Source organism: Hyperolius riggenbachi, chromosome 1, assembly GCF_040937935.1.
Source record: "Hyperolius riggenbachi isolate aHypRig1 chromosome 1, aHypRig1.pri, whole genome shotgun sequence".
Lineage (NCBI taxonomy): Eukaryota > Metazoa > Chordata > Amphibia > Anura > Hyperoliidae > Hyperolius > Hyperolius riggenbachi.
Genome location: NC_090646.1, coordinates 57,040,669 through 57,112,757, shown reverse-complemented (window position 1 = coordinate 57,112,757; position 72,089 = coordinate 57,040,669). Strand labels below are relative to the sequence as shown.

At 46.8% G+C, this 72,089-nt stretch overlaps 1 protein-coding gene across 1 annotated transcript; it reads left to right on the top strand.

The window, feature by feature from the left end:
- The first annotated feature begins 37,991 nt into the window (after positions 1–37,991).
- On the top strand, positions 37,992–52,128 carry SPR (sepiapterin reductase). The gene is made up of 3 exons (XM_068274580.1): positions 37,992–38,361; positions 45,781–46,071; positions 49,654–52,128. The coding sequence occupies exons 1-3, from the start codon at positions 38,049–38,051 to the stop codon at positions 49,839–49,841; spliced, it is 792 nt and encodes a 263-aa protein (XP_068130681.1). The 5' UTR covers positions 37,992–38,048; the 3' UTR covers positions 49,842–52,128.
- Positions 52,129–72,089: the final 19,961 nt, after the last annotated feature.

Sequence of the window (72,089 nt, the reverse complement as noted above, 5' to 3'; positions counted from 1 at the left end):
CACCCAATGACCAACTGTAGCAGGTTTGAGGCATCTGCTATTACCAGTGTAAAAATGGCAGCAATTTAAATATTCCCCTTGAAAATCAACAGGTAAATTTTGATTGGCTATTATAGGCTCCACCCACTTCCCTGAATATTAATCTCAGTCACCCAATGACCATCTGGGCAAAGTTTAGGAACCCTGCCATAAACAGTGTAAGAAGGACTGCAGTCTACATTTTCCCAGTGAAATTTGTTTTGGCTCCGCCCACTTTTTGTAACCTGGACACACAGTCACTCAATGACCAAGTTTGTGAGCTTTGGGGTCCTTGGCATCAATAATTTGTATTTTCCCAAGAAATTAAACTGTTTGTGGCTCTGTTCCCTTTTCTGAATTTAAATCCCAATGACCAATTGTACCAGGTTTGAGGCTTGTGCCATTAACAGTCAAGAATGGCAGCAATTTTAATATTCCCCTTGAAAATCAACAGGTGATTCTGATTGGCTTTTTAGGCTCCACCCACTTTTCTGAATATTAATCACAGTCACCCAGTAACCAGCTGTGCAAAATTTGAGAACCCTGCCATTAAAAGTGAAGAAGGGCTGCAGTTTACAATTTCCCAGAAAAATCTGTTTATGACTTCACCCACTTTTTGTAACCTTGACACACAGTCACTACTCAATGACCAAGTATGTGAGCTTTTGGGCTCTTGGCATCAAAATTGTGTGAATGGAAGCAGTTTATCCAGAAAAGCAAATCTGATTGGCAGTTTGTGGCTCCGCCCCTTTAGTGAATTTGAACCCCAGTCACTTGATGACTGACTGTAGCAGGTTTGAGGCCTCTGTCATTAACAATGTAAGAATGACAGCAGTTTCAATATTCCCCTTGAAAATCAATAGGTGAATTTTGATTGGCTCTTGTAGGCGTCACCTACTTTTCCAAATATTAATCCTAGTCCCCCAGTGAGCAACTGTGTCAAGTTTGAGAACCCTGCCATTAACAGTGTAAGAATTGCTGCAATTTATACTTTCCCATGTAAAAAGTTAGTCGTTTCTGGCTTTGCCCACTATTTCTAACCTTGACATACAGTCACTCAATGAGCAAGTTTATGAGCTGTGGGGTCTTTGGCATCAATAAGTTGCATTTTACCATTGAAATTAAACAAATCTGATTGGCTGTTTTTGGCCCGCTCCCTTTTCAGAATTTAAACCCCAGTCTCCCAGTGACTGACTGTACCAGATTTGAGGCCTCTGCCATTAACATTGTCAGAATGGTAGCAATGTAAATATTCCCCTTGAAAATCAATAGGTGAATTTTGATTGGCTGCTTTAGGCTCCACCCACATTTCAGAATATTAATCCCAGTCACCCAGTGGCCGATTGTGTCAAGTTTGGGAACCCTGCCATGTAAAAAATTAAGTTGGTGGCGCCGCCCACTTTTTCCAACCTTGACATACAGTCACTCAATTATCAAGTTTATCAGGTTTGGGGTTCTTGGTATCAATACTTTGTATATTCCCATTGAAAAATAAACAAATCTGATTGGCTGTTTGTGGCTCCGCCCCCTTTCTAAATTTGAACACTAATCACCCAGTGACCAACTGTACCAAGTTTGAGGCATCTGCTATTAACAGTATAAAAATGGTAGCAGCTTAAATATTCCCTTTGAAAATTAAAAGGTGAATTTTTATTGGCTGTTGTAGGCTTCACCTACCTTCCAAAAACTTAATCTCGTTCACCCAGTGACCAACTGTGCAAAATTTGAGAACCCCGCCATTAACGGTGTAAGAATGGCTACAGTTTATATTTTCCCAGTAAAATTTGTTTTTGGCTCCGCCCACTTTTTGTAACCTGGACACACAGTCACTCAATGACCAAGTTTGTGAGCTTTCAGGTTCCTGGCATCAAAAATGTGTGAATGGAAGCAATTTATTCACCAAGGAAATCTGATTGGCTGTTTGTGGCCCCGCCCATTTAGTAAGATTGGACCCCAGTCCCACAAAGACCGACTGTAGCAAGTTTGAACCTCTGCCATTAACAGTGTAAGAGTAGCAGTAATTTAAATATTCCCCTTGAAAATAAATAGGTGAATTTTGATTGGCTGTTGTAGGCTCCACCCACTTTCCTGAATATTAATCCCAGTCACCCAGTGACCAAGTGTGCCAAGTTTGAGAACCCTGCTGTTAACAGTCTAAAATGGCTGCAGTTTACATTTTCCCATTCAAAATGAATGGCTGAAATTTGATTGGCTGTTGTATGCTCCGCCCACTTTTCCAGGATTTGTAACCTCGGTCACCAAGTGACCACCTGTGCCAAGTGTGGGGACTCTGGCTTGAATACTGTGAGAATGGCAGCCTTTTACATTTTTTCCATTGACATGAATGGGTGAAATCTGATTTGCTGTTTGTAACTCCGCCCAGGTGTGCAGGGGGGCCGCGAGACCCCCAGAACATATCATCCCAGGTAGTAAGGTATCTGTACACCAAGTTTTGTTCAAATCGGTCCAGCCGTTTTTGCGTGATCGCGGCACATACACACACACACACACACACACACACGCACGCACGCACGGCGCACACACACAATTTTATATATATAGATGGAAGGGGATATAACTTGGGCTGTTCCAGCGTGTTATGAATAGCGAAGCAACCTCAAAATTAGTTGCTAATAGCAGCACCCAACCTGTATGGCCAGTGGAGATACTGAACCTGTCTCCACTCAGTTAAACCTGGGGTCTTCTTCGTGTGGTCACTCTCTTGTTAAAGGTTATGGAACTAAGCTAAAATGTATGGGGGTAGAAGCACAATGGGGAAAATAGGCATCTCAAAATGTGTAAAACTAGGTTAAAATCAAATAAAATTAATAACTGTACAGGGACTTACCTCAAATTATAACATTAATAGTAATAAAACAGTATTTATTAGGACCGTGGTGACAGGTTTCTCTGGCTCTTGCCCACTTCTTCAGACCAATAACAGAGTCAAAATAATAACAAAGCTGAGCTCTGGGCGCTCAGAGCTTGGCTTGGTGGTTTGGCAGGTTGGCTTAGTGTTCTGGGTGGAAGGGGCAGGCTGGGTGCTCTAGATGGGAGCTTCAGGCTGGGTGCTCTGGGTGGGTGCAAGATTCTTTGGGTGGGACCTACGGAGTGCTCTGAGTGAATAGGTGGAAGATGAAGGCTAGGTGCTCTTAGTGGGTGTGCGGGGACCTGAAGAGTAGCCTGGTGCTCCAGGTAGCTGGGTACTCTGTGTTGCTGGGAAGGCCAGGATGTGTGTGAGCTGAAACTTGGATTCTGATGGAAGGGACCTACAGATTGGGTTCTCTGGGGAATTTGGAGTTTAAAGGTGTCTAGATAATCTGGGTAGATGGGAGCTGTAGGCTTGGTGCTCTGGATAAAAGCTGGAGGCTGGGAGCCCTATATTGGAAGGTCTTCTTGCAGGGTAAGAGCTGTAATGGGGATGCTGTGATAAGGGGAAAGATGTTTTGGGTGTGAGTGGCAGGGCTTAGTTCTCTGGGTCGGTAGCTGATTGTGGCAGGCTACATGCTCTGGGTTGGCAGAAGTGGCAGAGAGGGTGCAAGCTGCAGACTGGTTGCTCCGGTGTGAAGGTGACAGAGAGGTATCAGGATGGGTAAAAGCTTTAAGCTGGCTTGGCACTGCTGGCTGCGGGGGGGGGGGGGGGGACAATCAGAATAGTAATAGTAATCTGCTAATTAATATTATATGAAATTTCCAGTTTAGCAATTACAGCCATACATAATCACGATTTGGAAATTCAATTGATTTTGTGTAATCCATTCATACATATTTTGTGCCCATTTTGTGCGGTTAATAGCAAATCCCCTGTACATGCTATCATCACCAATTGCTACAAATGTTAGTAGAGATAGTTGGGAACAAGTTTAAAAAAAAGTTCAAAAATATCTTGTAGTTTTTGGGAAAATCAATTTTAAAAATGCAAAGGAAAAAAATGGTTTTTAGATTGTAAGTTTTCTGAGTTTAAAAAAAAAAAGTATTTTTTTTTTACTTGTTCTCACTGGTCCACTTAAAGCGGATTCGACATGAAAAACTAAAAATAACAAGTACATTGTCTATATATCTTATCTAAGGTTTAGATAGTTTACACAGCAAATCTAGCTGCAAACAGCTTCAATAGTTTATGATTGTGTATTCCTGTGATACAATGAGGGTGGCCATGTTCTGTTTGTCACAGGCTGAGGGCTGGAGATGCTATGAGCTTGCCTGTGTGTAATGTGACAAATGCAGTCCCCTCTCCTCCTCCCTCCTCCCCTCTGCCTCTGAAATCTCTGGCTAGTAACCTCAGAGGCGGACATAGGCCCGTGCAGGCCGTGCAGCCGCAAAGGGGCCCGATGTACTCTATGGCCCATGAAATTGCACCAGTTAGGGCCTGACTTTCCTCTAGGCTTCTCCAGGTGTATTTTTCTCTGAAACTCAAGAGAAACAGTGATAATAACGCGTGCCCCAGTCATATACAAGTTTAAAATGTGTGCTACATTAATACAGTGCCTACAGGATGTGACTTAGTTTCATGTACTTTTATCCTATCGGCATTGTTTGGATCCAACCATGATCTGTTCTGACCATGCCCACTCACATAGGGCCCGCTTCACCTATTCTGCACAGGGGCCCATCGTTGGCTTCGTCCGCCACTGAGTAACCTCCTCCTGCCCAGACTGAGCTCCCATAAGCCCTTGCTAAAGTGCCAAGCCACTCTAAAAAGCTGTGGGCGAGGCTTGTTTAGTTTATAGGGAATTAGAGTATTAAAACAAAACAAAAAAAGTATTTGGCTTGAGGAATGCCCTATAAACGATAGGAAAGGAACACAATTATGCAATGAGTAAAAGTTTATCCCGGATCCACTTTAACACATGCATCAATGTTTGGTGATGATATCATGTATGGGGGCTCTCTTATTAACCGCATGAAATTACAGGAAAATTACACAGAACTGCAAAATTACGTTTACTAACTACTGTTGTGAACGAAAATGATTAAGATTTCCCCAAAAATTTTGCATTACGATTTCACATCGTAAGTGCGAATTATGTTACAAAATTACAATTATGTGAAACTTGTGCTCATCGCTACTGGTGGGTGGGTATTATCTGCAGAGTGGGAGATGCAGGTTACGTTCTCTAGGTGGGTAGGAGCTGCAGAGTGGCTGGGTGCTCTGCGTGGTGGTTAGAGATGGCTCGAACCTCCGATTTTCCGTTTGCGAACCAGGTTCACGAACTTCCGCAAAAGTTCGGTTTGCATGAACTTTTGCGAACCGCAATAGACTTCAATGGGGAGGCGAACTTTGAAAACTAGAAAAAATTATGCTGGCCACAAAAGTGATAGAAAAGATGTTTTGAGGGGTCTAACACCTGGAGGGGGGCATGGCGGAGTGGGATACACGCCAAAAGTCCCGGGGAAAAATCTGGATTTGACGCAAAGCAGCGTTTCAAGGGCAGAAATCACATTGAATGCTAAATTGCAGCCCTAAAGTGCTTTAAAGCATCTTGCATCTGGATACATCAATCAGGGAGTGTAATTAGAGTACTGCTTCACACTGACACACCAAACTCACTGTATAACACACCGCAAACAGCTGCTTGTGCTGGACTGGTGAGCACCATGGTCATAGTGCAGGCTGTGGCGGTGTTCAAGCCCATATGGTTGCCGGGCTGTGTTAGCTTAGTGATAGAAAAACAGTGACTGTCCAGCTGATCAAATTTGGTCTGTCCACAATGAAGCAACGACCTTATTATCTTTGGTGTGCCACCCCCTGAGACACTCATATATCCGGCGGTCATTGCTTCATTGTGATACGCAAGCCCCTTCACCGCGGCAAGGTAATGATCAAGAAGGGGAATGGGCACATGTACATGCCTTTTGTTTTGTTGTTGCAGCTGCAGTGCAGCCAGAAAAATTAGGTAGGCATGTACACGCACCAGAAAAATTAGTATAGCGGCCGCTGCTAGCAGCGGCCTTAAAAATTCAGGAATCCGCCTGGAGTTCTGGACCCTGTTGGTGGTGGCGGAGAAGGCAGTCAAGTGGCCTGCAGGCAGAGATGCTGTGTGGGTAGCAACTTAATCTTGGGGCAGGCAGGCAGTCACACGGCGTGCAGGCCGAGATGCTGTGTGTGGGGACTGACTTTGTTTTCAGGCGGGCAGTAGGCCTCCGGGATCCATGCCTCATTCATTTTGATAAAGGTGAGGTACTGAACACTTTTGTGATTTAGGCGACTTCTCTTCTCAGTGACAATTCCTCCAGCTGCGCTGAAGGTCCTTTCTGACAGGACGCTTGAGGCAGGGCAAGACAGAAGTTGGATGGAAAATTGGGACAGCTCTGGCCACAGATCAAGCCTGCGCACCCAGTAGTCCAAAGGTTCATCGCTGCTCACAGTGTCTACATCCACACTTAAGGCCAGGTAGTCGGCTAACTGCTGATCCAGGTGTTGGTGGAGGGTGGATCCGGAAGGGCTAAGGCAATACGTTGGACTAAAGAACGCCCGCATTTCCGACATCACCATGAGATCGCTGGAGCATCCTGTCCTTGCCTGCGTGGACATGGGAGAAGAATTACTGGCAGTGGTACCTTTATTGTGTTGTGCTGTGACATCACCCTTATACATTATACATTCTAAAGCATAATTGCCAGCTTGTTCTGCATGTGCTGCATCCTTTCTGCCTTCAGGTTAGTTGATAACATGTCCGCCACTTTGTGCCTATACCGAGGGTCTAGTAGTGTGGCCACCCAGTACAGGTCACCCCCTTTGAGGTTTTTTTATATGGGGGTCCCTCAACAGGCTGGACAGCATGAAAGAAGCCATCTGCACAAAGTTGGATCCAGACATACTATCCATCTCCTCTTGCTCTTCCTCAGTGACGTCAGGTAAGTCCTCCTCCTCCCCCCAGCCACGAACAATACCACGGAAAAGTACACAAGCCCCCTGCGACGCCTGCTGCGGTTGTTCTTCTGCTGCCGCCTCCTCCACAGAAACACCTTCCTTATCATCTGAGTTTGACTCCTCTTCCCCACATGACTCTTCCACCTCCTCTCCCTGCTGTGCTGCCACAGGTGATGATGAAACATCTGGTTCTGATGAAAATTGCTCCCACAACTGTTCCTGCCATAACTGTTCCTCTTCACGCTCCTCCACAGCTTGATCCACCACTCTACACACGGCACACTCCGGGATGTAAGCGTACGGGATCAAGTCACTGATGGTGCCTTCACTGCGACTCACCAGGTTGGTCACCTCCTCAAACGGCCGCATGAGCCTGCATGCATTTTGCATCAGTGTCCAGTTGTTGGGCCACAACATCCCCATCTCCCCAGATTGAGTCCTTTTACTGTAATTGTACAGGTACTGGGTGACGGGTTTCTCCTGTTCTAGCAGGCGAGAGAACATGACTAGGGTCGAATACCAGTGAGTCGGGCTATCACATATCAAGCGTCTCACCGGCAAGTTGTTTCTCCGCTGAATGTCCGCAAAGCATGCCATGGCCGTGTAAGATCGCCTGAAATGCCCACTCAACTTCCTGCCCGGCTTCAGGACATCCTTTAAGCCTGGGTACTTTGACAGAAATCTTTGAATGACTAGATTGAGCACATGTGCCATGCAGGGTACATGTGTCAGCTTTCCCAAATTCAAAGCGGAAAGGAGATTGCTGCTGTTGTCACAAACACCGTTGCCGATCTCCAGCTGGTGTGGTGGGGTCAGCCACTGATCCACCTGTTTGTTAAGAGTAGCCAGGAGAGCTGCTCCAGTGTGACTGTGTGATGATGTGACACTGTCGTACCTGGCATGCAGCATAGGCCCTGGGGAGATGGGGCTGTGTAGCTGGAGAGGAGATTGCGGCACCAGCCAAGGAGGAGGAGGAGGATGACGACAGCGAAGAGGAGGTAGCAGGTGGAGAGGAGGTGGCAGGAGGCCTGCCTGCAAGCCGTGGAGGTGTCACAAGATGGTCCGCTGCACAGCCACGTACTCCCTGCTTGTCAGCGGTAACCAGGTAGACCCAATGGGCTGTGTAAGTAATGTAGCGGCCCTGACCGTGCTTGATAGACCAGGCATCAGTGGTCAGGTGGACCCTGGAGCCAACGCTGTGTGCCAGAGATGACATCACTTGCCTCTCCACTTCACAGTGCAGTTTGGGTATTGCCTTCTGAGAGAAATAATTGCAGACTTGGCCACAAATTTATGGAAGGCCTCAGAGTCCACCAGCTTGTATGGTAACAGCTGGCGAGCTAACAGTTCCGCCACACCAGCTGTCAGACGCCGGGCAGGGGGGTGAAGGGCAGAAATTGTCTTCTTCCGCTCAAAGATTTCCTTCACGGACACCTGGCTGCTGTGGGCAGAGGAGCAGGAACCATTCAAGGGCAGAGGCAGAGTGGAGGAGGGTGGCTGTGAAGGTGCATGGGAGAATATGGCTGAAGATGCTGCACCTGAAAGAGGAAGAGGAGAATGAGGGTGGCTTTTCTTTTGTGTGCTGCTTTTGCTCAGGTGCTCTTCCCATTGCAGTTTGTGCCTTTTCTCCATGTGCCTTCGTAAGGGACTTGTCCCTACGTGAGTGCTGGCCTTTCCATGGCTCCATTTTTGGAGGCAGAGACAACAGCTGGCTTTGTTCCGATCTGAGGCAGACACATTAAAACATTTCCAAACCGCTGAGCTCCCCTGGGGTGATGGCACTATGGTGGCATCAGCAGCTGACGTTGAAGAGCATGTTGGCTGGCTGTACATAGGTGGCGATACATGTTGCTGTACACTGCCATCAGCTGTTTCTGATGACGAGCTCCCCCTGCTTCTTTCAGGAACTCATCTCCTCCTACTCCTCTCTGACTCCCCCTCTGAACTGTCCCCTTGGTCATATTGTCTCTTAGGAACACATGTGGGATCCGTATCATCATAATCACCATAATCATCCTGCCAGTTTCGCTTGCCTCAGACACCTCCAAAACTGCACCAACAGCAGGTACTTTATCATCCTCCTCCTCACACATTACGTCCATAGTGTCGCCTAACTCACACATATGAGGTGGTGTAACTTGCTTAGCGCCTTCATCTTGTTGTTGCAGTAGTGGCTGTGAATAAGTGATTTCACCACCAAATAACTCCTGCAAAGTGTCAAATGCAATGGATGTGGTGCTTGTAGTAGCGCTGGTGGCTGCGGAACATGAGGTGTTCTATGTTAAATAGTCAACCACGTCCTGACAATCTTGGGAGTTGATGGCACATGCCTTCTTCTGAGCTCTGTACGACCTCGCACAGACCTGCCGGGTGGCCTTCCTCTGGCTATGCCTCTACCTCTACTTGTTTTGTCTGTTTTGTCCATATCGGGGGGGGGATGAAGTGAAAGGTATGCACTGACTTGACTAATACAATGTGCAGTCACAGAGGTGCAGTTAACAGGTATGCACAGAGTGGTATATCACACTGCGTGCACTCACGTAGGTAGGTGTATATCACACTGTGTGCACTCACGTAGGTAGGTGGGTGCACTCAACACAACAGGTAGGTATATGCAATGATGAGGTGGGTGCACTGAACACAACAGGTAGCTATATACAGTGATGAGGTGGGTGCACTGAACACAACAGGTAGGTATATGCAGTGATGAGGTGGGTGCACTGAACACAACAGCTTGGTATATGCAGTACTGGGTATTACAATGTGCACCTGTCACACACACAGGTAGTCATTAAATGGGCTGGGCCTGGCTGGCAGTGGCACACACACAGTATGAATTAGCAATGCTGTCTAAACAACACAAGTGTCAGTGGGACACATAGAAAAAAAATAGATCACAAGAACAAGATTAGCTCTCAAAAGAGCTGTTGTTGGGTGCTATTTTAGCAATAAGAAATCAGTAAGGAGCAAGCTAACAAGCCTAACTAATCTTTCCCTATGAGAGAGTCTACAGCAGCTGTCCCTTCTCTCACTACTGCAGGCACACGAGTGAGTGTAATGGCCGGCGGTGCCTGCCTTTTATAAGGGGGTGAGTGGCTCCATGAGGCAGTGTAGCCTGATTGGCTACAATGTGCCTGCTGACTGTGATGTAGAGGGTCAAAGTTGACCCTAATGGTGCACTATCGGGGCGAACCGAACTTCCGGAAAAGTTTGCCTCAAATGGCGAACGCGAACCACCGAAAGTTCGCCAGGAACCGTTTGCCGGCAAACCGTTCGGGCCATCTCTAGTGGTGGTATGTTTGGGCTGGGTGGGTGATCTGGTTGGTTGAGGCCGCAAGGTGACTGGTTGCTGTACGCTAGTGGGAGCTATAGGGTGGCTAGATGCTCTTAAAAGGTGGGTGTCACAGGCTGCGTAGGAGCTGCTGGGTGGGTGGAAGTTGTAGGGTGGCTGAGTGTTCTGGGTGGGTGGAAGCTGTAGGGGGGTGGCTGGGAACTCAGGGTAGAATCATGTAAAACTTTGACCTTTACATTATAAATGTGTTTAGGTCATGTACAAGAAGAGGAAGAGGTGGAGGGGAAAAAAAGTGGACACAGGGATTACAACAATCAAAATCAGAATAATTAATTTCACCAAGTACTAAAGGGGTTAGAACCTAGAATTGGTTTTGGCTTATACAGGTTCTGGAAGGGCGTACCTTTAACATAGCCGCTGGGAGATTTCAGCGCAGGGGAAAACTGATAAATGGCTCACCCTGCTCCTGCACAAGTCCCGGCAGCTTTTATTACAATTCCCCCTCCAGGCCGCCATGGTTAGTGGGGGAAAGACATAATTCGGCTTCCAGCTATTGTTGGCAGCCGAATTACAGTGTTCTTGTAGTGATTTTTGCTCCATCATCTGATGGCGCCCAAATCAGTCACCGAGTGCTGCTATAGCTGTAATTCCTATTATGGCCTTTGGTGGCAAACCTACTGCACTGTTATTACATGGCTAGTCTGGAAGAAGGTGGGAATATTGTCTGAAAGCCAAGAGCCGAGCCTGCCATACTACAGCGCCACTAATCGCACTTTAATTGCATCATCTATTATCCCTAAGGAGACATCCGGGGGGGGGGGGGGGGAGAGGACAGAGGAAGGCAAAGGTTCAGCAGTGATGACCACGTTCCTCATGAAAGAAACCTGCGGTGATGGTTGACACTCTGAGGATCCAGATTGATGACCTCTGGCAGTGCTGGCCAAGGTGTTCCAGTTCAAAAGCTGCAGTAGTGTCCATTTCTGCCATGGTTCCCGACTCCTGGGCAGCAGGGCTGGTCAAGATAATCTGGCTGTCACAGAAGTATCTGGCTGCAGCGGCCTTTACCTCTGGATTAGCAGCTGGCATCATGGAGGGGCTGATCCAAATGTGTCCCTGCTGCAGTGGAGCAGCAGCAACCGATGGATTAAGCCGCAATCCAGTAACAAAGCCAAAGGTGTCCCAATCAGCGCAGTGTCTTCTGACCTCAGTGGAACCCTCACCTCCTGGGTACCAGCAGTGGACTCCACTTGGCCTGTACCTGCATAGACAATGGAGCCAAGCAGCAGCAAGGCAAAAAAACCTCCAGGTCTCGAACTCCCCACAACCCGCGCCAATATACCAGGCTATAGCGGACCATACTGGTAGAAAACAAGATGAATTGGAAGGAGAAAGGGAAGAAAAACAAGAAAAGGCCAGAATCCTGTGGCCATGCCTGCCAATTAAAGGAGTTCTCCGGTATATTTCAAAAAGCTAAAACTGACACTTACCTGGGGCTTCTATTGCTCCCCTGCAGCTCTAATGTCCCGCACTGTCCTCCTCCGATGCTCTGTTCCCTGCCGCCGGTAACCTGCTAATTATTCATCTAACTAGACGAATAGAACTGCGGCTGCGCAGCCATGGCCGCATGCGTGCTCGCTCCCGCTCACGTCATCGGGAGAGAAAAACAGGACTGAAGTTGGGTCGAAATCGAATAGCTCAGAGAAGCTCTTTTTACAATTAATTATCTCATAAGTTTATTTTTGTTTCAGGTTTGCGTTAACAAACCTCGGTTATCCCAGGTTATTTTACAATTTAGAGACAAAATTCACTTACCAGGGTATATCTGAATAAACCCAATAACGGTGCTAGTTGTAGTGTCGTAACAGATCGGAGATCACCAATAAATCCAGCCACTGCTCCAGTTTCCAAGCAGGAGTAATTAGGAGCCGTCATCTTGTGTCCTGAAAGGATCTGCAGAACATCTTTAATAGCTTTATTCACATTGCCACAGGAATCATAGGCGTGATATCCCAGAGTAATATTGGGCAGAACATCTTGCCTCTGGTTTATCTCATTGATGGCAAATTTGAAAGCGAGAAGATGATGGTATTCTCGTTTGCTGGCACTGCAAAGCATTACACTTATTAGCTATTCTCTAACATTTTAATTTTCATTAAAACATTGATATTATTTATCTCAGTGTTAAAAATCCATAATCCAACTTTTCGAGGCATCGAAGTGCCTCTTTATCAAGGAACACAAATGCAGAGAAGGTGCACGCGGAAAAGAGTCAATGCGCACAGATGGGCAGCTGCCACCTGCCACTGGTTCTCCCAAGGGCACACTTTCTACTTTTGCGTTTCTTGTAAACCTGTAACCAAAAAAAACCTCCCCTGGGGGGTACTCACCTCGGGTGGGGGAAGCCTCCGAATCCTATTGAGGGTTCCCCCGTTCTCCTCGGTCCCGCGGCGGCGATAAAGCTCCCCGAACAGCGGGGATGTAAATATTTACCTTCCTGGCTCCAGCGCAGGCGCAGTATCGGCTCTCCGCTTAGGGATAGGCGGAAATAGCCGATCACTGTCGGGCCGCTCTACTGCTCAGGCGCAAGTCGCCTGCGCAGTAGAGCGGACCCAATGGAGATCGGCTATTTTCGCCTATCTCCGTGCGGAGAGCAGCAACAGCGCCCTGCTGGAGCCAGGAAAGGTAAATAGATCAGCGCTTGTCAGGCTTGTCGAGGGAGGATTGCCGGACACTTCGGGGGAGCCAGCGCTGGACTGCCTGCAGCTACAGGGGAGGGGGAAGCCTCACTGGGACCCTGAGGCTTCCCCCTACCAAGGTGAGTACCCCCCAGGGGAACTTTTTTTTGTTACAGGTTCTATTTAAAGAGGCATTCCGCAGGCTCAAAATTAATTTGGCGTGCTAATCTCTACTTATCCTATATGTTTACATCTAACCAGTGACCATGATCTGAGCACTCACACTATCTCAGGGCATACCAGATAGTGTGCACACTCTACCTATTACTATTACATATCTCAGTGGTACGCAAGGCATTTGCAATCTAATTAAAACTAGCTATGAGTCTGTAGGAACGATTCCTTCGTGACTGGCGCTGGGGCATAGTCTGGAAAAATCTGTTGTGTGCAATTTATATTGCCCGCATTACCTAGGTAATGTTTGCAATAGCTAGGGTGGGGCAGCCTACCCTACTTGTGTAGTGCGCATCAGAGGCATAACTAGAAATCACTGGGCCCCCTGCAGGGGCGTAATCACCATGTTTGGGGCTACCCTGCAAAGAAAGATTGCATGGGGCCCCCTAGGTCCATAGACTCTTCAAATGCCACAAAAGCCCCCCTTTATTGCTTCTTTTGCCCCCTCCCCACCCACCTTGCTGTGCCCCAGACTCTCTACCCCCTGTAAAATGCCTCTTTCTCCCTCCCCCCCTCCCCCCTCCTTATCAGGCCTGCAGCAGAAACAAGAACACCCTCACCTGCCTCATTAAAATCTTCTTACAGCTTAACCACTTGAGGACCGCAGTGTTAACCCCCCTAAAGACCAGGCCCTTTATCTTGAAATTGACTACTGCAGCTTTAAGGCCAAGCTGCAGGGCCGCACAACTCAGCACACAAGTGATTCGCCCTCCCTCCTTTTCTCCCCACCAACAGAGCTCTCTGTTGGTGGGGTCTGATTGCTCCCCCAGTGTTTAACCTTTTTTTTGCCAAATATTTTTATTTTTCTAATAAAATTGTGCATTTTCCTTTAGTTTTTCCCTCCTCTCACGCCCCTAGCCTACCCCCCCCGTCAGCTATCAGCACGATCGGCTTCAGCCTATCACAGTGGATCGCTTGCCTGTGTCCCAGGCGGACAGCCGTGTCACACGGCTGTCCCCAGTACAGCGCTGTACAATGTTTATAGACGGTGGTTTCGCCGTCTAACAGCCTCTGAGCGGCGATCAACGCTAGGAGACTGAAGGCGGAGCCTTCCAAGTAGGAGATGCGCACACAGCCTGCGCGTGACCTTCTGCTAGCCCCATAGATGGCCGTTCACGCCAATCGCCGTGGAGCAGTCCTGAGGCTGCCGCGCTGCTCACACCAATCAGTGTGGTGCGGTCCTGGGGCTGCCGCACTGCTCACGCCAATTGGCGTGGAGCAGTCGCCAAGTAGTTAAAGTGAACACGTGGTGAGAGGCATATGCCATATTTATATTCTTTTAAACAATACCAGTTATATGGAAACCATGCTGATCCACCATGGAGAAGGTATCCTCTGGCCTCTCTGCTATTTCATCCTAGATGTCTGCCAGGTTCCTAAAATTAAACCTGGATAAGACTGAACTCCTAATCTTCCCGCCCCGTGCTGTTTCATCTACGTCACTGGCAATGGCACAATCATTCATACTTTTTTTTCAGTTTTTGAGAAAATCAATTTTAAAATCTCAAATGATAAAAAACTGACCAAAAAACTGCCAGCTTTAGTGGTTAATAGCAAAGCCCCCTTACATGATATAAACACCAAATTTTCAGGATATGTTAAGTAGAACAGTGAGAATAAGGGGCAAAAAAATAGATTTTAAACACTGGACATTTTAAAACGTCCATTGGCAGTGTTGCCGACCGCCGGTAAATTTACGGACATTCCTTAAATTTTTATACAAATTTAGCTGCCCGTGAATTCCGTAAGGAATTCAGCAGCGTCCGTAAGGGTGGCCAAACGGCCGCCCTGTGAGCAGAAGGGGAGCAGCGCAGAGAAGAGGGAGAGCTGTGGGATCAGCTATGGGGAAGGGCGGACGTCTCCCCCCTTCCCTCACCTTAGGGCTCTCCCTCCTTTGCTCTCCCCTCCAGAACTAAGTGTTGTGCGGTATTTGGCAGTGGGCGGAACTTACCTCCATCTCGCTCCAAGCGCCGGAAGTTCTGGTGCCACTACTCTGGTCTGGACCAGACCAGACTAGCGGCAAATCCATCCCGTGCCTGCAACGAGACGGAGGTAAGTTCCGCCCGCTGCCAGCCACCGCACAAGACTGGAGGGGAGAGCGAGGGAGGGAGTGCTCCAAGGTGAGGGAAGGAGGGGGGAGGTAGCCAGGTGTGCCCCAGGCAGGAGGTGTGCCCCTAGCAGGAGGGGAGCAGTGCAGAGAAGAGGGAGAGCTGTGGGATCAGCAGTGGGGAACACCGCTGATCCCACAGCTCTCCCTCTTCTCTGCACTGCTCTCCTCCTGCTGGGGGCATATACCCCTGCCTACATATACTGGGGACATATACCCCTGCCTACATATACTGGGCACATATACACCTGCCTGCATATACTGGGGACATATACCTCTGGCTACATATACTGGGCACATATTCCCCTGCCTACATATACTGGGGACATATACCCCTGCCTACATATATTGGGCACATATTCCCCTGCCTACATATACTGGGGACATATACCCCCGACTACATATACTGGGCACATATACCCCTGACTACATATACTGGGCATATATACCCCTGACTACATATACTGGGCACATATACCCCCTGACTACATATACTGGGCACATATACCCCTGGCTACATATACTGGGCACATATACCCCTGACTACATATACTGGGCACATATATCCCTGGCTACCTGTTCTGGGGACATCTCTACCCCCGGCTACCTGTTCTGGGGACATCTATACCCCTGGCCACCTATTCTGGGGACACCTATAGACCTGGGGCTACCTATTTTTGGGGAACCCCTGCTGTCAGATTAGGTGTATTTTGGGGAACTACTGCCAGATTATGTGTATGTTGGGGGAATTGCTGCTGCCAGATTACATCTATTTTTAGGGAACCACTGCCATATTATCGTGGATTTTTGGTGAAATGCTGTAAGATTACATGAATTTTGGGGGAAGGGGGGAAACACTATGGCAGAGCTCAAACTTCCCCGGCAGACCATTTACAACACTACTAAAATCATGTATATTTTGCCCCACCCATGACCACACCCACATTATGTTGCGTGACCACGCCCAGAGGATTTTGTCAGTAAAAACAATCTTTTGTCAGTAAATTTGTAGGTATTTGTCAGTAAAAAATAACGTGAAAGGTTGGCAACACTGTCCATTGGTCCATTAACAGGGAAAAACTGGACGTTTTTATACTACTGGTGGTCCAGTAGTGGTTAAACTCAGGAAAATGACAGTTTGAGGGCTTGTTCACACTGGGGGCGTTTTCTGTTTTTTTTTAAGCGCAGGCGATTTTTAAAACTGCCCGCAAAACGCTTGTGCGATGAATCTATGAGAAGGTTCATATCAGCATGTTGCGCCCGCTTTGCGGTCGGCAAAGTGGTGCCAGTACCATTTTTGAGGTGGAAGGTATAGAAAAAAAACGCAAAACGCTCACAAAATCGATTTGTGTATCCATTGCATTCACGTTTTTAAGAATAAATACATTGTATTTATACTTTTTCAGGTCAAAGAGTTCACTTCCTGACTTGCATCATGGAGTGAATGAAAAAGCTCACAAAAACGCTTTTAACAAAAACGCCGGAAGGTGCGAAAAAAAAACAGCGCACAAAACCGCAAAAAGCAAGGGACTGGAGGAAGCCCCGGGTAAGTAAATGTAATTTACTTTAGTCAGGGGATATTCCCTTTAACCACTTGAGGACTACAGTGTTAATCCCCCCTAAAGACCAGGCCCTTTTTCTTGAAATTGACCACTGCAGCTTTAAGGCCAAGCTGCAGGACCGCAGATGTCAGCACACAAGTGATTTCCCCCCCCCCCTTTTCTCCCCACCAGCAGAGCTCCGCCTTCCAAGCAGGAGATGCGCACGCACCCTGCGCGTGATCTCCTGCTAACCCCATAGACAGCCGTTCACGCCAATCGGCGTGGAGGGGTCCTGGGGCTGCCGCACTGCTCACGCCAATTGGTGTGGAGCAGTCGGCAAGTAGTTAAAAATCATTTTTCCATTGCATTTTTAAAATCGAGTTTCTCAAAAACTACAAGGTCTTTTTGAAAATATTGTGACTTTTTTGACTTGTTCCCACTATTCCCCTTTACATACCTAGCAACTTAACTGATGATAACATGTATGGGGGATTTGCTATTCACTACAAAAGTCAAAATTCATTGTTTTACCTGAAATTTTGCATTATGATATTGCATCATAACTGCAAATTATGATGCAAAATTACAATTATGCAAAATTCTTGCTCATCACTAGATGTGTATACCAGACCTAACAGCAAGAGTTGAAGAGTGATGTCCTCCCTAGTAACAATAATAGCAATAAAACCTTTCATGCATTCTGATCCTTCCCCACTAGTTTTAACAAACCAAACTACACTACAAAAACGAAAAGGAGGAGGAAAGATAAATCATATATTCTTTTTTTGCTGTAAGAAGAAAATTCTACTTAAAGGGGCACTATGGCGAAGAATTTTAAAATTTAAAATATGTGCAAACACACAATTGTTATCTGAAGAAGCTGATAAGACTTACACTAAAACCCGCTGTAAATTAACGAGATGGGTCCTACAGTGGTAGACTTAACGGTGGAGAGTCTTGCAACCTAGATTACTCCCACAATAGATTGCAATCTATTTCATGCATATTGCATCTTTATACTGGTTGAACTCGATGGACGTTTGTCTTTTTTCAACCAAAATAACTATGTAACTATGTAACTATGAAGAACTAATCTCCTTTTTTGACTACAATACTGACTGTGGATGTGAACATTTTTTGCACAAGATCTGGGGAGTTGCTTCATCCTTTTTAGTCAATCTTGTGAGATCTGGAATATTTTTTGATTGTGGATGGTGTGAATGAGGGTGTGTATATTGCAAAACTAGTAAGGGTGACTATATGAATTTTTACATTGTTTTTATTGTTATTTTATGGAAGAAAGTACATTTAGAATAAAAGAAAAAATAGTATATATCAGCGCATTTCCTTTATTTATAAATATGTGCAAACAAATAAGAAGTACGTTTTTTCCATAGTAAAATGAGTCATAAATGACTTTTTTCCTATGTTGCTGTCACTTACAGTAGGTAGTAGAAATCTGACAGAAGTGACAGGTTTTGGACTAGTCCATCTCTTTATAGGGGATTCTCAGCAAGGCTTTTATTCTTTATAAAGATATTCCCTAAAAAGGATTTAAACAATGATGCTGGCCAGCTTCCCTGCTCGCTACACAGTTTTTTGGCAGTTGGACAGAGCAACTGCCATTTACTAAGTGCTTTTGAAAATAAATAAATCTCTGAGAACCCCCTATAAATAGATGGAGTAGTCCAAAACCTGTCGCTTCTGTCAGATTTCTACAACCTACTGTAAGTGACAGCAACATAGGAGAAAAGTAATTTATGACTCATTATTTATGGAAAAAAAATGTACTTCTTATTTGTATATGTTTGCACATATTTTAAATTTTACAATTTTTCGCCAAAGTGCCCCTTTAAAGGAAATCTAAAGTAAAAAATAAAAAATCAGTTTAACTCACCTGGGCATTCTTGCAGCCTCCTGGAGTAAGCCTGTGCCCGCGCCCTCCTTCCGAGACACTTCGGTCAGCAGCGGCGACCACACAATGCTATCCGGCCAAGCACCTCCTCACTGCGCTCCCACTGCCGGGAGCATTCTGCGCATGTGCAGTAAGTGAAAATCACTACAGCACATGTACCAAGCGTTCCCTGCAGTGGGAGCATTATCAGGGTGCGCAGTGTCTTTGAGGGGGTCGCCATTGCTCAATGGAGGGACTCAAAAGGATGGCACGGGCACAGAATGACTTCAGGGGGCTGCAAGAAGCCCCACGTAAGTTAACTACCTAAAGGCTGCCCCACGCCAATAAGCATGGCCGCGGCGGCAGCCCTAGGACCACCTAACGCCAATTGGCGTCAAGTCCTGGGGCCGGCTACTGCAGTAGATCGCGCACAGGCTGCACGCGCATCTCCTGCTTGGGGGGTGGAGCTCCGCCCCGCCTTCAGTCTCCGAGCGGCGATAGCCGCTCGAGAGACTGTTACACAGCAAAACTGCCGTCTTTTGACTAAGTACAGCGCTGCGATCTGCAGCAGCGATGTATTGGGGACAGCCGTGTGACATGGCTGTCCCCTCTGTTGCTATGAAGGTGATCGGTTGTCATAGGCTGCAGCCTATGACAGCCGATCACGCTGATTGGCTAGAGGGGGGGAGGGAGGGGGGATGATAGAATTAAAAAAAATGAAAAATAATTTTTAAAATAAAGAAATACATATTTATTTCAAAAAAAAACAAAACACACCTGGGGGGCAATCAGACCCCACCAACAGAAAGCTCTGTTGGTGGGGAAAAGAGGGGGGGCGGGAATCACTTGTATGCTGTGTTGTGCGGCCCTGCAGCTTGGCCAATTTATCAAAACATGGGCTGGTTTTCAGGGGGGTTTAACAATGCGGTCCTCAAGTGGTTAAACTGATTTTTTTATTTCTACTTTGGTAACCCCTTAACTACACTTTAATGTTATATTTAAAATATTTGCTGCTCTTAGTGAAAAAATACAAATTAATATGGGTATTAGTTTATGTTCAATCAAAACTAACCTTTCTCCTATTGTAAGTATACTGTATGTCATGTGCCTTCTGTATATGAAAATGTACATATCACAATTGTAACTCACACGCAGCACATGCGCTCCCCATATCGAGACTTAGTTTCCGGGGTCAGTTGTTTCAAAATTGAGTTTACAGTGAAGATTCCTCCAATCGTGAGATCACCAGCCTGAGAATATTTGTACTCAAACATATAATTTGGCACTGCTAGGTCACACTGGTGAGCAGAGCTCTGAGGCTGACATGTGCAAAAACTGAAAAAAAAAGTCATCAGCAAGAAGAGCTCTAGCATGACATTGCTGTAGAATTTCTGAAATCTGTAAATCTTGCTGGTGTTTCTCTCCAGTAGTGTTGCTAACAGCCGTCTGGGAGACAGTAACATCTTCAAGAGCCCAGTAAGAGATGTGGCAGAGGGAGCCTTATAAATGCTTAGGCAGCTTATTGCACATAGACCACTGTAGATGAAAAAAAAAAAAGTTGAAGTAAATAAAGTTAAATTTAGAGAGTAAAGCAGAACATGGAAATAAGGAGCAGCAAGAAACGTAACCGATAAAGACAGAAATAAAAATTTTATAACAGTGTCTATGCATTTCAAAACTGAAATATACATATCAACATAATGATAATAATAATAAAATATTAATAATAAAGTCACTGTTGAAAATCAAATAATAATAATAATAAATTAACAGTTTATGATCATTTTCAATCCACTTCTCATGTAGCAGTATAGCTAGAGATCAAGGGGCCCTACCAAAGTTGGTAACCCGCCCCCATGCATTAGTGCCACAAGGAGTAGAGTGTAGGTGCCTTTATTGGCGCTCTACTCCTACACTCTATTCCCTATGCTGCTAAGGCATTTTACGCATTGACCTGAGGAAGCAGGCCATGACCCGCGAAACGCATTGTCAATTTTTTTAAATAAATACTTACCAAATGAAATGGTGTCTGTATCGTCTGGAGAGGTAAGCGACTACCTGTCATTTACTCGTTATGGTCTAAAGTTTTAACACCTATATATTTTTTGGCCCACCATTCTATCAGTCAGACCTCCTTTGGAGGTAATAGCTTTACAGTTTTCTGGAGGGTGTATTGAACTATAGGAGAGTGACCGTCCAGTATCCGGCAGGACCTGGAGCACCGAGCGGGGATGGTGAATTCCACGGAAGCTTATAAGGAGCTGCACCCTCTGAGTATATAACCATATATACAGTACTTTCAACCCCCTATACCTAACGATACTGCACCATTGTGCTCCTGATCTCTCTCTACTTCTCGTTTAGATGCTCTTGGTACCTACAAGAACCACCAAATCCTTCCCCAATGTAGGCAGGCAGCGGGACTTTGTACAGGTTTCCCCCTAAGTATGTGTAGCCAGGGGGGGGCAGTGTAGGTAGGCAGTAGAACCATATAGGTAGCCAAATATGCACCCCCCTCTGCCGAGAATGCAGAGCATTATAGACAAGTTACTCCCCTCTTGGTTCCACCAACAATCTTTCTTCTTCTCCAAGCTTCCCCGTATCTATGAATACAGCGTGTTCTGACATCAAAGCAACAATCTTGGTTCAGGTAATACCTTTAATAACTGTGCATCGTTTATTGCAGACTTTTCTTCCTCAGGAATTATACCGAACTGGATCATACAATAGTTAATGTAACATACAGATGCTTATATATGATTCTGGAGGCTTATTCAGCAATCTGACACCACGACACAGTCTTACCGCCTTGGAAATGTAAAATAACTCATCAGTGCTTAGATCTGTTGAACCCTGAAAGCAGGGCAGTTTCTAGGGTAAATTGTTCACAGGGCGAGGGCGTAAAAATTGTGCACGCCTCTGCTAGTTTCATTTCAGTTGCAGCCTGATTGAGCGCTGCCAATTTTTTTTCTGTTCTTTAGAAAATGTGTAGACCATTTATGGCTAGCAGCCTCAGGTTCATACTAGCTGGTGGTTAGGTTTCTTCCGAGAGGGCATGTCATCGGCGTGAAAGAGTCTATTATTGAACTATATGTGCTCAAGCTGTCCTTGAAGTCAACGTCCTCCTTTACTGCATCTGTTTTGAATGCAAGTTGTGTAATCTGCCCAGAGGCGGGACAATTTCCTCCAGCACTCAAGGCTGAGACACCAAAGTGCACCCCTCCATCCCTCCCATCCCAGCCGTCACACACTGATTGCTATTAGACTAAGAGGCGCCCCAGGGCCCACAACCTCCCCAACACCTTAATATCTAGTTATCTGGCTTGCAGTCACTGCCATGTATCCCCTTTTCTTATTTATTTCTTCTTCATACACAATTAGGAATGACAGCTGAATGAATTGTGCGCCCCCTCCTACACTGCGCCCTGAGGCTGGAGCCTCTCCAGCCTATGCCTCGGCCCGGCCCTGAATATCTGCCCATGTGTGCGCTCTGCACATCTATGCAGCTGGTCAATTTGGATGCATCCTGTATTTGGAAGCGCTGCCAATATGTCCTGTAAAAAAAAATGTAAGTCTACTTGTGGCTAGCTGCAACCATGTGTATCAGTTTGCATTCAATTAGTTTAGATTAGGGTTTAGTGCATAGTTTTGCATTTGATTTGTATTCAAGGTGTGTAATTTAAGTCCCTGGGGGCAGTACACTGCTGTTGGTTTCATTTCAGTTGCAGCCTGATTGAGCGCTGCCAATCTTTTCCTTTGTCTCCTTCTTTAGTGAAAAAATCACCAACATCAGAAAGACTTTCACCCAGGAGCCTCCTCACTCCATACAAACCCCAAACCTTATATCCTTCCTGACAATCTTCTCACCACTATCTGAACTTACTGTCTCCTCTCTCATCTCTAAATCACATCCCACTACCTGCCTTCATACTGTCTCACTTCCTTACTCACATATCCTCTACCATCTCTAGCTTTAACTTCCCTCTTCCACCTTTCTCTCACTAAAGGCATCTTTCTATACATATTCAAACAAACCCTCATAACGCCTATACTCAAAAAAACCTTCTCTTGAAATTGGAGGCATAAAGTGCTTGAAAACATCTTGCGTGCGTATACATGGATAAGGTAGTGTAAGTAATGTTCTGCTTCACACTGACAGACCAAACTCACTGTGTAACGCACCAAAAACAGCTGTTTCTGTAGTGATGACCGTTCTGGTGTGCACAATGGCGAGAGTGCAGGCGGTGGCGGTTTTCCAGCCCATATGGTCAGGCTGAGGTAGCTCAATGACAAAACAACAGTGACTGTCCAGCTGATCGAATTTGGTCTGTCCACAATGAAGCAATGCCCCCAACACACTCATATAGGTCATTGCTTCATTTTGAAATGCAAGCCCCTTCACCGCAGCAAGGTAACAATCAGGAAAGGGAATTGACACTTGTACATAATGCCTTTTGTTTTGTTGTTGCAGCCGCAGTACAGCCAGAAAAATTAGGCATGTACACACACCAGAAAAATTATTATTATTTTTGGTAGCAAATTCAGGAATCCCCCTGGAGTCCTGGACCATATTGGTGGTGAGGTGAAAGAGAAGGCAGTTAAGTGGACTGCAGGCAGAGATGCTGTGTGGGGACTGACTTAGTCTTCGGGCAGGCAGCAGTGGCCGGCAGGCAGAGATGCTGTGTGGGGACTGACTTAGTCTTCAGGCAGGCAGTAGCCCTCCGAGACCCATACCTCATTCATTTTAACAAAGGTGAGGTGCTGAACACTTTTTTGACCTAGGCGATTTCTCTTCTCATTGACAAGGTCTCCTGCTGCGCTGAAGGTCCTTTTTGACAGTACGCTTGAGGCGGGGCAAGCCAGAAGTTCGATGGCAAATAGTGACAGCTCTGGCCACAGGTCAAGCCTGCGCACCCAATAGTCCAGGGGTTCATCGCTGCTCAGAGTGTCTATATCCGCACTTAAGGCCAGGTAGTCGGCTACCTGGCTGTCGAGGTGGATCCCAAAGTATGCAGTGTCACCCACAAAGACAACTATGCTTTAATAAGTGAAATCACAAATACAGTAAAAAGATATGCAATGGTATGGTAAAACAGTGTAGGACTACAAATCCAAGCTGGCCTGGCAACTGTCTGTGGGCTGTATGCAGTGTCACCCACAAAGACAGCTATGCTTTAGTAAGTTAAATCACAAATACAGTGAAAAGATATGCAATGGTATGGTAATACAGTGTGGGACTACAAATCCCAGCTCGACTGGCTGGCAACTGTCTGCGGGCTGTATGCAGTGTCACCCACAAAGACAGCTATGATTTAGTAAGTTAAATACAGTGAAAAGATATGCAATGGTAATACAGTGTGCTGGCTGGGCCTGGCACAGTACAGCAACTAGGCCCAGCTGCGACAGGGCTGTATCTCTATGCCTGTCTGTGGTGGTCACACAAAATAAAACAGATCAGAAGAATATTAGCTCTCAAAAGAGCTTTTTGTGGGGTGCTTTCAGCAACAAGAGCGAGGAGCAAGCTAACAACAGCCTAACTAATGCTTTCCCTAGCTCTCGAGCAAGCTCTCCCTGCTCTCACTATAGCAAGATCCGCAGACTGAGAACATGGCCAACGCTGCAGCGTTTTTATAGGGGGGCCTGATTGGCTGCCCTGTGTCTGCTGACTGTGATGTAGAGGGTCAAAGTTTAGCCTAATTACAAGGTATAGGAGGCGGGTCGAACACGTTATGTATTCGCTACTCGCCGTGGACGTGAGTAGCTGATATCCGTGCGGACTACCCACCGGGTAAACCGTTCGTGCTATCTCTATACCTTCGCTGGCTACAAATTACACAATGGAAACGATTTAAAATCCTTACTCTCACCCAAGCATCAGTGATAATCCACCATTGTCTTGTAGTGACTGTCTATTGTTTATGTTTACTGTGTATTGTTATACCCCGTATGCTGTTGTACAGTGCAAGGAAGATGCTTGTGCTATATAAATCAATAATAATAATGGTCCCTTGCGCTCCATCTCATAGTAACAGTGCCCTCTAGGTAGCCAGATGTCCCATAAGTATAAACCCCTTCCCTAGGAATAGTGGCTAGATGAGCCCTCAATATAGGTAGCAAGCTATCGGTGCTCCAGTATAGGTAGCCAGATGTAGGTGCCCTCAGTATAGGTAGCCAGGTATAGTTGCACCCAGTATAGCAAGCGAGGTATAGGTGCCCCAGTATAGGTAGCCAGGTATAGTTGTACCCAGTATAGCTAGCCAGGTATAGGTGCCCTCAGTATAGGTAGCCAGGTATAGTTGTACCCAGTATAGCTAGCCAGGTATAGGTGCCCCAGTATAGGTAGCCAGGTATAGGTGCCCCCCCCCCTCCCCGTATAGATAGCCAGGTATAGGAACCCCCAGTATAGGTATTCAGGCGAGTGGTACTTACTTCAAAGGACCAAAGTAATTGTCACTCGCTCTACGTGCGCCCGGCGCTGTACCCCACACACAGCTACACCACGGGCAATACCCTACCGCACAAGCCCATAGAAAGCACTGCCTGAATGCATTACACAATTCAGGTAAGTACAAACAGAAATACTAAGTATGGACAGATACATAGAAAAAAACATAATTCCTAGAGGGATCAGAGAAAGGGTAGTCCCAGCCGAACATCTACAGACACTCAGAATGCTCCCTGAATGGGAGAAGGAATGCAAAGCCCATGGCTTGAAAATAATGAAAATTTTTGTTAAAGAGGAAAAAATTCAATTTAAAGATGTTGAGAAGGAACTAGAAATCAGCACGCAAAAATTAAATGAATATGAAGAGCAAGATGCCTTTGATGAATTAAATGAGAAATTAAAGGTAGATGTGAGTAAGGAACAGGAAAAAATAAAGGAAATTAAAGATAAAAAATTTACAAGAGATTTAGAAAATTATAAAAGAGGAGACATATTTAATTTGGGAAGACAAAAATATGGCTCAAAAAGAGGGACTGGTAGACGTGTTGGCTGGGGCAGCAATTCAGAAGAATCAGGAGGAGATACCTCAGGCACGGACAGAAATACCAACAAAAGGAAAGGTATACTTAGGAAACAAAGAAATAGACGCAATAGAAATAGAAAAAACAACGATAAAAAGAATGATCCCTGTTTTTTAGGCAAAGACACAGACGTAGAGGAAAGCGAGGAAGAGGCAATAGGTGCAGGAGTAGAGATGAGACAGAGACGTGCCCAGAAGAGTTAAAGATAACTACTGACGCCCAGACAGTTTCATTTGATGTAATCAACCTAACAGACAATCCACTATCTGAAACACAAACACAAGTTCTCAAAAAGGGCCTTGGCTTCTGCCCAGAGCAAGGGGGTAGCGAGTTCGAAACCTTTAAGGATATATAATTATTCCTCCGCAGGGTGCTGTTGAGACGCATGTATGCCCCGGATGCCCCCAGCACGTCCACGGTAGTCAATACTCCTAAATCCCCAACGGACGTAGATGATTATGATTTAGAAACACTACTTGAACAAATTGATCAGCCACAGCCAAAAACTATACATACTAAATTACGCCCAAAATCAAGCTACATGCTCCCCTTGAGCTCTAATAGATATACATCTATGTTCATGGACTTAGTCGGAGAAGACCTTAAAACGATTGATTGGAAGCATAAAAATAGGGACAATATGTCGAGAGATGAACGCTCTGCCTTAAAAGAACTACAAATAAATAAAGATATCGTTATAAAAAGAAGCGACAAGGGAGGTAATGTAGTTGTGATGACCAGACTAAATTATGAAAAAGAGGCTAGAAGATTACTAAACGATAACACGAAATATGAATGGATAAAAACAAATCCATTTCAAGAGTTAGTGGATAAAATCAATCTCAAATTACAGTGGGGATATTTAGAGGGAGTTCTCACAGAGAGAGAGAGTTGAAATATCTTACGGTCTACGAATATACAGTTCCTACTTTCTATTTTTTACCTAAAACGCATAAAAATTTGACCTCCCCTCCTGGGAGACCAATAATATCAGGAAACAATGGCCCCTTAGAAAAGCTTTCAAAATATGTGGACCTTAAAATTAAGGAAATAGTGCAAAGTTTGCCTTCCTTTGTTATGGACACCGGGGACGTGCTGAGTGGCATCGAGGGTATGCATGTGGAGGAAACATGGACCCTTGTTGGACTAGATGTTGAATCATTGTTCACGTCTATCCCTAACGACAAGGGCCTAGAAGCCCTTGGACACTATCTATTTAAATATTATGAAAATCATGAAGGACATGCTGACTTCGTTCTGGACTCAATGAGACTAATACTGAACAACAACTATTTTGAATTTAATGGATCAACCTATAGACAGAAAAGAGGAGTAACCATGGGGGAGGCGTGCTCGCCGGCCTACGCCTGCCTCCACCTAGGATACTAGGAGCAGCAGGTGGTGAGGGGCATGTGTGGGTACGGCGAGCATGTCGCCCTCTGGATCAGATATGTGGACGATGTGTTTATGATATGGAAGGGATCAGATTTAGAACTTAAAACGTTTGTGGACGATTTAAACAAAAATGAGAAAAATATATATCTTACCTATACAAGCAGTTCTACGTCAATCTCCTTCCTGGACTTAAAGGGACTCCGAGCAGTGCAGAAACTATGGAAAGATGCACATGATTTTAAAGCTCTCTTTCTCCTCTTTCCAATGATATATAAACCGCCACCCTACGCCTTTTAGTTTTCGCTATTTTCGCGATTGAAATTGCCGCGGCCGCGATTTCGATCGCGAAAATAGAGAAAACTAAAAGGCGTAGGGCAACGATGTAGGTGTCGTCAGAAAGAGGAGAAAGAGAGCTTTAAAATGATATCCATCAAGCCATAGTTATATTGTATTACACAGGGCGACTTTTTGTCAAAGTCAGCAGCTGCATTCAGCAGAATGGAGCTGCTGACACTGGGGAAAGTGTCGTCCTGTGTAATACAATATAACTATGGCTTGATGGATATCATTTTAAAGCTCTCCTTCTCCTCTTTCTGACGACACCTAAATCGTTGCCCTACACCTTTTAGTTTTCTCTATTTTCGCGATCGAAATCGCGGTCGCGGCAATTTCAATCGCAAAAATAGCGAAAATTAAAAGACGTAGGGTGGTGGTTTATATATCATTGGAAAGAGGAGAAAGAGAGCTTTAAAATGATATGCATCTTTCCATAGTTTCTGCACTGCTCGGAGTCCCTTTAACGATTAGTAAGATTAATAATACCTTGATTACGAGCTCATTTAGAAAACCATCAGCGGGGAATACCCTCTTGTCCGCCAGCAGCTCTCACCTTCCTTTACAGAAATGGGCGGTGCCCACAGGACAGTTCCTTCGATTGAGAGTAGAGGATTTTATTAAAGAGGCAGGTGATTTGAAGAGCAGATTGAGGGCAAGAGGATACCCCAATAAAATTATCGATACCGCATATCAGAAGGCACTGGCCAAGGATAGAAGAGAACTAATTTTTAAAAGGAAAACCATCAATGAAACTAGCACTCCAGCCAATCAACAGGACCCAATTTGTCGTGTGGTGACTACCTATGGGGCCCACTATAATGAAATAAGGGGTATCCTTCAAAGGCATTGGCACCTACTTCAACGTGACCCAATTATATCTAAAATTGTGGGAGACTATCCGCACATTGCTGCAAAAAGAGGAGTAAACCTTAACGACTTATTGGTGAAAAGTGAATATGGCTGGAGTGTAACGGTAAAGAAGAAAAAAATGGCAAAAAATGGAGTGCATAAATGTGGTGACTGCACTATGTGTAGACATGTTGAAACAGGAGATACTTTTTCCAACTATGATGGCACTAAATCTCTTTATATAAATGACTTTATTTCTTGTACAACTTCAAAAGTAATCTATAAAATAAGCTGTCCTTGCAACTTAAGTTATATTGGAAAGACATATAGACCATTGAATGCAAGAATCGAAGAACACCTGTCCAATATTAGAAGCACCACAATTGACAAGAAAAAACTGAACCCCTTGGCAATGCACTTTAGAACGGTACATAACTCTGACGTTTCGGGTTTTAAAGTTAAAGGTATTTATAAATTAAATATAAGTCCTAGAAGAGGAGACTTTGACAAACAACTGCTTAGAAAAGAATCCATGTGGATTTACCAATGTGGAAGCCTATACCCAAACGGCCTGAATAAGGACTTGAATATAAAATCATTCTTATAGCCTATACCGGACTTTTTGTCCCCTGAACTGCAGTTCCAAATTTATCCACAAGATGTCACTCCAGTAAAGACATGCGTACAAGCGTATTTTTATGCGTCCCAGCGTGGCTATAAAAGAGAGCTTCGCACATGCGCAGTACGTCTGAGGAAGTCCAGAGTGACGAAACGCGTCACGTGCTGTGTGACGCCGATTCTGGAAGCTACCTTCGTAGCGTCCCCCGTGCCTCCGCATCCTTCCTCTCCTTCTAACCGGCCACACACGGAGATGAAAGCTTAAAGAACCACTCCCATAGCCGATAACCAAAGGGATCCGAGCGGACATCATACAACTGGTAACGGTGGTCGAGAAACCCAATTGCAGGGTACCCCACCATGATGCACTCCAGCAGAAGGTTCGCCTGAGGTTACGTGAGTTATACTTGATAAAGCCAGCAATAGGATTGAGGTTAGACCCAAGCGGGTCTGTAATGGATGCGTACATGTGTAAGGCATAGAGGCTTGCTATATTCCGCAAACGGGGTGACAGAGGTGATAACTGCTTACTGGATTCCTGGCTGTTGCAACTGAAGTTTACCTTATATATGGGCCCGAAGATTTATGTGTGTACACAAATTGGTTCTTATTAATAGGAGTGCACTCCAATTAGGACTAACATGGCCATAACAATAGGTGCTTCTGTTACTTTTTAATAGGGGGGGGGGGGGGGGGTTTATATGATATGTATGCTTGATCTTTTTTGCTACTGAATCTTTAATAAAGCCATTTGAATTATATATTGCTCTAGTGCTCCCCAAATCCACCTTTTTTTCTCTAAGATACATTTATGGGTGAGACGGGCACTTTACATATGGTTATAGATATCCCGTTTTTTCCTTTTTAAACAAACAGTAATCAACTTAGCTCTCAGAGAGCAGCAATAGGCAATAAAAGATTCAGGAGTGTTAAAAAGTTAAGGTTAATTGTTTCAGGCTGATTTTCCTGGGGATAGGACATAGCGGACGTTGCTTTGTTAAGGTTAATGTTTTATAATAGGGACCTGGTTTCCTGGCTTGTTATCAGCTTTTCTGTGTGAATGCGCTGGGCGCTTCCGGCGGCAGGTGCACGATCGAGGACATGCGCAACCAGGGCCACGTAGGCGCAGTGGCCATCGACTCCGAGTTGCCGGAACCAAAAGGGGTAGCTGCAGGGGACTGGAGCATCGGTTTTCCATGACACAGGCCCAGGACGGATGCAGGGGGGCGGTAGAAACCCCAGGTAAGTTAAACTGGCTTATTTTCAATTACTTACTAGGTTTAGTTTAATGTCAGTGGCTATCCAAAAACAAAATGTATAAATGTAAGTATATGTATAAATGTATAAACAAAACAATGGATAAATACGGAAATGGATGGATAAATGGATAAACAATGGAAAAATATGGAAGTGTACCATATTTTATATCAATGTTTTAATGAAGGTTGGTATAGAAGGAAATAGCCTGATAGTGTGATACTTTGCAGTGCCTTCTTAACCACTTGAGGACCACAGTGCTTAAACCCCCCTAAAGACCAGGCAGTTTTTTCTGTAATTGGCTACTGCAGCTTTAAGACAGCAGAGGAGTGATTCCCCCACTCCGCCCCCCGAGCAGGAGATACGCGCACATCCTGCGCGCAATCTCCTGCAAACTGCAGCCCCAGGACTTGACGCCAATCGGCGTTAGGCGGTACTGGGGCTGCCGCCGCGGCCACGCCCATGGGCGTGGAGCGGTCTCAAGGTAGTTAAAGAGACTCTCTATTGAAGAAAAATGCCCCTGGGGGGTACTCTACTCGGGTTGGGGGAAGCCTCTGGATTCTATCGAGGCTTGAATCCCCCAGCCTCCTTCGTCCCACGGCGGTCTCGCTGCGGCCCACGGAATGCACAGCCGACCTTTATATACCTTTCCCTGTTCCAGAGGGGGCGCTGTTGCAGCCCTCCGCTCAGAAATAGGCGGAAATAGCCGATCTCAGTTGGGTCTGCTCTTCTGCGCAGGTGCAGCAGACTTGCACCTGCGCAGTAGAGCGGACCTCACTAGGATCAGCTATTTCCACCTATTTCCGAGCAGAGTACTGCCACTGTGCCTGTGCTGGAGCCAGGAAGGTAAATATTTACATGGTCGCCGTTCAGGGAGCTGTATCACCTCCGTCATGGGACAGAGGAGGACGGAGGAAGCCTCAATAGGATCCAGAGGCTTCCCCCTCCCGAGGTGAGTAACCCTAGAGGCATTTTTTACAATACAGATCCTCTTTAAGAGAATACCATCATTACCTTCTTGCTTTCATATTTGCTATAAATTAGATAAACCGGAGGCAAGATATTATTCCCTATAATTACTCTGGGATATCACGCCTATGATTCCTATGGAGATGTGAGTAAAGCTATAAAAGATGTTCTGCAGATCCTGTCAGGACATAAGATGACGGCTCCTAATTACTCCTGTATGGAAACTGGAGCAGTAGCTGGATTTATTGGTGATCTCCAATCTGCTACACCACTACAACTAGCACCGTTATTGGGTTTATACAGACACACCTTGGTAAGTTATCTTTATCCATAAATCTTAAAGCAGAACTGTAATGACATATAAGTAGACTGGTAGAACTGTAGAATAAGTACAACTGAAGGGAGAGGTATATGGAGGCTGCCATATTTATTTCCTGTTAAGCAATACCAGTTGCCTGGCTATCCTGCTGATCCTCTGCCTCTAATACTTTTAACACAGACCCTGAACAAACATACATAGCTCCCAACTGTCCCTCTTTCGGAGGGACCGTCCCTCTTTGGGAGCCCTGTCCCCCTGTCCCTCTTTCCGCCTCATTTGTCCCTCTTTCAGGACTTTGTCCCTCTTTCTATGTAAATATATGTAATTCTCTACTAAAAATGTGTTTGATTGACTCTAAACTTAATTCCCATCCTTTAAATTGATTTATTACTAATTTCAAAATGTTACTATGAAGGAAACGGAACCAGAATAGAAAGGACCAGTGTGGTGTGAATTATAAAACCACATATTTTTCTTATAAAATCTTTATGGTATGCGTGACTAGGGTGTGGTCAGGGGTGTGGTTTAAGTGTCCCTCTTTCTCACCTTAAAAAGTTGGGAGGTATGAGCATGCAGCACATCAGTTGTTTCTGACATTGTCATATCTGACAAGAATAGCTGCATGCTTTTTTCTGGTGTGATGCAGACACTCCTGCAGCCAAATAGATCAGTAAGGCTGCCAGGCAACTGGTATTGTTTTAAAAGGAAATAAATATGGCACCCTACATATACCTCTCATGTCAGTTTCCTTTAACCTCTTGCCGACCGCGTCACGCCAGTAGGCGTGGCCGCGGCGGCAGCCCCAGGACCGCCTAATTGGCGTAAAGTCCTGGGGCTCTGTTTTGCAGGAGATCGCGCGCAGGCTGCGCGCGCATCTCCTGCTTGGGGGGCGGAGCTCCGCCCCACCTTCAGTCTCCGAGCGGCTATTGCCGCTCGGGAGACTATTAGACGGCGATCACGCCGTCTATTTACTCTGTGCAGCGCTGCGATCAGCAGCAGCGCTGCACTGGGGACAGCCGTGTGACACGGCTGTCCCCATGGGGGACAAGAGAGCGATCGGCTCTCATAGGCAGAAGCCTATGACAGCCGATCGCCGTAATTGGCCGGCTGTGGGGAGGGAGGGAGCGAGGGAGGGAAGCAGGGGCGTAGCAATAGGGGTTGCAGAGGTAGCGACCGCATCGGGGCCCTTGGGCCAGAGGGGCCCCCAAAGCGCCCTCCCTCAAGCACAATATTAGCTCTCTATTGGTCTTATGCTTGTAATAATCACTCCTATAGATGCTTTGAGTAGTGGAAATCACTAACAAGCTGTTCCCCACCCCCATCTTGCACCTCTGACACTGTGGAAATCATTGGCAGGTTTTGGTGCACCGTATCAATTGTTATGTATAGAGTGCTTGAGGGGCCCCAATGTAAAACTTGCAGCGGGACCCACACCTCCTTAGCTACGCCACTGGAGGGAAGGGATTTAAAGGAAGAGGGTTTTTTTTTTAAATACGGCGACACAAATATTTATTAAACAAAAAATAAACATGGGGGAGCGATCAGACCCCACAAACAGAGAGCTCTGTTGGTGGGGAGAAAAGGGGGGGGGGAATCACTCGTGTGCTATGTTGTGCGGCCCTGCAGCTTGGCCTTAAAGCTGCAGTGGCCTTTTAAACTAAAAATTGCCTGGTCACTAGGGGGGTTTAGCCCTGCAGTCCTCAAGAGGTTAAAGGACTTCCGACCCCAAATAAAAAAAAAAGTTAAATACCTGCATCATATTTGAAGGCACGGAGGACGCCGTCCGCACCCTCCGTGCCGTTCCGCCGGGTCCCCGTCGCTCAATAGCCCCCCGGGCAGGCTCCCGACATCACGGCCCGGGTTGGGCTCTCCTGCCTCTACAAACATGGCCGAATGAGCTGGCCGCGGCTGCGCAGTCCGCATAGCCGCGAGTGCGGCAGCGCAGCTCTAGGGCCAACCCCCCGATCCACGCTATAGGCTGTTTCCTCGGGGGGTTGGCCCTAGAGCTGCGCAGCCGCACACGCGGCTATGCGGACTGCGCAGCAGCGGCCAGCCCATGCGGCTATGTTTGTAGAGGCAGGAGAGCCCGACCCAGGCCGTGAGGTCGGGAGCCGGCCCGGGGGGCTATTAAGCGGCGGGGACCTGGCAGAACGTCCGTGCCCTCCGTGCCTTCAAATATGATGCAGGTATTTCACTTTTTTTTTTATTTGGCCTCGGAAGTCCTTTAACGGAAGCCTTGCTCCTTTCTCCTCTGCAGAAGGCAGAATCCTCCTGTAGCTGCTCCCCCTAGTGGCTGGCATCTCTTCCTGCGCCATGTGGGGATGTTAGAGATGCTGTCTTTAGAAACAGCCATGACAGGAAGATTAAAAGACAACTGAAGTGAGAAGACTATGGAGTCTGCCATGTTTATTTCTTTTTAAACAATACCAGTTGCTTGGCGACCTTGTTGGTCTGTTTTGCTGCAGAAGTGTCTGAATAACACCAGAAACATGCATACAGCTAATCTAGAGTGACCAGATTTCTCTGGGTTCAACCTGGAAGGTGGGGAGGGGGGGGGGGGCGCTGTGCCAAAAAAAGGCCGGGGGGTGCACTGAAAATTGGGCGTGGCCATGACTTTGTGTGGATGGAGCTAACATAATGATGTAACAGCGAGAAAGCAGTGTTTCCGCCATGTGGTGAAACGAGGTTTCGCATCATGGGTGTGCAGAAACTGTGTGATGCTATTTATTAGTATACCGTAACCCCAAAGCAGCAAATATAGCCAACTATGACCGTTAAATAATAAATGCAGCAACAGTTTCCCCAGACACCAGAAAATAAAAGCAATGTGGGCATCATTTTAGCAGAAAATAACGCAATGTGGGCAATATGTCAGCAGGAAATAACGCAATGTGGGCAATATGTCAGCAGGAAATAACGCAATGTGGGCAACATTTCAGCAGTAAATAAAACGCAATGTGGGCAACATTTCAGCAGTAAATAAAACGCAATGTGGGCAAAATTTCACCAGAAAAGAAAACGCAATGTGGGCAACATTTCAACAGTAAATAAATGCAATGTGGGCAACATTTTAGCAGTAAATAACGCAATGTGGGCAGCATTTCACCAGAAAATAAACACAATGTGGGCAACATTTCAGCAGGAAATAACGCAATGTGTGCAGCATAACACCTGCAAAAAAAATAATAATTTACTCACCTCACAGAATTCCCCTCACGCGGACGGCCTCTGGTGTGTGTGCAGCTCCCCTGAGATCTTCCTCAGACTACATGCAGTCTCCCACGCTGGGAATGGAATAGCAGGGTTACGGGAAGATGGGGCCGGAAGCCCTGTACTGGAGACACAAATAGTCTCAAGTACAGGGCTTCAGACGACATCTTCCTGTAGCCCTGCTCTGCCTGCCGGAGACTATGCAGGTTGGAGTGGGGCTGCGGGCTATGAACTAGCACGGCGTCTAATAGTCTGCCAGTTGCAATTACGGTGGCCAGAGTCTGAAAAAGCTTTATGGAGATGAAGATTTCATTTTTCAGCACGACCTGGCACCTGCTCACAGTGCCAAATCCACTGGTAAATGGTTTACTGACCATGGTATTACTGTGCTCAATTGGCCTGCCAACTCTCCTGACCTGAACCCCATAGAGAATCTGCGGGATATTGTGAAGAGAACGTTGAGAGACGCAAGACCCAACACTCTGGATGAGCTTAAGGCCGCTATCGAAGCATCCTGGGCCTCCATAACACCTGAGCAGTGCCACAGGCTGATTGCCTCCATGCCACGCCGCATTGAAGCAGTCATTTCTGCAAAAGGATTCCCGACCAAGTATTGAGTGCATAACTGAACATAATTATTTGAAGGTTGACTTTTTTGTTTTAAAAACACTTTTCTTTTATTGGTCGGATGAAGTATGCTAATTTTTTGAGATAGGAAATTTGGGTTTTCTTGAGCTGTATGCTAAAATCACCAATAAGAAAAACAATAAAAGGCTTGAACTACTTCAGTTGTGTGTAATGAATCTAAAATATATGAAAGTCTAATGTTTATCAGTACATTACAGAAAATAATGAACTTTATCACAATATGCTAATTTTTTGAGAAGATCCTGTACATAGTTCACTATCTGTGTTTGGGGAGGGGATCTGGAAGCTGACAGATCAGAAGGAGGATATTTATGTTTTGTTTTTATGTTCCAGTTAAGAGCTGATTAAAGGAATCAATCATAAATCACGCATGAATAGCATAGGATACCCCAGTGCACACCAAAAAATGGTAGCGTAATCGCAAACGCTCAGCGCTTTTTGAAGAGATTTTTCTAGGCGATTCTAGGCGTGTGCCTTGCGATTTTCTAATCATGGCTATCGATTTGTAGAGCGTTTTGATGTAGCGTTTTTTATTTTTTGTTACAGTAGAGCTGGAACTAAACAGCTTCTGTATCAAAAAAACATTGAGGCTGAATCGCCTCAGAAAAGCACAGAAATGTTGCAAGACCCGCGTTTGCGTTTGGGAAAAAAATCACATCGCTCTGGTGTGATCCATCCCATTCAAATACATTAGCCAAGCACTTTTCAAAGTGCTGGCGTTTTTAAAAGCGCTCGAAAAACGCTGGAATGCGGAAGTAAGAGGTGAGTAATTGCTCCACCGCCTACTGCCTGACGTGTGCCCGGGGGGAGGGGGGACCAAGGTGAGGGAGGGGGGTCCAACAGCCCTCCTGCCACTGTGCCCGCTGCCCCCTTCCTAGCTGCTACCCCCTCCAGGCTACCTGGGGCAATTATACTACCTGGGGAGGGGGCGGCATCCTCACAAGTTTGCCTCAGGGGGCAAAAAGTCTAGAGCCCGCCCTCTGATTTCTATGTGCTTTTAAATCGCACAGCTTTCTACTTTTTCCCGTGCGGCATGCGTTCACACAAACGCGGAACGATCACAGGAAAACATTTAAGGAAAACGCATTCGCAAAAGCCGACTGAGACCTGCATAGCTCCCAACTGTCCCTCTTTTGGAGGGACAGTCCCTCTTTGGGAGCCCTGTCCCTGTGTCCCTCTTTCCTCCTTTTTAGTCCCTCTTTCAGGACTTTGTCCCTCTTTCTATGTAAATATATATATTTCTCTACTAAAAAAATGTGTTTGAGTGACTCTAAGCTTATTCCCATCATTTAGGGCCCATTCACACTAGAGCGTTTTGCCGGCGATTTCGGCACAACGGACAAGCACTAGCGCTTTTTAAAGCGCTAGTGCTATAATACCCTATGGGCCCATTCTGACTTGGGCAATCTGCGTTAATCGCTGCCGACCAACGCAAATCGTCAAATGCAAATGCGTAGCCTGCACCATTTTTAGGCGATTTCCCGGCGATCGCGTTTCAGTGCTACAGAAGAGCTAAACGCGATCGCAGAAAAATCGCCGCAGTGTCCAGTGATTTTTCCGAGTATAATCGCGGAAAAATCACTCCCGCAAAACGCCAGCGGTATTCGCCAGTGTTTTGCGCTTTTAAGTGGGAATGGGGTCTAAAATTTATATATTACTAATTTTAAAATGTTAATATGAAGGAAAATGAACCAGGATAGAAAGGACCAGTGTGGTTTGAATTATAATACAACATATTTTTCTTATGAAATCTTTATGGTATGTGTGACGGGGGTGTGATTAGGGGCGTGGCTTAAGTGTCCCTCTTTCTCATCTCAAAAAGTTGGGCGGTATGGACCTGGGTATCGCAGGGGAAACATGAATGCTTTTTCCCATGCAGAAAAAAAAAGTGACAACAGTGCAGCACTGGGTGCATTTTCTCTGTCACTTACATTATAGCATCTGAGGAAACATACAAAGACACACATGGGGCTCTATTCTCAATGAGTTTCCGCATGCGGTAAAGTACATGCGGGAAGTTTGCACCCAAAATACCGGCAAGTTGGGATTCTCAAAATGTTCCGCATGTTTTTTCCGCATGCGGAAAAAGTGTGATAAAAGTGCGGGATTCATGCAGGAAAATTTCCGCAAAAGTCGGTATTTTCCGCAATAAAAGATCAATTCTCAAAGATGTTCAGGCGCATCATTTCTTCGTTAATTACCGAATTTTTATCACCTACAAGTAGTAGGTGATATATTCCGCATCCCATTGACTTTAATGAAGTGTGGAGGCTTAAGGGCTGTGCTTGGTGGACTTTAACTTTTTTTTTTTAAACACTTTTTCATGCGACCTTTTTACCGCATGATTCCCGCATGAATAATGCCTGTTTCCGCATCTTTTTTCCCGCATGCGGAAAACATGCGGAAAATATTAGTGAATGTGGAAAAAATGCGGAGTTTACCGCCGGCGGGAATATAGCGGTAACATTTTGCGGAAAATTTGGCTCTTTGAGAATAGAGCCCATGGTGTGCAGAAAACACATGCAGAAAAACTCGCACAGAAAACTGACAGACAAGTGTGCTCCCAGCCTTCGGGTCCTGTATTCTCTGGTAATAAATGGGTTAATCTGTACACTAGACCATGTACAGGGAAACAGGTGGTTTCAATTTGCACGCTCTTTGTTCAGCAGTGTTCATTGTTAATAAAGATGGAGAAAGAAAAAAAAAGGAAGGTAGTTGAATCTGACAAGAGGGAGGGGAGCAGCCTTGTAACTGCTGCTTGCACTTTGCACTGTGCATAAGCAGCAATGGCTGGACAGGTCAGCAGCCTGGGCACTGTGCTGTGTGTCCTCACAGGGGCCTCCAGAGGCTTTGGCAAGAGCCTAGCCTGGGAGCTGTGCTCCAGAGTCATGCCAGGCTCCATGCTGCTGCTGGTGTCCCGCACAGAGGAAGCCATGCGGGGCTTGGCAGAAGAGCTGACACTCAAGCACCCGGGCATAGGGGTGAGATGGGTGGCTGCGGATCTGGGCACTGCGGACGGGCTAAAGAAAACGGTGCAAGCTGCTCAGGAGGTGCCTGGACAGGACACAGTGCAGAAAATCCTCATTATCAACAATGCAGGTAAGAAGGGGACCATGGCAGGGCTACCAACATTTTTACAGCCCTGTCCTTGTTAGCCTACTATAGGTACACTGACCACATAGGGCAGGGGTCCCCAAACATTTCTTCAGACTGCTGGGGGGCCGGAGTATACATAAAATGATGTAGAAGTCTTTGTGGGCCAGACAGTGAAGCATACCCAGGTGACAACCTGCAGTCCAGACAGAAAAGTCACCTGATGTGCAATTTGATTGGAAACCAGCGAATTACTGCTTTCTGGCTTCCATGTGGATGGGTGGTGCCAGCACTGCTATTCTATATGTGGACCAACAATATTTAAAGATGTAGCTAACCGCATCTATAAGTAATACATTTTGTGTGTGGGGGGCCGGTAAAAGAGCCTCAGGGGGCTACATTCGGCCCGCGGGCCTTAGTTTGAGGACCACTGACATAGGGGGACACAGGAACAACAAATCATTACACTGGCCATGTAAGGGGATACAGGAACAGCCAATCATTACACGGATTACAGGCAGGTGACATGGGGACAGCCAATCATTACACTGACCACATAGGGGTGGCAAAGGAACAGCCATTGTCTATTCCTGTGTCCCCTTATGTGGTCAGTATACTATAGGTGACACAGCAGGAAACCTTATAGGGAACTGTTCTCCAATCACAGCACCCACTACAGCAGTGATGGCTAACCTTGGCACTCCAGCTGTGGCAAAACTACAAATCACATCATGACTCTGCCTCGCCGAGTCATGCTTAGAGCTGTCAGTGCTTAGAGCTGTCAGAGTATTGCCTCATGGGACTTGTAGTTCCACCACAGCTGGAGTGCCAAGGTTAGCCATCACTGCACTACAGCACAAAGTGTTGTGATTGTCCAAACAGTGTGGACAAAGTTTAGTACAACTTATTGGAAACCTAGCAGATTGAAAGGGTGCCATCCACCCAATCACAGTAGTTGATTTTCCCTATGAGGTTTCCTGCTGGGTCCCCTAAAGTAGACTAGCACCTCGCTAGTTTAGTTAGGGGACTCAGCAGGAAAAGGCAAATTCTGCTAATGTAATTGGATGGACAGCACTCTCTTAAAGTGAACCAGAGAGGATCAAGTATACATACCTGGGGCTTCCTCCAGCCCCATACGCACGGAACGCTCCATCGCCGCCGTCCTCCGCTGGCTGGATCCACCGATACCGGGTCCCGTCATTACCACCAGTCGGCCGGCGGACGCGGCCAATTCTCCGCATCACAGGGGGCTCCCTCCATACAGTTACACGTGTGGCTGCCTACTGCGCAGCCGCATGCGTACGGGTATGGAGGGAGCCCCTGTGATGCGGACAATTGGCCGCGTCTGCCAGAAGTGACGGGCCCGGTACCGGCGGATCCAGGAAGCGGAGGATGGCGGCGTGGGAGCGATCCATGCGTATGGGGCTGGAGGAAGCCCCAGCTATGTATAAAATCTTTTTCTATTTTAAAAATGCATTCCTCTCTGGTTCCCTTTAAGCTGCTAGGTTTCTTATAGGTTGTACGGTAAAAAACCTCATTATCTGGTGGCTTCAAAGTCAATGCTAAAAACACTTGACGAAAAAAAACTACTATTCCCCACACTGTATACCTACCATAACCTCTGTATTCGCTGTACAGTAATGTATTAATGTATTATAATTAAAAACAAATTAGGACAAAGGACAGACATTACTTAAAGCGGACCTGAACTCAGAACGTCATCTCAGCTCTAAAAGATAAACATCTGCGTAATAACCTTTAAAGAAACATTTCTTTGTTGCAGCAGATACAAAATCATGCAGAAAAATCTGCAGTGTGTCTACTTACGTCTTTCACAAAAGCAGACATATTGTTAACATCCTGTGCTTTCAAATGAGCTTATTGGCCGTGGCAGTCAGGTGACACAGGGGAGGATCAAATTACAACAATTGATTAGACACAAATGAGGGGGAATTAAACAGCCTAAACTCTCTAAATACAAACAGGGTGCATTTCTCTGTTTTCCTTCTGTCCTGTGCAAGAGTTCAGGGTGCTCGGGTCGACTTTAATGTAACAGAGGATTATTACTGTATAAAGAAGAGTAAACGTAGATTTATGCATCTTGCAAGGCCAGCATTTTTTTCGGTTGCTTGACTTCTGGTTAACTGAGTTCTGGATATTGGGGTTTTACTGTAGTAAACTATTCACACACTATTTAGCTAATCACAATGGTTTTTGCTATAGAGGGTACTGTGATTGGAGAACTGTTCTTTATGAGGCTTCCTGCTAGGTACCCTTAACTAGACTAGTGCCTATTTAACTACTTCTGTGTAGTATGAGAGGTTACCACCATTGCAATCTGTTCACAGTATTCAAAATTTGTTGGACCTCTAACTACATGGAACTGGTAAAACTGGCCAATCAAGGTTGGACAGGGGTACTATGTTGTAACCATTTCTGCTGCTGGGACGTGAGCCTCATGTCCACAGCAGCAGCTGCTACAGACGCAGGGACGCGCTAGTCGCGTCCTTGCACTTTGGGGTGCTGTACACATGATTGTGCGGGCAAGTACCCGCGATCGAGATGTCACCGGCAACAGGGGGGATTTACTGCAGGGGACAAAAGTCCCCTGAGCCAATCCGTTCTCGTTCGCCGAGAATAAACACTGTTTTTCAAAAACAGTGTTTATTCTTAAATAGAGCCGCCGCGCTTCTTACCGCCGCTGATCGTTAGATTTATGAATGGGAACGAAGTTCCCATTCGTTAATCTTCTCGCAGGCCTGAGTCACTTCCCTAGTTAAAATGTAGCAACAATGTTGCTACCAATAGCGTACATATTGTATGCAAATAGGAAGAGCTCAATGGGGACATCTTGTGGCCAAATAGTAAAATGACACCTACTGTGTTTAGGGAATAACATTGTCAGGCTTGTGTGGTCAATGACTATAGTGAGGACTGTATGCCCTTATGAGTGACCCGAGGCCTAGCCCGTAACGCCTGCGCAATCTCCTACCTATCACAATAATAATACCCTGCAGGTCTGACAGACAGCAAATCACCAGACAGAACCTGTATACTTAGCAATGCAATATGGGCACAACAGAGCAATATAAGACAGTCACCTGAGGCCTAATGGATGAGGCTATCCAGACTGGTGAATGCAGAAAGCTAGGAGCTTCAGGGAGCAGTAACAGATCAGGCTTGGAGTTTCCAGAGATATTGTAGTCAAGACAAGCCAGAGTCAGTCCAGGCAGAGTTCATGCAATCCGTGTCCAGAGTAGAGGTCAATACAGGCAGCAAGCAGGGCGAAGTCCAGTTCGTGGCAAGGTTGGCAACAGGTAATCTAGCAGGAAAAGCGTGGTCAGTTCAGGCAGTAGTTGGCAACAGGAATCAAGCAGAGGATAAGTGTAGTCAAGGTACAAGACAATAATCAGCAACAGGAATCAGACAGTGAGTGCATACCCAGCAACAGGCCAAAGCTAATGCTATCATGGGCGATGACTGGGAGCGCTCACCAAATTTAAATACAAGGACTAACCAATCAACATAAAGCAGAGTTGAAAACAAACCAATCAGTATTCAGCATGTCAGCTAACCAGCTGACATGCAAGCAGACACGTGGCTATTGTTTACATCGGCAGAACGCATACTGAGCGCGCGTCCTCCGCCTGTGCAATGGAGGCAGAGCTGTCACATGCTTTCCGGGTCTCGGCAAGCCACTGATGTCACTGGAAGGCGGGTCCGCAGCTCAGGTCTCGGCCTTCCGCAGCTCGGGTCTCGGCCTTTCGCTGCTGACCGTCACCAATCAAACATTTTTTTAATATGTACAGTGGTTTGTACAAGTATTCAGCCCCCTTGAACACAGCGTTTTGCATTTTGGCCAAAAAGTTCCATTTTGGTCTCATCTGACCAGAGCACCTTCTTCCACATGTTTGCTGTGTCCACCACATGGCTTGTGGCAAACTGCAAACAGGACTTCTTATGCTTTCTGTTAACAATGCCTTTCTTCTTGCCACTCTTCCATAAAGGCCAACTTTGTACAGTGCACGACTAATAGTTGTCCTATGGACAGATTCCCCCACTTGAGCTGTAAATCTCTGCTGCTCGTCCAGAGTCACTATGGGCCTCTTGACTGCATTTCTGATCAGCGCTCTCCTTGTTCGGCCTGTGAGTTTAGGTGGACAGCCTTGTCTTGGTAGGTTTACAGTTGTGCCATACTCCTTCCATTTCTGAATGATCACTTGAACAGTGCTCCGTGGGATGTTCAAGGCTTTGGAAATCTTTTTGTAGCCTAAGCTTGCTTTAAATTTCTCAATAACTTTTATCCCTGACCTGTCTGTTGTGTTCTTTGGACTTCATGGTGTTGTTGCTCCCAATATTCTCTTAGACAACCTCTGAGGCTGTCGCAGACCAGCTGTATTTGTACTGAAATTAGATTACACACAGGTGCACTCCTATTTGGTCATTAGCACTCATCAGGCAATGTCTATGGGAAACTGACTGCACTCAGACCAAAGGGAGCTGAATAATTACACACACCCCACTTTGCAGGTATTTGTAAAAAAATTTTTGAATCCTGTATGATTTTCGTTCCACTTCTCATGTGTACACCACTTTGTATTGGTCTTTCACGTGGAATTCCAATATAATTGATTCATGTTTGTGGCAGTAATGTTACAAAAGGTGGAAAACTTCAAGGGGGCCGAATACTTTTGCAAACCACTGTATGTCAAGAAGGCAGTTTATTATTTATTTATGGGCTAAACATTAGTGGTGGATGTAAAATTGAAAAAAATGCACCTTATTTCCAAATAAAATATTGTCACCATACATTATACTAGAGATATAATTTTTAACGTTGCAATAACCAGGACAAATAGCGTATTTAAAATCCACACATTTTATTTGTCCATAAGGTGATACCCACGGGCTGAAATGGTTAATCAGGGGTGTGTGTGTGTGTGTGTGTGTGTGTGTGTGTGTGTGTGTGTGTGTGTGTGTGTGTGTGTGTGTGTGTGTGTGTGTGTGTGTGTGTGTGTGTGTGTGTGTGTGTGTGTGTGTGTGTGTGTGTGTGTGTGTGTGTGTGTGTGTGTGTGTGTGTGTGTGTGTGTGTGTGTGTGTGTGTGTGTGTGTGTGTGTGTGTGTGTGTGTGTGTGTGTGTGTGTGTGTGTGTGTGTGTGTGTGTGTGTGTGTGTGTGTGTGTGTGTGTGTGTGTGTGTGTGTGTGTGTGTGTGTGTGTGTGTGTGTGTGTGTGTGTGTGTGTGTGTGTGTGTGTGTGTGTGTGTGTGTGTGTGTGTGTGTGTGTGTTGTTTTTCTTCTAGATCTATGTTATATGTGTGGAGGTGACTTTCAGCTGAATTATCAAGACTCCTTTTCAGCTAAGGACAGTGCCGTGTGTTTGCTTTAGGCCCAGTGCACACCAAAACCGCTAGCAGATCCGCAATACGCTAGCGGTTTTGGGAGCTGATTTCAGAGCGATTCTAGGTATGTTTAGAGAGGCTTTCTAAACATACCTAGCGGTTTTGGGTGCTTTTTTGTGTAGCAGATTACACATATTGTTACAGTAAAAGCTGTTACTGAACAGCTACTGTAACAAAAATGCCTGGCAAACCACTCTGATCTAGCGTTTTTCAGAGCTGTTTGCGTTTTTCCTATACTTTACATTGAGGACGAAACGCTTCCGAAAACCGCAAACGCGCAGCAGGAGGCGCATTTGCGGCTTGGCAAAAAATGCAAACCGCCGGTGTGCACCATCCCATTGCAATACATTAGACCAGCGTTTTTAGAGGCGGATGCGGCCGGCGGATCGCTCCAAAAACCGCTCGGTGTGCACTGGGCCTTACTTCTGCTTGTCACATGAGCTCGGCTTCCAGTTCTGTTCCAGTAACTGTTCACCTATTTCACCTATTTTAACTTTGTTCTTATGAACATTTATATTCGGGCTGGTGCACACCAAGAGCGCCTTTGAGCACTTTTAAAAACACTAGCGCTTCAAAAAGCGCTTGTCTAATGTGTTTGTATGGGCTTATTCACACCAGAGCAAATTTTTTTTTTTTTTTTTTTTTTTTTTTTTTCCCCCCTCAAACACAAATGCAGGTCCTGACGCATTCTGAGGGAATTAGGCCTTAATGTAAAGTTCAGGAAAAGTGGAAAATCTAAAAAGCGCTCAACAGAGGGATTTTCCTAGCGTTTTTTTTTTTTTGTTTTTTTTGTTTTTTTTGCAAAAGCTGTTCACTTCCAGGTCAAAATGTACAAAAAGTATAACCTTTTTACTTATGCCGGCCACTGGGCTATGTACAAGGGACCAATCGGCAGCGGGACATGTGAATATTACTTTACGGCAATTGAAACAGGCGAAGCAACACGGCAACTAACAAGTGAGAACGGACAGGGTCTGTTCTCATCGGCTTTCATTGCATACATTTTCCGCTGGAGTTTAAAATACTGTCCCAAACGGGTATGTTTTTTTAAGCAAGTGTGAACCGGCCCTTACCCTTAGATCAGGGGTCTCAAATTCGCTGCCCGCGGGCCATTTGCGGCCCTCGATACAATATTTTGGGGCCCTCGCCGGCAAAAGCTTCCTTATAGTTCGCTTCAGTGCTCCCAAGTAATCCGCCGCATCCCCGCCGCTAAATGAGGGCTGCAGAGCCCCCAAAACGCCCGAGGGGCAATCCGCCGGCATTTCCTGGAAGGGGCAGAGCTTTCAGCTTCAGCTCTGCCCCTCCTGACGTCAATCGCCGCCTCTCCCCACCCCTCTGTGAAGGAAGAGTGAGAGGGGCGGGCAGAGGCGGCAATGCGCCGCGATTGTGAAATCCCTTATGCGGCCCAGCCTCATCCTGACTTTGCCTCCTGCGGCCCCCAGGTAAATTGAGTTTGAGACCCCTGCCTTAGATGTTCTGAGTGTTATGCACTGACCATCCTTTTGCATTCTTGTAGGGGTGAGAAAAAGACAGACACCGGGAGCCCAATCTCATGTAATATCGTCAGGTTAAAGGTGGTAGAAAGTAGAGTATTTATCTATATCAAGGTTTTCGTTAGAAATATGCGTTTTTTATTATGCACATCAGACAACGCGTTTCGTGCCTCCAACCGCTTCATCAGGTCAAATTCAAGTGCCCTTAGTGGTTCGATAGCCCTCAGGGCTGATTACCACTATTGAACCACTAAGGGCACATGAATTTGACCTGATGAAGCAGTTGTGAAACGCGTTGTCTGATGTGCATAATAAAAACGTATATTTCGAACGAAAACCTTGCTTTCTTGAAATAGGCAGCACTAAGGTAAGATTTTCTTACCAATTTATTAGTCAACTTGAATATTTACACCTTGGGCGCCTCCTACCCTCCCTTATCCTTTTGCATTGTTTTGTCTCTTACAGACACACACAGAGCTATTGTTGCCTATTGCAGAGGTTTGATAGTTACAGCAATTCCTTATTTTCTTCAGGATCTCTGGGGGACATCAGCAAATCCTTTGTGGACATCACTGACCCCGCAGAAGTGGACAGCTATTTCTCACTCAATGTGTCCTCGGCGCTGTGTTTGACCTCCTCCCTGCTGAAGACTTACCAGCGGCGGCCGGGGCTGCAGCGGCTGGTGATTAACATCTCGTCTCTGGCTGCCGTGAAGCCGTTCAAGTCCTGGTCGTTGTACTGCGCTGGGAAGGCGGCCCGAGTAATGATGTTCAGGGTGCTGGCCGAGGAGGAGACGGACCTCCGGGTACTGAACTACGGACCAGGTTACTAAATCACCTCCATCTCCTTTCCTTTGTTTTGTTTTTTTGCAAATAAGACCGACTGTCGCTTACGTGACAGTAAGTTGTAGGGGCGTATATTGAAAAAAGGTGCATAGACATTGGGGTGCCCAGTAATCCTGATAATAAAATATCTGTATTATTGATATTTTTACTATAGCTAAACCTATCCCTACTCTCACACAGAATCCTACCCCAGACACCTAACCCTAAACACACGCACACACACACCCTACCTGATGCCTAACCCTTGCACCCCCTCCCAACACGAACTTCCTACCTGATGCCTAACACACACACACACACACGATGCCTAACCCTAAACCCACCCTCCTCCCCCGCACAAACTGCCTAACCCTAACCCCCCAACCTTAACATCCCCTACCCCTCTCGAACGTGCTCCCTGCAGGGGCGTAACAATAGACCCTGCAAGAGATGCCTCAGCAGGGGGGGGCCAGAAGCCACAGGGGGCCCGTGGGGGAAAAGTTTGAGAGACTGACAGCTAAGGGAACGTGAGGAAAAAAACGTATTCTGCTCTCACACCATTACTATATTGACTGCATGTGTCCAAAACACAGATACACACTTTGGAATTGATACACTGTCCCTGCTCCCTAGGGTTCGTAAAAAAACATCTGTCTCTCACTGCTGCAAAGATCTGATGACTGAATGTACAACCTAACAAAGAACAAGTCACATTTTGAAAAAATCTTTTGGACTTTCCCTTGTTCACACCGGCTAATAAACTTATGGCCTCTAACTAGTTTTACAACACAGCAGAGTGGAGATTGAAGTCTTAAGCCGCATCTACACACGTAGATGCGGCCGCGACTCTCATTTATCAATCGAGCCGCTGATGCGGCTCGATTGATAAGATCCGACAGGACGGATCTTGCTTCCGCCGATTCCCTGCTCGCTCCCCGTGAGGGGACAATGGCAGGGAATCGAGCGGAAGATAAGCGGCGCTGGCGGGGACGAGCGGGGAATCGAATGCGGCGAGCGGGGACGCGGCGGACAGGCAAGAGGCCGCCGATCGCCACAACATCTCCCCGTGTAGACGGGGCTTTAAGGTCCGTACACATGCCGGACTGGAGGCAACGACTGGTCCGTCGTCACCTCCCGCTGGGTGGGCGTTCCAACGACAGTCCGGCGTGTGTACGCACTGTCAGCGGACTGATACGGCTGCTTCTGAGCGATCCGCCGGGCGGATCGCTCAGAAGCAGCCGTATCAGTCCGCCGACAGTGCGTACACACGCCGGACTGTCGTTGGAACGCCCACCCAGCGGGAGGTGACGACGGACCCGTCGTTGCCTCCAGTCCGGCGTGTGTACGGACCTTTACTGTTGCTGCTTCATTGAGAGCTTGTCTCATACTGAGTTAAAAGATCCCGTAATAAGAGTATCAATCAGTGACATTCTGAATGTTTTGCCAAAGTTACAGTGAATCCTATATGTTATGTTCAGCATGTCATTGTTCCTCCATATAGCATGTGCTCTCATTAAAGGTCACACACATCAGATAAAAGTCTTTGGAAAATGAAAGATCACAGACTAATCTTACCACCTTCCATGTAGTATGAGAGCCATACTCTACACAGTCTATTCTATGGAGCTGAACTCTCCATCAGACAGACATCCATCCTGGTGGATCTGATCTGCAGATAATTGTCCATTAAACAAGGTGTGTATGATGATCTGCAGATCTCATAGACTATGAATGCAATTTGCAGGAACGGATCTTTTGCAGGAACTGATCTTTTGCAGATACTGATCTGTTGCATGTGTACAGCATCTTTGTGTGCAGCATCTTGCAAAGATTTTTATCTGATGGGGAGTTCAGCTCCATAGAAAGGCTGGTGTAGAGTATGGCTCTCCTACTACATGGAAGGGGGTAAAATTGGTCTGTGATATTTCATTTTCCAAATACTTTTATCTGACGTGTGTACCCACCTTTAGTAAAATAATACGCTGTGTGTGCATGTACTATATGTACTGGGAACAGAGCTGCAACAAGGAACTTGTCGGCTGCAAGGGGCTGGAGGAAGCCCCGGGTAAGTAGATGTGGGGGTAGCATAGATTGCCTGACATGTCCTTTAAGTCTAAGGGCCCGTTTCCACTAGTGCGGTGCGAATTGCTGGGATTCCACCGCTGACAAAATCGCATGCGGATGCGATTCCGCATGCGATTTTTGCCGCGATTTCGCATAGGCAGGCTATCAGCGATTTTAACCGTGTCACTGCCTGGCTCAATGTACATTAGTTTTAGTGCGATTTCGCACGTGAAATCGCGGCAAAAAACGCATGTGCGTTTTCCCCTATTAAATACATTGCCTGCGAATCGCCTGCATTCCACACGCAGGCGAATTCTGCAGGCCCTACCGTGCAGAAAAATCCTGCACAGAAAAACGCACCAAAAAACTGACAAGTGGAAACCGTCTCATCCACTTGTATTAGTTATGCGAATCTGCATGCAGACAACGCATGCGGATTCGCTCTAGTGGAAACGGGCCCTAAGTGTTTTATCTGCATGGGGAAAACACATTGGCCCTCAGTTTTCCTGTGCAGAAAGCGAGGGGGGGGCCCATCCAAAGTTTCGCAGGGGGGCCCAGCGATGTCTAGTTACGCCCCTGGCTCCTTGTATCATTTCTTGAACGATTTTTCTTAAAGGAATGTGAAAAAATGCACATTCCTTTAAATAGCGCTCTAAAAATCACTTTGCAAATTCACTCTCGTTAAAGTGAAGGTCCAGGGAAACCTTGAAAAAAATAAAAATCCCTATCCACTTACCTGGGGCTTCCTCCAGCCCGTGGCAGGCAGGAGGTGCCCTCGCCGCCGCTCCAGAGGCTTCCGGTCGTCTTCGGTGGCCGACCCGACCTGGCCAGGCCGGCTGCCAGGTCGGGCTCTTCTGCGCTCCATGGCCGGGCTCTTCTGCGTCCCACGCCGGCGCGCTGACGTCATCGGACGTCCTCCGGGCTGTACTGCGCAGGCGCAGTAGTTCTCCGGCCATGGAGCGCAGAAGAGCCCGACCTGGCAGCCGGCCTGGCCAGGTCGGGTCGGCCACCGAAGACGACCGGAAGCCTCTGGAGCGGCGGCGAGGGCACCTCCTGCCTGCCACGGGCTGGAGGAAGCCCCAGGTAAGTGGATAGGGATTTTTATTTTTTTCAAGAGTTCCCTGAACCTTCCCTTTAAGTAGTGTGAACTAGACCTAAGGGCTGGTGCCCACTAGATCGCTTTTAGCAGCATTTTTGGAGCATTTGCCTGGCAGTCCTGCTGACTCTCTCCATAGACTCTGAACAAGCAAGCAGATCAGATGTTTCTGACAGAAATAGCTGCATGCTTGTTTCAGGTGTGTGATTCAGGTACTACTGACCAGAAATCTCAGGACTGCCAGGCAACTGGGATTGTTTAAAAGGATATAAATATGGCAGTCTCTATAAGTCTCTCACTTCTCGTTCCTTTTCAGTGATTGTGATGCATGATTTGTAGTGGGCCCCCAGCCCTTCTATCATACAAATGTTGTGTGCAGTACACAGCGCCTGTACTTAAAGCCTCTCTCCGCTGTCCCGCAGGGCCCCTGGATACCGACATGCAGGCACAAGTGCGGGCACAGACAGCAGATCCCGACCTGCGCCTTCAGTTCATCAACATGAAAAACAGCGGCCAGCTCATCGACAGTCGCGTCTCTGCGAGGAAACTACTGGACGTCATCCAGGCCGACGCCTACCAATCCGGCGCCAATGTGGATTTCTATGAATAATGCTCGTTACCCTGTTATAGTGATCAGAGACAATCTGTGATCGTTTTCCACGTATATAAAGGAAATGCACAGTTATGGGGTTAATTTCACCACAGACTGACTGGAGATGATCAATTAAGTTCTCTAGTGCCTACTTGCTTGCAAATAGTATGCAACTCGAAACTGGGCCAATCAAATGCTTTTCCTGCCAATACCAATTGGCCAAATACTAGACTGCATACAATTTGCATAAAATTTCCATGCAAGAAATGCAGAATTATGAGCATTTTATTGGCCAGCTCTAGTATGGGGTTGAGTCTTGTGTGGTTGCTGATAGTTTAATCACATGCTGCCTGCTAATTGGAGATGGGCAAATGCAAATTGAGGGCAGCTTGACAGCAGGAAGTACATTTGATTGAGAAATCTCATTGACCTTATCTATCACTAATACCTCTCCTAGCCTCCAGTGGAGAGACCCCCTCCCTCTCAGAATGCTTACCTCAGCCTGAGCGCCGAAACCTGTACCAAGCTGTGCTAGTCACTCATTTAGCACAGGTGTAGAAAACAAGTAACAATAGATACTCCTCTATGCGGCTTATTACTCATGAAGCAAGAAATGCATATCTCTTGAGCAATCGGAGTTGAAATCAAATTTATTTGGGGTGGCATTTTTAATGCCATTAAGGGAACTATTTTTAAAGGGACAAGCTAACGCTTTTTAGGTTGCCAAATCTTATATACTAATATACAATATAAGTGGTGCTCAAAACAAAGCCAAATCCACACATGTTGGACACTGTAGGGTGACATGAAACATACGTGGTGTAATGAGTCCACCTGGAAAAGAATGCTAATATGTAAGGGCATGGGGGGAATGGACTTTTTTGGAGAAACCAATGCAACATATCTGCCATTCGCTCAGAGCCGGGACAAGGTCCTCCAGCACCCAATGCTGAGACACCAAAATGTGCCCCTCCAGCCCTCCCAGCCATCACACACTGATTGCTATTAGACTAAAGGTGCCCATACACCTAACGATTTTGCCGCCGATATACAGCAGATTCGATCACTGTGATCGGATCTGCTGTGAAATCGTTACGCAAACGCTGACATAACGATTGCTTTCCATCCGAAGTCAATCGTTCCCGTCGATTACCGTCGATCCGTCCGTGCGGAAGATTATTCTCTATCGCCTGTGGGTCGGGAGTGCGTCGATAGCGGCGTTCGAATGCCCGACGACCGAAGCAATACATTACCTGATCCGGCCGGCACGTATCCCCACTGTCACCGCTACTCCGTCTCCGCGCTGGGCTCCGAGTCCAGCAGGCTTCACTTCTTCCTGTCCCGGCAGGAAGTTTAAACAGTAGAGGGCGCTGTACTGTTTAAACTTCCCCCAGACAGGAAGAAGTGAAGCCTGCCGGACCCGGAGACCAGCGCAGAGAAGAAGACAGCGGAAACCGGGGGAGTCGCACCGGCGGAGCAGGTAATGTATGCGGGCGGGGGGGCAGCGGCAGCACCACCACCACAGATTGTGATTGGTTTCATGCTGAAATTTGCAGTAAAGGCAGCCATACGATCCCTCTCTGATCAGATTCGATCAGAGAGGGATCTATCTGTTGGTCGATCTGATGGCAAATCGACCAGTGTATGGCTACCTTAAGACCTTTTTATTCTGTCCAGTGCATCCCTGGCATCCCTTTAGATGTGCACGCAGCCACTAGCTGGAGCTCTTCTGTGTACCAGTATATAGATATGTACAGCTAAAGGGATACAGAAAAGCCCTTTTAAATGTTCCCTTTTCCTGCTCTGTCATTCTGAAATAATGCCTGACAGTGCATCGGATCAAATGGGATGAGAAGCAGGGCTGTGTGGCTTTCCCTATTGGCTGTCTGCTACATCTGTCAACTTCACTGCTTGGAAATTGTAAGTTACCGACCGGTCTGAGCTGGAGAAAAATATCAAACATTTTTACTTGATTTACTGAATGTTTTTATCTTTGTGAATTGACATCTTAATGACGTGTGGAGATATTTACCGCACTAATCAGTAATTTACCTCACTAGTCGGTTACTTTATTTTTCAGTTCAGTCATAGGTTTAGTGAATTGGCATTTGGCAAGATGATCAGTAAAATCAGCTGTTTTCTGCAATACTGAATGCAGTTATGCTTAGTGAATTGAGCTAATTGTGGTCATAATTTAGGACAGGAGTGTGTTCGGCATTCTTGCAAAGGGGCCACTTGGAGCCTTCAACCATCAGTTGTATGGGTATGTTCACACCTGCGTTGTAATACACCATGTTAACCAAAATCCACTGTGTACAGTGTGTTTCATAAGTAGGTTTCAGTGATCCTTGTGCTGACCTTGTACTCGGGAATACCTAGGTAAACTGAGAGACCAGGAGCCCAATGGTGTAGTATACTCTTATCAAAAAAGTGCGCTCAATAGTGCAATAATTCCGCCCTCTAGGCAATAAAGGGCCTATACCGTATCTAATATCACACCCCCTCAAGGTGTCTGTGCACCTCCAATCAAATGTCCACCTGTAAATAAAATCCTTATATAAAGTCCACCTGTGAAAAAAAATTAAATATTCTGTATTGGATCACAGTCCTCTTGCACCAAACATAACAGTGTACCAGTCTCAGATTCCCACGGACACTGCGCTCTCAATGACTTCCCAAATATTCCAATCCTCTGTGCCTTTATGCTCCAATTCGTAAACATAGAAAAAATAAACAAACATAGCATGTAATGGACATATGAATCCACCACGTGTTATGAAATTCTCATGTGATGCCACCACAAACCGGTATCACAGCTCCTCACCCACTATAGTGGCTGTCAACCCACAAACAGCTTATATGTTTGATTCTCCAGTGATCTTTAGAAGCCTCTCACCTTCCACCGCATTGTGCTGCGTAAATATCACTAAGATCTCCAGCCTCTCACCTTATGCAATTACTGCCAAACTATAGGTCAGCTATAGCGCTTAGTGAGTTTCACTCTCGTTGTTTCCGCACCAGTTTGTATCTCCTTCCCAACAATGATCCATCAAGTTTGTAACCTATTGACTAAACGGAGTCTCCATAGCGTAAAACTGTTTCTTTAATTTAAAAAGTTTAAAAGGAATTGCACTCACATGCTCCCATAAAATTATGCGCATATAAGATCCAAGACGAGCTGTAGTCCAGTCCACGTCCTTAAGCTCCGCCCAACTCGTTTCGTATCAAATACTCATCAGGGGCTCACAGGCTAGTATAATTAATAAATGGGAAGTTGTAAGTATATACAGGTATACCCAGAGTGGGTTGCAGATCCCTGCAACCACCGTATAAGCTAGCGGGAAATTAACAGTCCCCGCTCGGTTTTCCAGGTTTCTCAGGCCTGGATTTGCATCACAAGAGCCTATAAGTACAGATTTCTTGGCACCCTAGAATTCGCCCTCCATGGACCTACAAGCCCTCTCTGAACCGGACCGCAAGTGTGCTGGCTGGCCCAGCTGTCACTTCTTCCTCACTTCCCTTGCCCATCATAGGTATCTACGGGTGACCCTTAGTATTAGGTATCCAGAGGTACCCTCAGTTTTACGTTGCATAGTTAAGGAGGGAGTAAGGCGCTCGAGGAGCAGAGTGAGCCGCCTGTCCATCATGCGCCTGTAGGCACGTACCTACAGTGCCTTATGGTAAATCCGGCCCTGGTACTCGCTCTATTAGGTTTGTAGTTTTTAGGGGGGAAAAAAACTATTACCTCCAAAGGAGGTTTACCTGGATACTCATAAGGATGGAGACACCCAAGTGTAAAAATGTACATAAACTTCTAATAGTTAAAGTAAGAATGAGAGGAAATCTCTTAACTCTCCTGATGACAAAAACGGTAGTACTGGAAAAGTGTTATTCAAAACACAAAATAGACAACGCGTTTCACAGGTACTGGCCAGCTTCCTCAGGCCAATACACAGTGCCTTGCAGCAAGGTGAATAGGATATGGGCGCCTCTGATAGCCTGGGCTTATATTTTTACACTTGGGCACCTCCATCGAGTATGTTGCATACCAATTTATGCTATGAAAACACCATGCAGAGTGTGAGTTGTGTCATTGTGGTGTGAACATATATTTCAACAATCAGATAGACAAGACAAATAACATTTATATTGTGCTTTTTTCCTAGCGGACTCAAAGCGCCAGAGCAGCAGCCACTAGGGCGCGCTCTATAGGCAGTAGCAGTGTTAGGAAGACTTGCCTAAGGTTTCCTACTGAATAGGTGCTGGCTTACTGAACAGGCAGAGCCGAGATTCGATCCCTGGTTTCCTGTGTCAGAGGCAGAGCCCTTAACCATTACACCATCCAGCCACAATCAGATATTTATAATCCACAACCAAACTTGTGCCAAAAATACAATACAATTAGCAGTGCAATTCTTTAGATTGGCGGAGTCAAACACATTCATATAAGGGACCAAAATCTGAAACAGTCTTGGGGCTCGATTCACAAAGCGGTGCTAACCCAGTTAGAGACTTTAGGCATGATAACCATTGCACCACTCTGGTGAAAAGCCAGTTTAGGTGTGATAAGTTTAGGCATGCTAAGTTTAGGTGTGATAAGTTTAGGCATGCTAAGTTTAGATAAGTTTAGATCGCTTGAAAAGTCCCGCACGCAAAGCAGCGCCATTAAACTTTATATGAAGTGCACCAGTCTTTGCTAGCGCAAAACCATTGATCAGCTGTGCACTGCGGTGCTAACGCAGTTGGCGCTTAAACTTATCATGCCTAAACTTATCACACCTAAACTTATCATGCCTAAACTTATCACACCTAAACTTATCACGCCTAAACTTATCATGCCTAAACTGAGTTTAGGCATGATAAAGGGCTTTTCACCAGGGTGCTAACTGTTAGCACCGCTTTGTGAATCAGGTCCTTAGAGTGCATACACCCATACAATTTTGATTGGCCAATTTTACCACTTCCATGTAGTATGAGAGCTTTACTACACAATCTGTTCATAGTATTCATAATCTGGTCCTTATACTACATGAAGATGGTAAAATTGGCCAGTGATTGGCTAATCAAAATTGGATATATGTATGCACCCTTAGGGCCCGTACACACTCATCAATTTTTTCTGCAGATGACTGCCCAATTTCACCACTGCCAAGTAGTATGAGGGCCAAGAGATTTTGAATACTATGAATAGACTGTGTAGGGATGCTTTCATGGAAGTAATAAAATTGGCCAGTCATCTGCAGATAGAAATTTGATGTGTGTGTGGACCTTAAGTTGTGGGCCAAAATGTTAAGCCTGGTGCACACTTTCAATTATGATTGGCCAATCACTGACCAATCTTACCACTTCCATGTAGTATGATAGATTATTGACACAATCTGCTCATTGTATTCAAAATCTGTTGATCCTCATACTATATGGAGGTGGTAAAATCGGTCAGTGATTGGCCAATCATCATTGAAAGTGTGTACCAGGGTTTAGATGTATCAGGAGGAAGTCTCTGGTGGGCACCCTAAAAAAACATCAGGAACGATACTTGAATGTGGTCCCTGCCTGGTGTGCTTTTCTGAATTGAAAGGCAGTGTGCTGTCATATGCAGTAAAATAATCTGGGGCAAATGCAAGATCTTAGACCAATTTTACCCCCTTCTATGTAGTATGAGAGCCATACCTACACAGTCTATTCTATGGAGCTGAACTCCCCATCAGATAAAAAATCTTTGTTAGATGTTGCACACAAAGATGCTGCACACATTCAAAAGATCAGTATCTGCAAAAGATCCATTCCTGCAAAATGCATTTATAGTCTATGAGATCTGCAGATCATCATACACACCTTGTTTAACTGACATTCATCTGCAGATCAGACAATTATCTGCAGATCTGAAGATCCATCCTGGTGGATCTGATCTGCAGATGAATGTCTGTTAAACAAGGTGTGTATGATGATCTGCAGATATCATAGACTATGAATGCATTTTGCAGGAACGGATCTTTTGCAGGAACAGATCTTTTGCAGATACTGATCTGTTGCATGTGTACAGCATCTTTGTGTGCAGCATCTTGCAAAGATTTCTGTCTGGTGGGGAGTTCAGCTCAATAGAATAGACTGTGTAGGTATGGCTCTCATACTACATGGAAGGGGGTAAAATTGGTCTGTGATCTTTCATTTTCCAAAGACTTTTATCTGATGTGTGTACCCACCTTAAGTTGAATTACTGAAATAAATGGACTTTTGCACAATTTCATTTTTTTTATCTTCACTTGTATAAGCAAATTTATGTACCAAATAAAACTTTTATGATTTAAATACGCTTGTCAGCTGCAATACAGCTTGCTCCCTGCCCTATGTAGATTTAGCTGGTACATGGATCAATCTATCAGGCAACTGACATCAGCTCGGCTTTCAAGAGTCAATAAGAAGATCATTAAGAAGTATAAGACATCCACTGTGGTCACTATTAACTTTTGAATTATTCCCTCACATCCCCCAATGATCTAACTCGTACATTTGTAAATAGTTTCTATATAGTCAATATTGCCTAACTAAAATTAATATATTCACTCAAACAAAAGATGATAATCACAAACAGAAAAAATATGTGAACTATGTATGATGAATGTATTTCTCCATTTTATGATAAAATAATAAGGTCTTTTTCTTCTACCATGTGGCAGGGTTGCCAGCTCATCCCTTTAATTACTGACACATATGAATTATACAGGTTTTGTGGCTATTTAGATGCAGTTAATGCACTGGTTATGTGCAAATAGCCCCAGAACCTGTATAACTTAGATGTGTCAGTAATTAAAGGGATGAGTTGGCAACACTGCCATGTGGTTTTGAGCATTGTTTATGTATCTACAGCATATCATTCGTATACTGATTTAACTAGTTGTTAAGCCCATGTCTGCCACTAGATGGCGACATTTGAGCAGTTTTAAAGATTCTTTATCCTCTCAGCAACACATTGGCCTTGATTCACAAAGCGGTGATAACCCAGTTATCACGCCTAAAAGACTTTAGGCGTGATGACCTTTTCACCACTGAGTTATCACCGATTTTTCCTGCTCTTCGCGCGAAGTTACCGCGCGTAAGCGCGTGAGAGCGCGCGCAAAGTCCCATAGGGCTTAATGGGAGCTTCGCGCGAAGCGTCGGGTGTTGCGCGCGCACTTACGCGCGAGTTTCTTCTTATCATGCCTAAAGTGACTTTAGGCGTGATAAGGGCCTTTTCACCACGGTGCTAACACTTTGCACCGCTTTGTGAATCGAGCCCATTGACTTATTCATTTTGGCCGCCTGATCTATCAAGGTGTAAAATAGTATAGTCTTTATAAGAATGTTCTGCTTTATTTTGTATTTTCATTTTACCATATACTTATTCCAGCTAGACCATGATACTTGTTAAGATGGCCTAGATTTATTATTCATTTATATAGCACCATCATGTTCCGTAGCGCTGTACAATGCAATTGCAAGGCACATGTGTCTAAGACAAGGTAGGGACAACATCATTCTGATAATTAATACAAAATGTTCAACAATACAGAAATAACAGTTGCAAGGAACAAAGGACTAGGAAGCCCTACCCATGTGAGCTTACAATCTACAGAGATGGGAGAAGACAGGAGAGGGGGTAGTGTGCCAGCTGTATATAGATAGTTGATGACTTCCACGTTCTGCAGGAAATTGATATTGTTCAGGATGTGCCCTCTGAACATATTCTTGCCTGCCTGAAAGGGTGGGTTTTAAAGTGTACCCAAGGCAGAGGCAAGAGAGGCTCCAGCCTCAGGGCGCAGGGTAGGAGGGGTGCACAACTCGCTCAGCTATCATTCCCCTGTTGTGTTTGAAGCAGAAAGAAATACGAAAATAGAATACAGGGCAGTGACTGCAAGCCAGATAACTAGAGATTAAGGTGTTGGGGGCCCTGGGGCATAGCAATCAGTGTGTGATGGCTGGGGTGGGAGGGATGGAGGGGCGCTCTTTGTTGTCTAAGGCTTGGGTGCTGGAGGACCTTGTCCCGGCTCTGACCCAAGGTGATCTTTGACATGATGTAATACATATGTGTATGTACACATTTTTAAAAGTAGGAGGATAGATACAATTGCTTATCTAATCCGTTTATTTTCACCTTTCCTTTAAGGCTGCATTTAAACAACTGAAGAGTTTAGGGAATTGCAAATGTTTCGTGGGAGGAAGTTCCAGAGAAGGAGAGGCCTGTGAGAAATCCTGTATACATGAGTGTGAGGAGGTGATTCCACAGGAGGAGGACAAAAGAAAGTGTTTAGCAGAATGTGTAGGACGAGGTTTGGGGTTGTACTTGGAGATTCTTGAGAATATGTAAGGAGGTGATAGATCAAGGAAAACTTTGTAGATAACCATTAGAAGTTTTCACTGAATTCATGTTGCTGTTGGCAATCAGTGATAGGCATGGCAGAGAGGAGCAGCACCTGGTGGCTGGATAATAGTGTAATGCTGGGAATACACGGCTCGATTCAGAGCTGATAAGATGGATAGATAGATAATTTCCGACATGTCCAATCACCGTTTGATTGTTTTGCCGCTCAATTTCTCATTGAAGTGAATTGAAAAAAGATAAGAAAAACGAGCGGAAGATTAGAGAATCGGATGGCAAAACGATTGGGTGCAGAATCGAGCGCCAGAATCGACCCGTGTATTCCCAGCATAATGGTTAGGGGCTCCGCCTCTGACAGAGGAGACCGGGGTTCAAATCTCAGCTCTCTGTTCAGTAAGCCAGTACTATTCAGTAAGAGAACTCGGGCAGGGCTCCCTAACACTGCTACTATGGTACCTATAGAGCGCGCCCTAGTGGCTCCAGCTCTGACGCTTTGAGTCAGCCAGGAGAAAAGTGCGAAATAAATGTTCTGTGTCTGAGGAGTGAAAGAAGAGGTGGATGAGCTGTGCAGCTGAGGTGCCAGTCCATAAGATGGCAAACCTCAGTTTGCAGGATTCGATTTCTGGAAAGGCCATTATGGCCTGGCCCTGTGTGGCTGATGGCCAAGGCAGAGACATGCAAAGGGGTTGCTGAACATGGAAGAGAAGTCTGTATATCGAAAAGGGAGGCTGCAAATAGGGAGCAATTCATGGAAAATGGTACATTTAGATATGGACCGTAGATGTAACATTTTATCTATGGTAGGTTGTTGTAGATTACTTGTAATAATTTGGTCCTTAAAGGACCACTTTCGCGAAAATTTTAAAATTTAAAGTAATTGTAAACATGTGCAAATAAGTTTCTCTCAGAGTAAAATTTGCTATAAATTACTTTCCTCCTATGTCTCTGTCACTTACAGTAGGTAGTAGAAATCTGACAGAACCGACAGGTTTTGGACCAGCTTATCTCCTCATGGGGGATTCTCAGGGTTTTTTTTATTTTCAAAAGCACTTAGTGAATGGCAGTTGATCCATCCAACTGCCAGAAAAGTGTGCAGCGAGCAAGGAGGCTGGTCAGCATCTTTGTATGAATCTTTTTCAGGGAATGTCTTCATAAAGAATAAAGACTGTGCTGAGAATCCCCCATGAGGAGATCGGCTAGTCCAAAGCCTGTCGGTTCTGTCAGATTTCTACTACCTACTGTAAGTGACAGCAGCATAGGAGAAAAGTAATTTATAGCACATTTTACTCTGGGAGAAATGTACTTCTTACTGGTATTTGTTTACATGTACCTGTACTTTAAATTTTACAATAGTGGTCCTTTTAATGTGAAATATTGGATGAGGTCTGGGGGTCTGGCTGTGTGTTAGGGAGTCTGAGAAGACAAGATGGAAACCCAAAGTTTACTCAATCTCATTTGGCTTAATACCACTGAAGACTTTCCTTGTCTCACATGGTATAAGTAAGGATGAACGAGCGCGAGATGCAATAATGCCCCTGCTCATGTCTGTGAAGGGAGCAGCAGCAGTAAGAGTTAACTTACTGGGATGTTCTGCTCATGTGCTCCATCTTCCACATACTTCCTGTTTCACAGCGGGAACTTCCATGGTATAGAAGGTGTTAGGGTGGAGCCCTTTGCCAAAAGCCATACTTTCAGGTAAGATCATTCTCATTGCCATCCTCTCAGACACAAGTGGGTTCCAGTTGTGCTCAGTCATACTTTGTTTTGAGCAGGCCTCGTGTACAGCAATGCTCATATAGATGAGACTGCTGACGCTCGTGTGTTGAGGTGAGCCAGCAAGAAAGTCCATACTAGGGAAATTTCGCTAATGTGACAGCTTTAGTGGACAGCTGCCTCTCAAACTGCTTGGTTTCAGATAGAATGTAGTAATAACATGCCCACGCTATTCGGCCAATTAGAATCCATAATGTTGTAAACACTGCTGTGATTGGAGAACTGTTCCCTATGGACTTACTCGCTGGCTCACCTCAAACATACTAGCCGGTGACTCCCTGAGTAGTGGCTGCGCTTTATTTGATGTGACAGCTTTAGTGGACAGCTCCCTCTCAAACTGCCAGATAGGATGTAGTAATAACATGCCCACGCTATTCGGCCAATTAGAATGGTTCATGTTGTAAACACTGCTGTGATTGGAGAACAGTTCCCTGTGGACTTACTCGCTGGCTCACCTCAAACATACTAGCCGGTGACTCCCTGAGTAGTGGCTGCGCTTTATTTGATATTGTAAATTCAGCACCCCACCTCACCTCTACAGTTACCAACAATTACTGAAAATTAGTCATCAAGGCAAAATACTTCCGGACAAAGCTCTCACGTTCAATAAAGAGAGTGGGGCTTTGCCAAGTGGAGCAATTACCGGTACACAAAGCCTAGACAAGACATATGATGGATCTAATCCCCGGGAAATAGATAGGAAGTGATTTTATTCATAAGTTTCCTTCTGTCCCTACTTGTGGGATTACTCTCCATTTAACTCAAATTGCCCCCCATTATGCTGCGAGGAGACGGGCCGGGGGATTATCGCAGGGGTGATTGACGCGGATTATTAAACCCTTTTTTTCAGACTCGTAACTTGTTTTGTTGTGCCAGTTTCTCGCTCTGCAACATTTCAATTTAATTTCTATGAGGGATTTGAGAAGGTGAATGAGTGATGGCCTATGGTGACACGCTAATTGTTTGATAGCGTGCGCTGCTGTGCGTGCGGAGGAGAAACCTGCGTCACTGCGGGCTCACAGGTGCTCTCCTATCATCCCTCACATGGACCAAAGACTGGGATGTATAGACAACATAAGGTTAACCCCTACCAGCTGCACAAGTGATTCCTAGGTATTGGGGCATGAGAAACTGATATAAACATGGCCAAATATTTCATGACTTTGATTCATCAGTACAGAGTGCCTGCTGCCATTGTTCTGCACCCCAGTCCTTATGCTTTAACCTCCCTGGCGGTAAGCCTGACACAGTGTCGGGCTAGCCACCGCAGGGGATCACATGGCCCCGGGAGGACTTTTTAAAATAAAACCTGTTTTATGTTGTTAAGCTAGCACTTCGCTAGCTAACCATGTGCGCCAAGTCCCTCCGGTCCCCACTGATCGCCGCCGGTTTACAAACCCCCCAGACACTAGTGTAACAATAGGGGAAGCAGCCCCTGCCCCCGCGAGGGGGCTCAGGGCCCCCCCGGGGCCCGCTCATGGTCATTTTAGGGGGGGCTGTAGGGGTCGCAGCATGAGGGGAGAGCTTGGTAGCACGTCGATGGGGAGGGAGGACGGTTCCCCCCCTCCCTCACCTCGGGCTCTCCCCTCTGCGCTCCCCTCCTGCCTTTATGTAAGCGTCGTCAGCAGCGGCGGCAGCTATAATTACCTCCATTCACCACGGAGGTTGCCGATCTACAAGGGCTTCATAATATGTGAAAGTAATGTGAAGCCCTTGCAGATCGGCGACCTCCGGTGGTGAATGGAGGTAATTATAGCTGCCGCCGCTGCTGCTGTTGCTTACATAGAAGCAGGAGGGGAGAGCCCGAGGTGAGGGAGGGGGGGGACTGTCCCCCCTCCCCACTGACGTGCTACCAAGCTCTCCCCTCATGCTGCGACCCCTACAGCCCCCCCTAAAACGGCCATGAGCAGGCCCCAGGATGTGGGGGGGGGGGGCCCGCTCAAATTCTTGCAGGGGGGCCTGGGGACTTCTAGTTACGCCCCTGCCCCCAGGGGTCCCACGATGGCGCAGCCTCCCAATCTGCTCCAGGCTTCGCTATGGGGAGGATTGGGACTGCGCATGACGTGATGTCCGATCGTCACCATAGCGACATTGAAGCTCATTGGTGAAGCTGTGGCTCTCGCGGGATCGCGGACGGGTAAAAATTGCCGGCGGCGATCGGTGGGGTCAGAGAGGTGCCGGGTGACTTGGGAAACATAGTTAGCTAGCCTAGTGCTAGCTAACAAATAGAAAACATTTTTTATTTTAAAAAATCCCTCCCGCGGATGCAGCCACTGCATCTGCGTACCGCCAGGGAGGTTAGCACATAGCTGTTTGACCTTGTTTCCAACAAATGACTTTTTTTGGGCACACAAATCTTCCATGCAGACCTCTTTTGGCCTAACTTCTCCAGCCGGTAGATATTTTGTATCAGTTTAACCTCTTGAGGACCAGTGTTAAACCCCCCCCCCCCCCCCCATTTTTTGTAAAATAGGCCACTGCAGCTTTAAGGCCAAGCTGCAGGGCTGCACAACTCAGCATGCAAGTGAATCCTCCCCCCCCCTCCCCTTTTTCTCACCACCAACAGAGCTTTCTGCTGGTGGGGTCTGATCGCTCCTCCAGTGTTGATTTTTTTTTTTTTAATAAATACGTGTTTATTTTTTAAATTAATGTTTCATTTTTTTTTCTCCCCAGCCAACTCTCCCTCTCCCTGCCAGCCAATCTCTGTGATCAGCTGTAATAGGCTTCAGCCCCCCGTACAGCGATGTCATAGGCTTCAGCCCCCGGTACAGCGCTACCTTAGATCGCAGTGCTGTACATGGTAGTTAGATGGTGGTTTAGGCGCCAACAGTCTCCGAGCGGCGATCACCGCTGGGAGACTGAATGCGCGCAGTGTGCGCGCACTCTCCTGAAAAAGCAAGCCCCAGGACTTTATGCTGATTGGCGGTACGAGATCCTGGGGCTGCTGCCAAGGCCACGCCTATTGGCGTGACGCGGTCGGCAATAGGTTAAAGAGAGTCTGAAGCCTTCTAAAAATCATCCTTTTATTAGACAATTATCTTCAGCAATATCAGCAGTGCTAAAACGCTGCATTCCGGCGGTAGAACGATGTCATTAAACCCCTCCAAATCACCCCGGGGCATTCAGTGCTACAGGGCTTCCTGTAAGAGGCAGAGCTTAGCGCTGTAGCTCTGCCTCTACTCGTGTCGATCACCACTGATCGCAGTTTCTCCCCGCCCCTCTCAGTCTTCTTTCACCGAGAGGGGCGGGGAGAGGCGGCGATCAGCGGGGATTGACGCTAATTGAGGCAGAGCTACAGCGCTAAGCTCTGCCTCCTTGGGCAGCAAAATCCACAACTTGGAAAGTCGTGGAATTTTGCCCCGGTATTTGGGGGGTTTAATGACATTGTTCTGCCGCGGGAATTCAGCGTTTTAGCTATGCTGATATTGCTAAAGATAAATGTCTAATAAAAGGATGATTTTTAGAAGGCTTCAGACTCTCTTTAAAAGTGGACCTGAACTCTTGCACAGGACAGAAGGTAAACAGAGAGAAATACACCCTGTATACATTTAGAGAGTTTAGCCTGTCTAATCCTCCATCTGTGACTAATCATGAGTTGTAATTTAATCCCTCAGCTGTGTCAGGTGACTGCCATGGCAGATAAGCTAATTGGTAAACACAGAATGTTAATATGTCTGCTTCCATGAAAGCAGGAAGTAGAGACAGTGCAGATTTATTGCAGGATTTGCATCAGCTGTAACAAAATAAATCTTTTTCTTTAACCACTTCGTCCACAGGTCAGTAGATATACGTCCTCTGTGACTTCATCTAAGCCACAGGTCAGTAGATATACGTCTTGTAGCAGAAGCAGTGCTGTGCAGGATTGGGCTTGATCCTGTGCACATTTCTGGCACTATCTGATGCAGGACTAATTGGTGAATGGTAATATAAGTTTCCTGAGCTAATGAGATTGATTTTTTTACTATTAAAAGTACTTTATTTTCTCATTTCATAGTGAAAAACACACTTTGTAGCACTATTTCAGAATCAAATATCTTCACCATAAATTGTGACAGGAACATAATCGAAGTTTTGTGATAAGCAGTAAGAATAGCCAAACAAAATTTGTGTTTTTTATCTACAGAAGCACTTTTTATTTTTAAACTGGAATTGGTAAAACTGAGAAATACATGTTTTTTCTATTTTTTTCTTTGTTTTCCCATTAAAATTCATAGAAAACAAAATTGTTTGAGGGAAAAAATGGCATACAATGAAAGCCTAGTTTGTCTTGAAAAAAACAATATATATTTCATTTCTGTGTCATAAGTAGGGATAAAGTTATTTCTGATTAAATAGGGACATAGCTAAACTGTCAAAACTGCTCTGGTCACTAAGTTGAAAACAAGGTCTGGATGCGAAGTGGTTAAAGGTTATTATGCTGTTGCGTATATCTATTAGAGCAGAGAGGAAGTTGTGAGTTCAGGTCTGCTTTAAGTGAGCAACTGTGGTTTGCCATGATGCATCACATCTGAATATGCAAATCTCTTTCTGCCGCTAGAAAGCAATGCTGCACATCCAGAATCACTGGTGTATAATGTCCCAGTTCATATCCTCTCTATTAGTGGTTTGTGACTGATTTCATATACACTTTATATGGCGTTTTTACAATATAGTTTTAAAATGGCTTTATTCTTTATTTTCATTTTTTGCATCCTGCTGAGTCTTATATATTTTTGATGTAAAAGTCCTCACTGCTGCACATGACTGTAGTCACACAAACTAATGTTTCAACTGCCCCACTATAATCTGATATAACCCAGGTAAAGTTCACAATCGCTTTCCATGACATAAGTGCTATGCTGAACTCGTGATCCTCAGCCTTTGCAGATTCCCCACTGCCCACAGGCGAATGCAGGGGGGGGATTACAGCTGCCCAGAATCCCCCCTCAGACCAGGGCCGGTGCAGTGTCTGGGGACAGGCACAAGTTGAGACACCAGAATATCTACAGGCATCCTGCAGCTCACAGCACTGCCTCCTCTTTCCCTGCTACAGTTGAGCAGCAGCAGTGTGTGTACAGGGCATGGAGCAGCAGCGTGTGTACAGAGCATGGAGCAGCAGCATGTGTACAGGCAGTGCAGTTTCTAGGCTAAAATGCACCCAGGGCGAGGGTGTAAAAATTGCGCCCCCCCCCCCCCCCCCCCGAAGCAAGGTATGGGTGCCCACAGTGTAGGTTAGCCAGGTCTAGTTGCACTCAGTATAGATTCCCCCAGAATAGGTACCTCAGTATAGGTAGCCAGCTATAGGTCCCCCCAGTATAAGTAGCCAGGCATAGGTGAGTCAGTATAGTTGCCTCCGGTATAGGTTAGCCAGGTAGGTGCCTCCAGTATAGGTAGCCAGTATAGTTGCCCACAGTATAGCTTAGATAGGCAGGCGTCCCCGGTATAAGTTAGATAGTTAGGTGCCCCCACTACAGGTTAGCTAGGTGGGTGCCTCTAATATAGGTAGCCAGAATAGTTGCCCCCCGCATAGGTTAGATAGGTAGATGCCCCCAGTATAGGTTAGTTAGGTAGGTGCCTCCAATATAGGTAGCCAGTATAGTTGTCACCTGTATAGACTAGCTAGGTAGGTAGGTGCCCCCAATACAGGTTAGATAAGTTAATGCTCCCACTATAGGTTAGATAGGAAGGTGCCCCCCAGTATAGGTTAGGAAGGTGCCCCCCAGTATAGGTTAGATAGGTAGCTGCCCCCCAGTATAGGTTAGATAGGTAGCTGCCCCCCAGTATAGGTTAGATAGGTAGGTGCCCCCCAGTATAGGTTAGATAGGTAGCTGCCCCCCAGTATAGGTTAGATTAGGTAGCTGCCCCCTCAGTATAGGTTAGATTAGGTAGCTGCCCCCCAGGTTAGATAGGTAGCTGCCCCCCAGTATAGGTTAGGTAGGTGCCCCAGTATAGGTTAGATAGGTAGCTGCCCCCAGTATAGGTTAGATAGGTAGCTGCCCCCCAGTATAGGTTAGGTAGGTAGGTGCCCCCCAGTATAGGTTAGATTAGGTAGCTGCCCCCTCAGTATAGGTTAGATTAGGTAGCTGCCACCCAGTATAGGTTAGATTAGGTAGGTGCCCCCCAGTATAGGTTAGATTAGGTAGGTGCCCCCCAGTATAGGTTAGATTAGGTAGGTGCCCCCCAGTATAGGTTAGATTAGGTAGCTGCCCCCCAGTATAGGTTAGATAGGTAGGTGCCCCCCAGTATAGGTTAGATTAGGTAGGTGCCCCCCAGGATAGGTTAGATAGGTAGGTGCCCCCCAGGATATGTTAGATAGGTAGCTGCCCCAGTATAGGTTAGGTAGGTGCCCCCCATGATGGAGGGGGGAGCCGCAGCCGCGGGGAGGGCAGCCCGACCTCTCCCTCCCTCTCCCCGGGCCGCCCTCCATGCGATCCCCCCTCGGACGGAGTGCAGAGTAATGCGCAGGGAAGCGCTACAGAAAACTACTCACCTCGCTGGCTCCAAGCGCTGCTCTCTCGCCGCAAGTCTCATCTCTGCTTACACGCTGATACACACACACGCTGCTAAACAGGAAGCAGCGTGTGTGTGTATCAGCGTGTAGGCAGAGAGAGGAGACTGGCGGCGAGAGAGCAGCGCTTGGAGCCAGCGAGGTGAGTAGTTTTCTGTAGCGCTTCCCTGCGCATTACTCTGCACTCCGTCCGAGGGGGGATCGCATGGAGGGCGGCCCAGGGAGAGGGAGGGAGAGGTCGGGCTGCCCTCCCCGCGGCTGCGGCTCCCCCCTCCATCACAGCGCCCCCCTCCCAGCAGCGCCCCGGGCGGCGGCACGCTCCGCACGGGGGTAGAAACGGCCATGTGTACAGGGCATGGAGCAGCAGCGTGTGTAAAGAGCATGGAGCAGCAGCGTGTGTACAGAGCATGGAGCAGCATCGTGTGTACAGAGAATGGGGCAGCAGCAGTGTGTGTACAGAGCATGGAGCAGCAGCGTGTGTACAGAACATGGAGCAGCAGCGTGTGTACGGAGCATGGAGCAGCAGCGTGTGTACAGAGCATGGAGCAGCAGCGTGTGTACAGAGCATGGAGCAGCAGCGTGTGTAAAGAGCATGGAGCAGCAGCGTGTGTACAGAGCATGGAGCAGCAGCGTGTGTACAGAGCATGGAGCAGCAGCGTGTGTACAGGGCATGGAGCAGCAGCGTGTGTACAGGGCATGGAGCAGCAGCGTGTGTACAGAGCATGGAGCAGTAGCGTGTGTACAGGGCATGGAGCAGCAGTGTGTGTACAGGGCATGGAGCAGCAGTGTGTGTAAAGAGCATGGAGCAGCAGCGTGTGTACAGAACATGGAGCAGCAGCGTGTGTACAGAGCATGGAGCATCAGTGTGTACAGAGCATGGAGCAGCAGCGTGTGTACAGAGCATGGAGCATCAATGTGTACAGAGCATGGAGCAGCAATGTGTGTACAGAGCATGGAGCAGCAATGTGTGTACAGGGCATGGAGCATCAGTGTGTACAAAGCATGGAGCATCAGTGTGTACAGAGCATGGAGCAGCAATGTGTGTACAGAGCATGGAGCAGCAGCGTGTGTACAGAGCATGGAGCATCAGTGTGTACAGAGCATGGAGCAGCAGCGTGTGTACAGAGGATGGAGCAGCAGCGTGTGTACGGAGCATGGAGCAGCAGCGTGTGTACGGAGCATGGAGCAGCAGCGAGTCTACAGATCATGGAGCAGCAGCGAGTCTACAGATCATGGAGCAGCAGCGAGTCTACAGATCATGGAGCAGCAGCGAGTGTACAGATCATGGTGAAGCAGCGAGTGTACAGAGCATGGAGCAGCAGCGTGTGTACAGATCATGGAGAAGCAGCAAGTGTACAGAGCATGGAGCAGCAGCGTGTGTACAGAGCATGGAGCAGCAGCGTATGTACAGAGCATGGAGCAGCAGCGTGTGTACAGATCATGGAGCAGCAATGTGTGTACAAAGCATGGAGCAGCAGCGTGTGTACAGAGCCTGGAGCTGCAGCGTGTGTACAGAGCACGGAGCAGCAGCGTGTGTACAGAGCATGGAGCAGCAGTGTGTGTACAGAGCATGGAGCATCAATGTGTACAGAGCATGGAGCAGCAATGTGTGTACAGAGCATGGAGCAGCAATGTGTGTACAGGGCATGGAGCATCAGTGTGTACAAAGCATGGAGCATCAGTGTGTACAGAGCATGGAGCAGCAATGTGTGTACAGAGCATGGAGCAGCAGCGTGTGTACAGAGCATGGAGCATCAGTGTGTACAGAGCATGGAGCAGCAGCGTGTGTACGGAGCATGGAGCAGCAGCGAGTCTACAGATCATGAAGCAGCAGCGAGTCTACAGATCATGGAGCAGCAGCGAGTGTACAGATCATGGAGAAGCAGCGAGTGTACAGAGCATGGAGCAGCAGCGTGTTTACAGAGCATGGAGAAGCAGCGTGTGTACAGAGCATGGAGCAGCAGCGTGTGTACAGAGCATGAAGCAGCAGCGTGTGTACAGAGCACGGAGCAGCAGCGTGTGTACAGAGCACGGAGCAGCAGCGTGTGTACAGAGCACGGAGCAGCAGCGTGTGTACAGAGCACGGAGCAGCAGCGTGTGTACAGAGCACGGAGCAGCAGCGTGTGTACAGAGCACGGAGCAGCAGCGTATGTACAGAGCATGGAGCAGCAGCATGTGTACAGAGCATGGAGCAGCAGCATGTGTACAGAGCATGGAGCAGCAGCGTGTGTACTGAGCATGGAGCAGCAGCGTGTGTACTGAGCATGGAGCAGCAGCGAGTGTATAGATCATGGAGCAGCAGCGAGTGTATAGATCATGGAGCAGCAGCGTGTGTACAGAGCATGGAGCAGCAGCGTGTGTACAGAGGATGGAGCAGCAGCGTGTGTACGGAGCATGGAGCAGCAGCGAGTCTACGGATCATGGAGAAGCAGCGAGTGTACAGAGCATAGAGCAGCAGCAGCATGTACACAGAGCATGGAGCAGCAGCATGTGTACAGAGCATGGAGCAGCAGCATGTGTACAGAGCATGGAGCAGCAGCGTGTGTACTGAGCATGGAGCAGCAGCGTGTGTACTGAGCATGGAGCAGCAGCGAGTGTATAGATCATGGAGCAGCAGCGAGTGTATAGATCATGGAGCAGCAGCGTGTGTACAGAGCATGGAGCAGCAGCGTGTGTACAGAGGATGGAGCAGCAGCGTGTGTACAAAGCATGAAGCAGCAGCGTGTATACAGAGCATGGAGCAGCAGCGTGTGTACAGAGCATGGAGCAGCAGTGTGTGTAAAGAGCATGGAGCAGCAGCATGTACAGAGCATGGAGCAGCAGCATGTGTACAGAGCAGGGAGCAGCAGTGTGTGTACAGGGCATGGAGCAGCAGCGTGTGTACAGAGCATGGAGCATCAGTGTGTACAAAGCATGGAGCAGCAGCGTGTGTACAGAGGATGGAGCAGCAGCGTGTGTACAAAGCATGGAGCAGCAGCCGAGTCTACAGATCATGGAGCAGCAGCGAGTTTACAGATCATGGAGAAGCAGCAAGTGTACAGAGCATGGAGCAGCAGCGTGTGTACAGATCATGGTGAAGCAGCGAGTGTACAGAGCCTGGATCAGCAGCGTGTGTACAGAGCATGGAGCAGCAGCGTGTGTACAGATCATGGAGAAGCAGCGAGTGTACAGAGCCTGGAGCAGCAGCATGTGTACAGAGCATGGAGCAGCAGCGTGTGTACTGAGCATGGAGCAGCAGCGTGTGTACTGAGCATGGAGCAGCAGCGAGTGTATAGATCATGGAGCAGCAGCGAGTGTATAGATCATGGAGCAGCAGCGTGTGTACAGAGCATGGAGCAGCAGCGTGTGTACAGAGGATGGAGCAGCAGCGTGTGTACGGAGCATGGAGCAGCAGCGAGTCTACGGATCATGGAGAAGCAGCGAGTGTACAGAGCATAGAGCAGCAGCAGCATGTATACAGAGCATGGAGCAGCAGCATGTGTACAGAGCATGGAGCAACAGCATGTGTACAGAGCATGGAGCAACAGAATGTGTACAGAGCATGGAGCAGCAGCGTGTGTACTGAGCATGGAGCAGCAGCGTGTGTACTGAGCATGGAGCAGCAGCGAGTGTATAGATCATGGAGTAGCAGCGAGTGTATAGATCATGGAGTAGCAGCGAGTGTATAGATCATGGAGCAGCAGCGTGTGTACAGAGCATGGAGCAGCAGCGTGTGTACAGAGGATGGAGCAGCAGCGTGTGTACAAAGCATGGAGCAGCAGCGTGTATACAGAGCATGGAGCAGCAGTGTGTGTACAGAGCATGGAGCAGCATCGTGTGTACAGAGCATGGAGCAGCAGTGTGTGTAAAGAGCATGGAGCAGCAGCATGTACAGAGCATGGAGCAGCAGCATGTGTACAGAGCATCGAGCAGCAGTGTGTGTACAGGGCATGGAGCAGCAGCGTGTGTACAGAGCATGGAGCATCAGTGTGTACAAAGCATGGAGCAGCAGCGTGTGTACAGAGGATGGAGCAGCAGCGTGTGTACAAAGCATGGAGCAGCAGCCGAGTCTACAGATCATGGAGCAGCAGCGAGTTTACAGATCATGGAGAAGCAGCAAGTGTACAGAGCATGGAGCAGCAGCGTGTGTACAGATCATGGTGAAGCAGCGAGTGTACAGAGCCTGGAGCAGCAGCGTGTGTACAGAGCATAGAGCAGCAGCGTGTGTACAGATCATGGAGAAGCAGCGAGTGTACAGAGCCTGGAGCAGCAGCATGTGTACAGAGCATGGAGAAGCAGCGTGTGTACAGAGCATGGAGCAGCAGCGTGTGTTCAGAGCATGGAGCAGCAGCGTGTGTACAGATCATGGAGCAGCAGCAAGTGTACAGATCATGGAGAAGCAGCGAGTGTACAGAGCATGGAGCAGCAGCGTGTGTACAGAGCATGGAGAAGCAGCGAGTCTACAGATAATGGAGAAGCAGCGAGTGTACAGAGCATGGAGCAGCAGCGAATCTACAGATAATTGAGCAGCAGCGAGTGTACAGATCATGGAGAAGCAGCGAGTGTACAGAGCATGGAGCAGCAACGTGTGTACAGAGCATGGAGCAGCAACGTGTGTACAGAGCATGGAGCAGCAGCGTGTGTACAGAGCATGGAGCAGCAGCGTGTGTACAGAGCATGGAGCAGCAGCGTGTGTACAGAGCATGGAGCAGCAGCGTGTGTACAGAGCATGGAGCAGCAGCGTGTGTACAGAGCATGGAGCAGCAGCATGTGTACAGAGCATGGAGCAGCAGCATGTGTACAGAGCATGGAGCAGCAGCGTGTGTACAGAGCATGGAGCAGCAGCGTGTGTACTGAGCATGGAGCAGCAGCGTGTGTACTGAGCATGGAGCAGCAGCGAGTGTATAGATCATGGAGCAGCAGCGAGTGTATAGATCATGGAGCAGCAGCGTGTGTACAGAGCATGGAGCAGCAGCGTGTGTACAGAGGATGGAGCAGCAGCGTGTGTACGGAGCATGGAGCAGCAGCGAGTCTACGGATCATGGAGAAGCAGCGAGTGTACAGAGCATAGAGCAGCAGCAGCATGTATACAGAGCATGGAGCAGCAGCATGTGTACAGAGCATGGAGCAACAGCATGTGTACAGAGCATGGAGCAACAGCGTGTGTACTGAGCATGGAGCAGCAGCGTGTGTACTGAGCATGGAGCAGCAGCGAGTGTATAGATCATGGAGCAGCAGCGAGTGTATAGATCATGGAGCAGCAGCGTGTGTACAGAGCATGGAGCAGCAGCGTGTGTACAGAGGATGGAGCAGCAGCGTGTGTACAAAGCATGGAGCAGCAGCGTGTATACAGAGCATGGAGCAGCAGTGTGTGTACAGAGCATGGAGCAGCAGCGTGTGTACAGAGCATGGAGCAGCAGTGTGTGTAAAGAGCATGGAGCAGCAGCATGTACAGAGCATGGAGCAGCAGCATGTGTACAGAGCATGGAGCAGCAGTGTGTGTACAGGGCATGGAGCAGCAGCGTGTGTACAGAGCATGGAGCATCAGTGTGTACAAAGCATGGAGCAGGAGCGTGTGTACAGAGGATGGAGCAGCAGCGTGTGTACAAAGCATGGAGCAGCAGCCGAGTCTACAGATCATGGAGCAGCAGCGAGTTTACAGATCATGGAG

What these genes read in the sequence shown, in the direction of transcription:
- SPR (XM_068274580.1), top strand. Translation starts at nt 38,049, where the DNA reads ATGGCTGGACAGGTCAGCAGCCTGGGCACTGTGCTGTGTGTCCTCACA. An exon ending in CCTCATTATCAACAATGCAG is followed by an intron (nt 38,362 to 45,780) that starts GTAAGAAGGGGA and finishes TATTTTCTTCAG; the next exon opens with GATCTCTGGGGGACATCAGC. An exon ending in GGTACTGAACTACGGACCAG is followed by an intron (nt 46,072 to 49,653) that starts GTTACTAAATCA and finishes GCTGTCCCGCAG; the next exon opens with GGCCCCTGGATACCGACATG.